Consider the following 72,089-nt stretch of genomic DNA (forward strand, 5'->3'; position numbering starts at 1 on the left):
AATTAGATGTAGGATGTACAGATGAATTATTAAAGAAACATAGATTATTTGTTTAGGTTCTCAGCTGGTTGGAAGTCGCAGATCGGATGCTTGGATAGAACTCTAATGGGAGGATATACAGGGACCCTCAGGTGTTACCAGGATTCTCAAAAGAATGTTGATTGGTTCTGGGGCGTGATACCTGAAATTTAAAACTAAGGAACTAAATGGAAACATAGTTTACAAGCATAACATATTCTGAAACTTATGCAGTTATACCTTGTGTGGTCTTAAGTGACATCTAGATCTGTGACCATATAGATATGAACTATCGCATACATACACTTAAAACTACATGAACTTAATGAAACGTGTTTTTCACAACGAGAACTTTTGTAAGTGAAAATACTCCATTTTCTTACCTATGGACTGTCATTGGAATTCCAAATCATACACAAGTTAGGATTCTCGGGAAAAAGAGAATAATTAGAAGTCTTCAGCAACTAGAAGAGAACCACCTGAAGAAGAGTTTTAAGACTTATGCTGGCACAGAACGGAGAAGACTACTGGGACTGACTTCTTTCTTGAATGAAATCAAACTGGACAGTTCAGTTTGAAAATAAGAAAATAAGAAAATGTTTCATTTGAAAATAAGAAAATGTACTGAGAATAATTGAACTTGAATGAGATCAAACTGGACAGTTCAACTTGTGACTTCATTTGAAAATAAGAAAATGTACTGAGAATAATTGGAATGTGGTGAAAAAGACTAAGACTAGGAAATCATGTATATATGTTAATATAATTGTTACAATTGTTTTGCTAGAACATGCTCCTAGCCTTGGAGTGGTTGGTCCTGGTGACTCGGGACCAAAATTACATATCTCCTAAGAACCAGAAGTGTTGTTGACCCAGGCCCGGTGCTAGGGATGGGCACCAGGCAGCAGCTGCCCATACGTTGGCTGCACTCTGGTGGCATAATAGCCTGACAAACAAAACAACACACATTAATATTGCGCACATACACTGACACTTTTCAGGCTCATTATGCAGAATTTCTGCACCATAACAGAGTACAAAGGTGGAGATAGGCTAACGCCTAGGAGCCACCCCGATATAAGAACTCACACACAAACACACACACACAGTACCTTGATTACCATTATATAGAATGGATATATATATATATATATATATATTTATGTGTGTGTGTGATAATGTCTATAAAACTGTATATAATCTTGTATATAAATTATTTATATCGTGGGAATGTACATAAAATTGTGTGTGTAAATAAATGGAAAATGGAAATGGAATGGATACCGGAAGGAAAAGGCCAAAGTTTGAGTCCTATCGATGACTCAAGGAATTTTTATCGGCTTTTTCACAACGTAAATCAGCTAGGCTGTGTCAGAGGTTGTTTGCTTTTTTTTTTTTTTTTTTTTTGGCATCCACAAGCATAGACACTATAACAGATATCGATTCTTCGTAGCCTTAGTTTCTTTGGCCCTTAAGCCACAACTAATATAATTTGCCATTCTATAGCATTCTAAGGATTTTGTTAGTATCATTGTGTATGGCTTCAGAATTCAGGGTAACTGCTAATTCAGAGGATTAGAGAGTCATTGGAATGAGGCAGGTCAGCGACACGGGCCAAAATAATATTCACATCCTCCCTGTGAGTAGTTGTCGCCTAATGCACAGAAATAAAAATTTAAATAAGTGTTAAAAACCACCCTCAGTTATACACCACAAGAAAAAAAAGGAGTAAAGGATGCGTCAGTATTGTAAAAAGACAGAAGGTACACAAGGTTTTAATTTTTATACATAGTAATTCCAGGAGTAGTGTAAATAAATTAAACAAATTTGAACTTTTGATTAGATCAGCTGATATAATAGGACAAACAGGCACGTAGTGCCATTATAGGATTAAAATTTTCATTACTATGAGCACGGAGTGTTCAGCAGGATCAGTGAGGACGGATAGAAAAGGGAAATCATTCTTCTTATTGCTGATTCTGACCTGTCTGACTCGGGGCACAGTCTGATCGTTCTCTGAAAGCGATAAAATTGTGTCCAGATTCAGACCAAGTTCAAATGGATGTGTGTGGTGCAAGTTAACTTTGGTAAAGTAGTAGAAGGGTATATTACAGGCTAAACTATTCTGAGGAGAGTAACAAAAATCTATACAGGCAACTGAATGGGCAGCCATACATGATTGCCACGTTATGGGCGACTTTAACTTGCTTCTTATCGAACGGAATTTATAGGATGGAAATACAGTATAGGAAAATAGATTTTTGAGCTATCTGGATGATTGTTATTTATTTGAATGTGTCAGAGGAAGTAAAATGGGTTCTAATATCCTTGACTTGGTTCCCACCAAGGATCCAAAGCACATCCAAAACTTGCACTTCAGGAACCAATTTCTTGGAATCTATTAACTGGAGAGATTACTATACACTGTGGGAAATAGTCTAGGAATTTATCTTGAAGTAACAACAAATGTATTTGCTCCAGAGGAGAAGTTCAAAAAAAGAAAGATGCTGAAGTGGCAATAAGCGAGATTAAGAGTTTAATTGAATAAAGAAAAGCAGCATCGGATACCTATACTTTTACTTCTGCAATAACTTCCAGAGTAAAGTTGCCATTTGGTTTCACTGAATATAACTTATGTGATGTCTAAGGCAGTGTAGACATATAGAATACATACAATGGTTACTTCTTTAAAGAGTTCCAATTTCAATACACTGTGACTCTCCTCGCCAGTGGTTCTTTTATTTAAGGATTCTTAATGTCTGATGTTTGAGAGTCTTCTAGATGAACAGAAAACCCACTACACTATTATTATGGGAGACTTCAATGCTAAGGTTGGAAAAAGGCAAAACAGCGCAGAAGGGGAACTATAGGAAATTTTGGAATTGGTGAAAAAAATGAAAGAGGTGAAAGACTTGTGGAATTTGCAGAATCTCAAGGACTGTCAGTAATGAACACTTTTTTCAAGAAAAGGGTGAACAGAAAGTGGACATGGAAGAGTCCAAATGGATTAACTACTAATGAAATCGACTTCATCCTCACTAACAGAAGATATATTGTGAATGATGTTACCGTCCTGAATAAGGTAAATGTTGGAAGTGATCACAGAATGGTAAGATGTACACTTGATATAGATGTAGGAAAGGAAAGGAAAAAACTGACTCGAGTAAATAATACAAAGGTTTTTGAGATAACAGAAGAGGAGAAAAAGCAGTATGTACTGGAACTTAAGAACAAGTTTGAGCTTCTGCAGACTGCTGATGACCAAGATATCGACGAGGAATATTACAACTTTTTGAAAGTGATAAAGCCCAAGAAACTTATAGGGAAAAAGAAATCCAAAGAAGAAAAAATCAGTCAAAAAACACTTGTCATGATGAACCGAAGACGACAAATGAAAAGCAAGAAAAACACTGACAGCGAGAAAATTGATTATACTGAGTTATGCAAAGCCATTAGAAAGAGACTCAGAGAGGACATAAGAAGATTTAACACAAGAAAAGTAGAACAAGCATTAAGGGAAAACAAAGGATTTAAATCAGCAGCCATGAGCAGTAATACAGAAAGACAAATGATACTGAAACTGAAGAATAGCAATGGTCTACTTATAAACAGCAGAGAAGGCATAATTCAAATAGCAGAAGACTACTATAGAGAATTATACAAGGAGCAGGGGAATAATGCCAGCAGTGGGAAGATGGATTGCAAAGTAGCAACACATACGACATACCCAATATTCTTCCTGATGAGGTAGAACATGCATTGAAGAAAATGAAGAATCAGAAAGCCCCGGGGGAAGATGAAGTTACTGTAGAGTTGTTAAAATTGGGAGGAAGAGACATAACACAAAAACTGGCAAGGCTCTTCACAAATTGCATTACAAAACGTGTGACACCTAAGCAGTGGAATAATGCAATCATAGTTTTGCTGCATAAGAAAGGAGATAAATCAGAAATTGGAAATTATAGACCAATTAGCTTGTTATCCCACATCTACAAGTTGTTCACAAGGGTCATTACTAACAGATTAGAAAGAATACTTGATGAGAATCAACCGAAAGAGCAAGCTGGCTTTAGGACAGGATTCTCAACTATGGATCACCTTCACGTAATATCACAGCTAATGGAGAAAGCAAACGAATATAAAACACCATTATGCCTGGCATTTGTGGATAATGAAAAGGCATTTGACTCCATACAGCATAAGGCAATGTTTCGGGCACTGGAAAGACAATGCATTGATACCCCATATATTATGATTTTGAAGGAAATATATGAGAGTGCTACCTCCTTTATTAGAGTATACAAAGACAGTAGGAAATTTAAAATTGAGAAAGGAGTTCGACAAGGAGACACAATATCTCCGAAGCTGTTTACTGCTGCCCTTGAGGAAGCTTTCAGAAGATTAGACTGGTCGCAGAAAGGAGTCAATGTGAACGGAGAGTACCTAAACCATTTACGATTTGCAGATGACATTGTGGTCATAAGCCACGATCCCAAAGAATTAGAGGAAAATCTTAATCAGTTATGCACAGCTAGTAAGGATTTTGGACTAAATATGAATATGGCTAAAACAAAAGTAATGATGAACAAGTATGCCACAGAAAGGGAAATAATGATTGAAGGAGCAGTAATTGAAAAGGTGGAGTCATATACTTATCTGCGACAAGTTATTATCTGTAATAATGATAAATGGCTGGAAGTCAAGAGAAGAATAAATTTTGGATGGATAGCATTCAGGAAATATAGTCACATACTTAAGAGCAATATCCAGTTTGTCTGAAACGTAAAATAATGAACCAATGTATACTCCCCACCATGACTTATGGAAGTGAAACTTGGGCACTCACCAAAAGAATGGAAGAGAAGCTGAGAACTACACAGCGAAGAATGGAATGAATCATATTGGGAATCAGACTGTTAGATAAGAAGAGAAACACATGGATTAGGCAACAAACTCAAGTAAAGGACATTCTTATCAAAACTAAAGAACTAAAATGGTCTTGGGCAGGACACATAGCTCGAAGACATGATGACAGATGGACTAAGAAAATAACAGAATGGTATCCAAGAGGAGCTAGAAGAAAACCTGGAAGACAAAGGCGGAGATGGATAGATGAAATTCATGAGTTTGTGGGTAGTAAATGGATGGCCAGTGCTCAAAACAGAAGGAACTGGAAAGTTGCTGGAGAGGCCTTCATCCTGCAGTGGATTGAAAATGGCTGATGATGATGATGAATGTCTGATGTATCCTTAATGATTACCAGGTCGAGGATATTTCTTTCCCTTGTGGCATTTCTAACGCACTTTCGCCAGGAATTCTATTTCTGTTTTAGCTTCCCGTTCATTAATGCCGATACATATTTCCATTATTAGAAGGCTCTTTTTCCTCTGAGGTGTCGTACAAGAACTCTGAAAATACATGAAAGTGCTACTTTAAGCCGTATCATTAGATAAATGCAGATATGCCTTATCCTTAGCATCAGTAACTCCTGAAGGGCAACTCAATCATACCGACAAAGACGCTTACGCCATCTTTAATCAAATGAACACCATCTTTACAAATTACGGTAGTTTTCGTGTGTCTACGAGCGTATAGGCCATGCTGATAAAGTCTTCAGTCCCTCAAATCTTTAGTTAATTCACAAAGCTTTCAACATACAGTCTCTCCTATCGTGCCCGGACAGAACTGTAGTCATATACACCTGATGACCAAATATGCAGCATTTTTTCAGCTAGAAATTATATTTATTCAATAAAATTATCTGTTCATGCGCAACTAATGTCATTAGTTCCACATGAATAATAATTCTCTCTTTTATTATTCCAGGTATTACACACTTGTTATAATCAGAAAGTTGCCACACTAAGTAGAAAAGATCAGAGTTTAAATCCCATTAATGAGACGATCTATGGTTTTTTTTGTTTTGTTTTTTTTTTTTTTTTTCAAATGTAACTCAGTTAGTCGATCTCAGACGAGGATCGCACAGTTTTTCTCCCAGAAACTCGGCTTTTTTATCAGCAAACAGCAGCAAACTGACCGAAGAATACGTGAAATTTTAAGGCTATCAGAGCTCGTGGCCTTATTTGCCTTAACGTTTAACACACACCTTACGCCCTTAAAACACTGGCATCCTATTGGTAATATCAAAACTTCAGCTCCTCGCATATATACCTTAGTTCTAGGCCACTTATTCTTATTCAAAAAAAATTATCTTTCTCTGGAAGAATATTTCAATGGTCTTTTAAACCAGAATGTTCGGTTCAAAAGACGGTTCACTGAATCGCTTCTTCAGTGATTCAGCTAGCAATACGGCAATTAGTTGTGATACAAAGGAATAGCTTCATCAAGAAATATTTGAATTCGGTAAATCGCATTTATGAAGTACGCATCTGTATGTATACTTAATTGTTTAGGGACTTTGTGTATGTTAAACGCGAAAGCAACTAAGGTTATGAGAAATCAATGTATCCTGCCTGTAACTGGATTGCTTTTCTCCAGGAACCATACAACCTTCGCTTGAGACCGATTAACTCAGCAAGGTGTGAAAAAAACCCCATGAACATTCCTTGCATCATTGAAAGGATTCGAACTCGGACATCTTCCACTCAGTATGAGAGAACGGCGATTATAACCAGTGCTCTTTCATCGAGGAGTTAAAAGGATTGATTAAACTAAATGCTCTTGTCACTTACACACACACACACACACACACACACACACACACACACACACACACACACACACACACACACACACATACACACACACACGTGGGAATCACAGTTAGTAAAATCGCCGTCTTTAAGACCTGAGTTCGAGTCTTGTCGATAACGTGAGGAATTTTAATAGGCCATTTTCACAACGTGACTGAGTTAGTCGGTCTCAAGCAAGAGTTGCATGATTTTTTCTCTTGGACACTCAGGTTTTTCGTCTAGCAAACAGAAAATCGGCCACAGAACGTACTCATTTTACAGACAATATGGTCTTAGTCGCTTTTAAGTGCATTTTAATCTATCACGGAACAAATTAAATTTCTGAAGATGACTATTAACATTTTGCTAGTTACGGATCGTTAGGCCAAAAGGAAGACGATGAGGGGACTATGACTCTCAAGAAGCAAAATAAATCTCCGCTGAGGAAGGGGGATGGCTACTGAAATGCCAAAACCAGAGCCAAATTGAAATTTTGTTATAATTGTACGGAATTTAAAACATTTGGCGTGATTAAGATTTGATGTGTCTTAAGGGTAAAAGCAACTAAGGCTATGAGGCGGCAGTATGTTTACCGAGAGAGAGAGAGAGAGAGAGAGAGAGAGATAAAAATACTGCAAAAAAAAACACCAAAAAATTACTCATATCACTCACAGTAGGCCTATTTTCTGCGGTGTAGAAGAGCGGTGGCTATAACCAGTGTGCTGTCTGCCAAGATGCGTGAATCAATAAAGTTACTAATTTGATTATCCTGTTAGAACAATAACGTACGCATTTTTGACTGTCCAGTCAGGAAAAAAAAGTTGTATAATAATTGTTTGCTGTTTTTGGTCAAGGATGTTATTTCAATAATTGTCTTTAGTCGAGGATTTTATTTCCATTATCGCATTCGAAATCCTACCTTTGGTAGGATTCCAAAATCCATCTAGATAGAGCCCTCCTAAATTACCCTAAATGATGCGGTATCTCTCTCTCTCTCTCTCTCTCTCTCTCTCTCTCTCTCTCTCTCTCTCTCTGTGTCACTCATCATTTTAGTAATGACGTCTACAATTTAGCAAGGTCATAGTTTTGTCTTCTATGAGGAAGTTTTTATCAGCGAGACTCTCAGGTGTTTGCTGATTGGCTCTGTTAGAAAAAAAATTGTAAGGACTAAACGTGAGAAACAGGATGAAAGTGAAAACACCTCGTTAGAAAGTGAAACCTGAATCGCTTGCGTGCGTGATCGTGGTAGTAATGCTACTAGTTAGCTCGTACTTAGGTTCTTGTTCAATTTAATCAATCACAGAAACACTGAAACCGTTGATTAATTACAGGTAAGAAGTTCAGAGTAAAATTTAATATAAACTAAAATAAAATGTGTTAGTTTCTTTTTTAAAATATTATTTTTACCTGATATACTTGTATTAATCGCTTCATTTTCTGCAGTACGGAATATCGAGACTCCCCGAATTCAGTACTGTCTTTGAAAACCATGAGGAGATTATAGCTATCGAATAATTATCTATTGTAACCTTTACCAAGTTAGAAGATTTGTTCAACATAGTCATACAAACTATCGATTGAGTTTAATTTAATCGTGTCAAAGTAGGATAAAGATTACAGTGGAAATAGTTATAGTGAATTTACAGTTACAATTAAGTGTTGGATGTGGGATGGTGAGTAGTTGGAAATGCAACCAGTTGTTACGAACAGCTCATATGGGATTTTCCTACTTCTAGAAAAGTGTAAATACAGGGAAACTGGGACCTTTCGCTCATCCTGTATAAAATGCAATGTGAAAATAAAATTAACAACAATATATTGTTGTTAGTTTTTCAAAATTTCAGGGCTAATATTTATTAATGGACAATCTGTTCTGCTTGTTCTATTTAGACTACCACAGATGGATCACGGAGTGGCTGAAATTTTGTTGCTGCTGTTTGGTTTGCCTTTATACATCGATGCTCAAATCACAAGCAAGGGTGAATGCGCCGTTTTTGATTCCAAACTGAAATTTTCATTTTCTCAGGTAAACAAATATAAGTACAAATCAGTAAAAACTTTCAGAATTTAAAAATTAAATAAGCTTAGTATTACTTCCATTTTTGACAATAAAGCCTTTTTTAAATATAACCATTTCACAGTATATTCTAACAATAAAATCTAAGAATGCACTCTGTAATAAAAGAGTTAAGGTAACTTGTAGACATGTATAGTATCTTATGTAGGGCACCACTTGAACATCAGTTTAACTCCCCTTGGTACACTGTGATGGATACAGAATTCTGTAAAGAAATGTGTGTAATGTTATGGTTGTACAGTGTGTGTGTGTGTGTCAATTGTCAATCATTTGCTAAATGTAAAAAAGGGGGGCTTCTACCTAAAATGGAAGAGAGCATGACATACATAAACATATAATATTCACGACGAAAGGCAACAATTATTGTTGCTACCTGATGCTATTCTGTAGTGCGGTGCTTCACATGGGTTTCTCTTGTCCTTACTTTTATTTTCTTTTAATTCTCTGCAATTACTGAAAGAAAAAACAAAAAAAAACGTCTTGAATGAATGTAAATTGCCTCTGGGCCATATGAAATTCGGCGACGAGGTCTCCTCAATTCTGCTGCTCAGGTGTGTTAAATGCCAGTATGTTGTATGTTGTATGTGGTATCATGTACATTTGCTTCTGGATGTCCTGACATTCTGAGAAATGTTTTGTATTTCAAAACAAAAAATGAACAATTTTGATACCAGTGAAGGCTGCTCTCGATCAGTAAAGGATCTAGTTTATTATAAATAAATTTTCTGTTTACACTCTAAAAAGAGCACATAAGATCAGAGACATTTACAATTATAGGAATAAATTATAGCTATGATTATTTTAAAATAAATAAATTACTATTAGTAATAGTAGTAGTAGTAGTAGTAGTAGTAATGGCAAATGATGCAAGAAAGCAAGCTTATACAGCATCAGCCAAAAAAAAAAAAAAAAAAAGAAGAAAAAAAAAAAGTTCACCTATCCGTACCCTCCGAGAATTTATCTAGTTGAATTTATCCAACCCATCCATTTCTACAACACCGGATGGAAGTCTGTTCCAACAATCAACCACCCGCTGGCTGAATGCAAACTTCCGCACATATATCCAGCAACCATCCTTCCTCAACTTAAATTTATGCCCCTCATGTGCGTGGTCTCAGCAAGAGGAAGAATGCCATTTACATTCAACTTATTCAATCCGTTCAAGGCCTTAAACACCTCAATCAGATCACCTCTCAGATTCGTAGTCTCCAGACGCTGCAATTTGCAGAACTGAAGCCTTTCTAGGTAAGAGCATCCTTTTGTTCCTTTCACCAATCTGGTCACCCTTCTCTGCACCCAATATTTATAGATATTAGACCTAATATTAGATATAACAAATAAGAAATCAAATTTATTTAAAAATGTTAGACAAAAGATTGTTTCACAATGTATTTGAAGTATTTCCTTCAGAATTCAGAATATAGTAATTCTGTTTACTTTTCTGTTTTATTTTAAAGTTTTTAATGGTAATAATCCTTTTGCAAATTACTGGCCGGCCGTGGCAGTATGATTAGTTTAAAAATTGCAAAATTCTGTTCGACTTCCATACATGCGCAGTCCGTTAACTTATAATAATTAATATCGTTTGGCGCTGTAAATTATAATTATCGTACTGTAGTCAGTATTTGTTCGTAATGGTCATGGAGTATTAACAGAAAATTTTATTTTATTTAAAATTTTGCAGAAATATTGATAGAATGACTCGGAATATCAAAAAAAATTAGTAAAAAGAAAAATTTTAATTTAAAATAAACTCACTTTTATTTTTACTACGCGCATTGAATTACTAGCTACATACAGCAGATACGCACGCCATGGTAAGCAAACGCCCAAGATGTCCGTGGGATCCAAGACCTTGACTTGCAGCTGGGACATAAGTAGCAAGGACACATTTATAATTCATAAATGAGTAGGATGACCATCTGTCCTTGAAAGTTACCATGAAGAAACTAAGGCTACGAATATGTAATGTATCATGAAGATTAATCAAACTTTCTAGAGTTAATGAGGTTAACGAGAAGTTTAAAACACGACGCTCACCGCAGTTAAAATATAAAATTATAGTGTGTGTGTAAAAACCGGTATTGTGATTTTCATTTTTAGGGTTACTTCACTTTTATTTTCATTTCCTTTTCAGGAAAAGCGGAGGGAGGCTATAATAAGCGCTAAGGTAGTTAAGGTCATGAGGCGTCAATATATCGTGTTCATAAACTGCGTATATTCTAAAGTCGATTTGTCTGCTTTTATAACTGAAGGCCGAGCTTCCAGAAGTATAATAAATAATAATGATGATAATAATAATAAACAAGTTACTTTCACTAGAGAAGATGGGTATTTCATGGATTCCAATCCATGCCTTTTCCACGCACAGTATGGAAAACCAGCGGCATAACCACTGTGCAAACCGCAAGGACCCAAAATAAGCAAACTGACCACAGTATACACTCAACTACAGACATAATTAGCTGAGGCTTCATTACCTTAGCTGCCGTGGCTCTTATTCAGTGGCGCATTTTTTTTTTTTTTAATTTGCAGACCCTAAACAAAATATCTGTATACGGTCCGCTACAGAAAAAGAGCCAAGGGACAAATTTCAAATAATGATGCTGGAAACACTAATTTGATGCTATTTTTTGTTTAATAAATGCTATAACGGCTGCATACGTATTGAAATCTAAGGTTTTACACGTTAGATATTACACGTTAGTTATTAAAAGTTTATGTAATTAATACGAAGCAGGTCCCACTAAATGATGGCCCTAGACAATTGTCTAACTCAATTAGGCATAAGTTTTTCCTTAAGTTCATTTTAAACAATCCTTTGAAGCCGCTCTCCAGGAAAAACACCATCTTCTAAAGAATTCTCAAGAACATTCTTTGCTTATTTATTATATCTTTTTTTCAGGAAATATCACAGACACAGTAATGGCTGATTTGTAAGGCATTAAAATAGTCACTTTTGGATGCACTGTCCATGTTCGGCACGCTGGAGGCGGTGATGTTATCGTTTGGGGGGGTTGTTTTGTGGCATGCCTTGGGTCCTCTAATTACCTTTAATCAAAAGCTCGATGGAAACACCTACCTTTCTATCGCTGCCGACCAAGAATACCCCTTCGTGGTGACACTATGAACAAGACAACGCGATATGCCAAAACGCCCGGTAGGTTGCTAGTTTGTGTCAAGAACATGACAATGAATTCTCCGTTCTCCCATGGCCGCCCAGTTTCGACCGATTTCAACCCACTTGGGCATGTGTAGGACCTATTGGGAAAGGGCATTCGATGCTACGACCATCCACCTGACGTGCGGCCATTGCTAGACATGTTGTTCAACTCATGAGTAGCACTTCCAAAGGACGTCTTGTCATACCTTGTGCAGACAATGCCAAGGGTGTACGGCTGTATTACGAGCAAAAGATGGCCCACGCGGTATTAAGTAGGTGTTCCTAATGCAAAGCCAACTCAGTGTATATTATAAGAGTGCTTCATTATGATAAGAAAGTCTTTCAATTCAGTCTCAATAGTTTATCGCAGGAATTTTCCGAAGAGTCAATTCATTTCTATACATAACTCTCTGTGCAGAGCTTGTAGTGTCTCAGATACTGTGAGTGGAGATTTGGCGTATTAATAATTTGGCTTCCCAGTTATCAAGCCCAAGTTTAGTGGGGTGGGGGGGACTCCTGTTGTGGTCTGCACCGATAGCCCAACTTTTTTCAAATCAATCGGCATTCTACAGAATGAATAGGTAAAGTGTTTAATAATATGAACATCCACTTTTCGTAGTTTTTCTGGTCATTCTATAGAATTCCTAAATTATAAACGTGTCAGAAAATTAATCACTTTTTATGTTGTGGACAGGTTTTTATTTAAATCTTCACGATAAAAATAATTTGTGTTCTGCTTTTCTAAATTAATATTTTAAAATATTAACCATTTTATATATTTTAAAGATATTAATTGTTATTAATTTGATTTTACTAAAATATTTTATTGTTAAAAATTTATAATTGGAAATAAATATTTGTAATGTGTTATTATATTTTTTTGTGATTTGATCTGATACTATACAATACAATAATAAAGTGTATTGTATTGTATTTTATTATCAAGTTTTATTTCCGAAGAAATACTTCTTTACATTTCCATACATACAACAACCATTTATTAATTTTCTTTTCACTGTACTTGTGGATTAGACTAGTTAAACATTAGACGGGAATTACCCTGACTGCTACACCAATATAATAGAGAACAAGTAGTAGGTACTGTAGTTATCTTTTTCCTGTAAGATTCTTCATTTTATTTGCTATAATTTTATTACTTCATAAAGTTTATGGGAAGTGTATAGCTTTTAAAGCAATAAGAAAATTTTTCTTGTAACTTTACTACATGTAATTCGTGAATCAGAATATGAATTTTTTTTATTATTATTATTATTTTTTTTTTCCTTCCTGTGTTGGGTACGATCGTGATTTTTTCCCAAGGTTAATGATGCCAATGCAGTCTTGTCCGGTTACTAGCAGCTGTTATTTCTTTTTTTTTATTTTTTTCCTTTTCTTCTTCTCTAACGAGGCAATTAGGAATTTCTGTTATCTAAATTGGCGAATGGATCCGGTAGTCTTTATTTCATAACCAACTACTGCAAATATAGAAAATTTTACACAATAAAGATTTTTTAAAAGAATCAAACAGCAAATCTTATTCTTCGAGAATTCATTATTAGCATGAGCGAATATATTTTAAGGAAAAAACCCCTCAAACAGCGTATCGTAGGAGTGTCCGGTCCATGGGCTGCGTGTGGCCTATTTCTTCTATTGTGCGGCCCGCAGCCAGCCATGTAGTAGCTGGGCGCGGGCCTCTTAAGTGTATTCCTACCTCCTACCTCTCGAGCTTAAAACTTGCGTATCACAAAATTTGTATAATTTCACATTACTTTTGAAGATATCCAGTTTTGGCAATATTCGATTTTTCTGCATTAATATTAGTATTAGTCAGAACAAACGATGTAAGGAAGTGGATTTTTCTGCATCAGCCAATAATAATAATAAAATAAATTAATGATAAAACAACATAGAATATTCATACTATATTCCCATTTCCACCAGGTAAACATCTAATCCTGCTCTGAATTTAGCAAGACTCACTGCCTCTACCACATTGGGAGGCAGCTTATACTGGTGTTCGACAATCCCCTGCTCATTAGTGAACTTCATGATATCCAGTTTTTTTTTTTTTTTTTTTTTTGTTATTCCATGAGATTTTATATATTTGTCCTCTACTTCTCGTCTCGCCTACGAGAGAAAACAGATTTTTCTCATTCATTTCACTTCAGTGCCTTACTTACCCCATTCACCGCCTTATTCATATCAATCAGATTTCTCCTCAGATGGCTAGATGTCAAACTTTGCAGATTGTCGTTGTTCTTATAATAGGGTTTTTGGAGCATCAGCGACTAAGACCATACTGTTCTGGCGCCTCCGTAGCCAGGTGGGAAGGAGCAGCAGTGCGTAGCACACGCTTCTTGATTAGACCGGGGTGTTCGAGCCCGTCACCACCAAATACGGAGGATGCGGAAAGGTCAGGGAATGACCACCGCATATCCCGGAGCAATATGGCCTTAGTTGCTAATGTTCCTAAAAACCAGATAACATAACAGCTCCGTATGTACTATCTGTAAATTGCGTGTGTGTTCTGTGGTCGATTTTCAGTTCGCTGGACGAAAGACCCTGGACCAGTGTGTGGAGTACGGCGATCTACCAACTGTCCTACGAATGAGAGCAAACTGCGCAGACCACAGTTTTTAAGTCGTTCTTCATGTGTGCACTGATTGGTTCTTATCACTAATCTGGTTGCCATTTTTTAACCCTCTCGAGAAGTTGTCTTTTGTAGATTCTAATTAAATTTTAACCTGATTCGGGCCGTACTCGGGAATGTTGTGGGCCTCATGTGGCCCACAACACTCGCTATAATACACAACCTCCTTAGTTTAAAAAATTAGAAGGAAATTGAATATTTGGCAATCAAAAATACTGTAGCAGATATGCTTCCCATCTAATTGGAAATAAATATAACGAACGCCTTTAAGTATTTCAACTTTGCAGAAAATGAAATTTCCAGTATTTAACTCTGCCAAGTACACAGGCCTCAAGTTTTTATGTATAAGATTATTATTATTATCATTATTATTATTATTATTATTATTATTGTTGTTGTTGTTGCTCTAATATTATTTCTCCCTGATTGGGGGATTCCACTCCGTGACGGGTACTGTTACCAAGTACACAGGGTGGTTGTTATGTCTGGTGTTGCTGTTGGCCGAGGAACTCTGACTATCCCACAGGTGTTTAGGATTGCGACTTTCTGGAGTTCCTTGTAGGTGTTCTCTAGGAGACCTATTGCTGCTAGGCTGCTATGTAGGGTCTTTGGCACCATACCGGTGGTTGATGAGCGGGATGGTCGTTACTTCTTGCATATGTCACATCTCCTTGACCTCATGTCTCAGGTTCGTGTACTTCCTGATTTTTTTTTTTCCTCATGGGTTTTCTGGAAATTGCTAGTGTTCGGCATCGCCATGTCAATCAGGTAGGTAGCCTTTTCCATCTTGTCCACAAGGGTTATGTCCGGTCTGTTGTGCGGGATGGTCTTATCCGTTATTATGGCGCGGTCCCAGTACAGCTTGTGGGTTGGGGTCTCTAGTACTGCCTGGGGTTCGTACTTGTAGTATGGTACACTTTCTTTGGTCAACTGGTATTTCCTCGATAGCTTCTGATGTATTATCCTGGCTACCTGGTCGTGTCTATGAGTGTACTCAGTCTGGGTGATCACCTTGCACCCTGCGGTGATGTGTTGGATCGTTTCTGAGGCCAGGTGGCATCGTTGACATGTGTCATCTGACATTCAGGGCTCCTTTGCGATATATTTTCTATAGTTTCTGGTGTTGATTACCTGGTCTTGGATGGCCAGCATGAATCCTTTAGTCTCGGGGAAGAGTGTACCGCTTGTGACCCATGCATTGGAAGCAATTATTATTATTATTATTTAGTTTTTAGAATTGAAATAAGTAGAGGTGGCTAGCAAAATTTTTAAATTATGGTTAAGAATATGAATTTTTCTTCAAAGGGAATGTGGGAATAGGCTTTTATATAAATTTTGTTTTGTAAAGAAGTGGTATGTAATCGAAGTTGGTTAAAGAAACTTTTTTTTTTTTTTTTTTTACAATTTACGCAGTAGCTGGTGGAAAACATTGATTATTATGTAAATACAACCCAGATAGAATCTTAGGCCTCATAATCTGTTACTGTTTCTTAGGATCTCTGTTCAAGAAAATATTTTAAGTGTTTTTTTTTTGTTTGTTTGCTTCAATAATAAAAAGAAGCATATGTACTTTATGAGCACCCTGAGTGCAACTCAATTGGCTAGCCATGCCTCTTGTTCTTATACTTGACAAGGAATTCTTTTTTTTTTTTTTTAAGTTACGAATCTCGTTTCAAATTAAAGTTGATAGTCAACGGTCAAGAGGTAAACTATCTTTTTTGTTAACCTTCATTATTGAAGTAAAAATGAACTTGTAATATTATAAGGAAAATATCTATATATCTTAAAACCTAACGAATCAGGTCAGCTGTAAACATATGCCCAAATATCAGGGTGTCCTCGTGAGGAGGGAGGCAATGAAAGAACTCTCGACGGAAAATTATAACTTAATCGAAAATTACAAAATTACCTAGCAAACCCCCAGAGAGCATACTAGTGTGCTGTCTGGGGGTTTTCTAGGGTTTTACAATGAAGCAAAAATTCTGCTACATAACAAGAGTATAGTGCACATTGTGTGAAAAGAATTATGTGGAGTGAATATTGGATATATTTTATTTAAACTAGGCACACGTGATTCCGCATTTGTTTTGCAATTTTAAATGTTTACTGAGTCTTAAATATAGAACTTCTTTTTTTTTTCCAATAAACAGTCTGTTGACAAAGCTGGAAGAGACCAGGGAGTCAAGCTCCAGGAAGTCAAGTATAAATTTCATAAAATATTGAAAAGTATATCATTTGCATAAACATTTTTATTTTATTATTATCATCTGCATAAAGATAAGCTTTTACATAGAGGTAGCTCTTCCTTTTATATGGTTTCCTACGTTTCATTACTTCAGGTCTAAGTTTAATATCCATAAAATGTGTCAGCTTCCAACAGTTCGTCATTGTACTGTAAGATTAAAGTAATGATTACACTGCTTTAACGAGAGAGAGAGAGAGAGAGAGAGAGAGAGACCTTGCTCTTTTGATAGAAGTATAAATTAGGATTTATCGATGAAAATTTAATAAGATAAGTAGATTATTTCATGGGTCATCAAATAATTTTCAATTACTTCGTTGAGAATAAGGCTATTAATCAGTAATAGTTGAGTCACCTTTGGTAATGGGTCATCATATGGTCTTGATCTTAAATGTAATTAAAGAAATTTAATTACATTTAGATGTAATTAAATGTATATTATAATTAAATGTGTGTCAGTCGTTGTAATATATAAAAAATAATCTTGATATTAGGTCAATGCGTTAAAAAGAAATATTCCTGTTTCTCTTAAATCTCCTATACAAAAATTCCATCGAGTCCTGAAAATTTCTTATTTTTAAAATGTTCGCTTATGTTTATAATATCATGAGGTGGAGGGTCTTTAAAGTAACGCACAAGTTTGATACAAAATCAGTATTTTTTTAAAGAATTTAGATCAATTGGGAAAAAGTTTTGCTCAATGTATCAGCGATACTTGAAGCAAATCTAGCTGCAATTGTAATTAAGGGATCTCTCCAGTAGAAATCTGGTTAGTTGTCTTAAGAGTTCTCTTAGTTCACTTATTTACAAAATTAAAAATATTTATTATAAACAGTCTGCCATTTCTCTTTCTGAGAAGTCTGTTTGTTATTTAAAAAAATCTCAGTAGTGCATTTTTTGTTTTGTGATTGTTACTGTGCCTGGCCATAGAAGTTTTTATATTTCCTGAATAGTTTATCTATCTCTGAACCATTAAAGACTTAATTTCAGCAGTCATCCATAGCTTACCTTTCCTCTTTTTTTGTTTTAAAAGTATTCACAGAATTATCATTAGCATTTTTAAACTTGTATCTTGACTTAGCAATGATTTGGAGGTTTGCTAACGTAGTATTCATATCAAGTATGCTAATGTAGCTTGAGCACTCAAGACGAGAAATTCTGGTATTAAGAATGGTTAGTACTAAAGAACCTATTCTTTTTCCGGTTGTAAATAACTGTTTGAACAGGTTTGTTAGTATAATTTAAGAGATGTCACTGTAAGATTGGCGATTGTCAGAGTACTCTTAGGATGTAGGAACTGACTTATAAAAATTTAAAGTTGGTGGTTACGCGATCTAGGAAAAAGTTGCATCCTTATCAGCCATTTTCTATTGTCCGGTTATTTTAAGTAACATGATCAAAACTAGCACAATTTATTTCCAATAATCATCATATTATTATGATAATAATTATGAAATACTATGTTTATTTCCAATAATAAGAATAATATTACATGACATGACCAGATCGCTAGGATAATACATCAGAAGTTAGCGCAAAAATACCAATTAAACAAAGAAAGTGTACCATATTATAAATACGACCCACCGGCCGTACTAGAGACTCTTACTCACAAGCTATAGTGGGACTGCACCATAATAACTGACAAGATTCCCCACAACAACAGACATAATTCTTATTGACAAGAAGAAAATGGCTACCAAACCTGATTGACATAGTGGTGCCCAACACTAGCAACTTCCAGAAAACCTTCCAGAGGGAAAGATCAGGAAGTACACAGACCTAAGCCAGGAAGTCAAAGAAATGTAGCATGTGAAATAAGTAATGACCATCCCAATCACTGTCAACCGCTGGCGTGATGCCAAAGAGCCTCCATAAGAACCTAGTAGCAGTAGATCTCCCAGAGAAACTTACAAGGAGCTCCAGAAAGCCACTGTCCTGAACTCCTGTAGGATAAAGAGTTCCTCGACCAAAAATGGTGACCGAACGTAGCAAACATCCCACGCACAAAGTACCAGTAACCGTTGCAGAATGGAGAAAAACCCTTTAGGAGAAGAAAGAGATAATAATAATAATATACATTAGATTAGATTAAATTTCAGTAATCAAATTTTAATGAAGCAACGAAAAGTCACAAATTATAATTGACAACATGTTCCGTGTCATAGGTCTTAATTTTCTTATTTCTATTTCCGAACAGTTCTACACAGGAGTTTGGTATGTCATCGAAGGTTATCCCAACCGTTATTACGCTGATCATTCATGCCAGGAATTCTCAATGACAAACAACGACAAGTATGTCTTCATTAATGAAACAACATTCAACGAAAGGTAAAATTAACAATTTTTTTTATATTAAAGATAAAGTAATTTAAAAAATAATGATAAACTATCTGCTCTTAAGGGTCATGTGAGAATATTAAGAGGATAATAAATTTTGACTAATTGCCTAATGGCTAAAGGCAAGAATAAACGTAATTGCGTTTATTCTTACCTTTGATAAAGCTGATGTAAGGATTTTATTTTACTTTATCAAAAGCTGCTGGAAACACAAAAGTTGGAGTGCATATAATCCGCTCTGACGTTGAAGCCTTTTTTTTTTTTTTTTTCTTTTTAAGAATACACAAGTTCCAATAAGATACCAGTTTAATAGAACGAACGACGTTTGAAAAGTTTTTAGATTGGCCACACTGCAGAAATGAAAGCGGCTGGAGTGGAGCGGCGACATATCATGTGGCTGTGGTAGGGATCATAAGCTACACTGCTCGACAAAATTAATAGAACACGCAGAAAACGTGGTGTAATTCGTGCAGCTTGTAATGAAGCGGTACAAAATTTTGTATGGTGGCGTACCATAGAATAACGGTGAAATTAGGACACAGCGAGAAACTTCGGACATTACAGAAATCGATACAAGATGCTCGAAAATACGGTCACATGATATCAGTACGGCGTATGATTCCCTCCAACGGCTAAACAGGCCTAACAGTGGTAAATCATGCTACATATAAGGGTGTCTATAAGATTCTGTGGCAACAAATCCCATTCTTCCACCAGCGCAGACCTTAGCTCACCAAGCGACCGAGGAGTCTGCACGGGTAGCACAGTGGTATCAGCACCGTCCTCCCCACACCGGGTAGAAAAGACCCGGGTTCGAATCCCGTCGATGACGCGAGGAACTTTAATAGCCTTTTTTCGCTTCTTGCTGAGTTAGTCGGTCTCAGGCATAGACAGCAAAGTTTTCCTCTAAGGAAAACTGGGGGTTTTCGTCCAGCAACGCAGGCAACTCGGCCAGAGAACACACACAATTTACAGACAATAAACATGGGTAGTTGAAAGTTACTTTTCAGATGACCCTAATATAATAGTTTTTTTTTTCGAAGTGACCGAAGAGTTGGCTGTCGGGAGCAATACGACGTCCAAGGGCGCGCCACACATGCTCAATCTGATTTAAGCCTGGTGATCGTGATGGCCACGGCAGTCGTTGGATATCCTCAGTTTGAAGATATTCCTCTACCACTCGACAACGCCACTATATGCAGTAGCGTTGTCCAGCATGAACAGAAAATCTCGGCCAACCGCACCCCTAAAATGTCGCAGATAGGGTTCGAGGATCTGTTCTCGGTACCTCTGCGCAGTTACTGTACCCCTATTAAAAACATGAAGAGGCGTGTGGCCGTTGATCATTATTCCGTCCCACACGATAACACCGTCTCCACCCTAAGCGTCCCTTTCTCTAATGTTGTAGGGATGGTACCGCATTCTTCGTTGTCTCCAGATGAAATGACTTCTACAACCTGTTTATAGGATAAAACAGGACTCATCAGATAACAGAACGGTACTCCATTTGTCAGGGATCCAAATTGCATGTTCATGGCTCCAGTTTCGACGAGCTCTGCAGTGGTTTGGGGTAAATGGGATAAACTACTATATTAGGGTCACCTAGAAAATCACTTCAGCTACCCATGAGTATTGTGTCTGTAAGTTGTGTGTGTTCTCTGGTCGATTTGCTTATTTTACTGGACGAAAGCGCCCAGTTTCGGGAAAAAAACCTTGCTATTTACTCCTGAGACTGACTAACTCAACCACAGACTGAAAAAAACCTATAAGTTCCTGACGTCATCGACAGGATTCGAACCCAATACCACTTTATGATACCACTGTGCTATCCGCGCTACCCATTTACCCCGTCTGTGCTACCCATTTACCCCACAGACGGGATAATGGGATACAAACCACTGTCTTCCATACAATCCACTTGAATTGAACTTTTTTCTTACCACAGTCCGGTTGGAAATTTTTCACCTGTGGCCGCAGAAACCTCAAGAGAGGTCGATGAGAGGGCATCGTAGGGTTCCGTTTGCTGTTACAGCCAGATAGCGGTCTGTTATAGTTGATGTAGCCCTCGTGCGACAAAACGTTTGTATGCTCTGCATTGATAGTTATTATTTTATTTATTTATTTTTTTTATTAAATCTGTTTATTGCTCTGCTCAGGAGTACCTCCTGGACAGCAGTAAGCTAGGGGAGCGATATTTACATTCAGAGGTTAAGGCAGGGACAAGTGTCCGGCGGTTACATGAAGTACATGTATACTTAACCTGAAAGGTACAGAACTTACAGTGTTTATTATTTTACTTTACATACTTGAAAGTTATGGAATACCGAAGTGTCCCAAATCATTTTATCAAAAAGTGCTGTAAATTACAAAAACATGAAAAATATGTACAAAAAAATATTTAGGATTGGGGCAGTCCATCACCAGTTGTTGCCCGTAGTATCACATCAATCTTGACTGTCTTAATGCTCACAGCTAGTCTTCTTTGGAGTAATAGCTGCTAAGAGAGGGGACCAATGACGGCTTCACTTTATTTTATTTTACATTCATCGGTCATGGAAAGCATTGTCGTGGCAATTTTCCTTCTGTCATAACGGTAGATTTGTATATATGTCCGTTAGCTTCTGGCGTCTGTATATAAGCTGCTGGCAGAATTTATCCAGGTCGATAGCTAAACTGTTGAGCAACTCTACCGTGTTTCCTGGGAACATGCGTCTCCAACCTTTTCATGTTGTAGAAACACGGGCTTCTGGCAATGTGGGAAGTTTTTTTCAGATCAGTGATGTCAGGGGCTTCGAGTCGTCCTGCGATTAGTCTGGCCAGTGTAAGAAGGTTAGCTGCCACAATCTGTTGTTCAATGGCGTGACTTCAAGATTTATTTAGAGATGGGCCCTAGAAATGGTGTATTGGTTGCCAGTCCGCCAGTTGAACCATTTGAGGAGCCAGTATTCCAGGCTGAGGAACTTGTTGAAGTGTGTTGTGGGAGCAGATGACTAAATAGTTGCTGTATAAATAAGTATAGGGTACAGAAATCGAAAAACATATTTCTTTACCAGTTCAGCGTCATGAATTCCCGTTATTTCTTGGCGGATCGCCCACATAGCGGAGTACATTTTGGTTTTTGTGTTCAGGAGGTGAGCCTGGAATGTCATCCCCCTCATCCCATAATATTCCGAGATCCTTGTGTGCTTTTACTTTTTGAATAGATGATCCATTGATGGTAAGATTGATATCATTGCGTGACTTGTTCCAGGTGAAAGACATTCCAGCTGTCTTTGCTTGATTAATCTATAATCCCATTGAGGACAGATATTGTTCAAGGTTAGGGATATTTTTACTTGCCTGCAAGTTAGTGCTAAGAACCTGATTTTGGTCAGAAGATGTAATGTAAAGTTTCAGGTCATCAGCGTTGGAGGGTTGATGGGAGGACTCCCCCCTTGTGGGACACCCCTATTAGTAATGCATGTTGTCCGAAAGTGTGATGTGAGATGATGAGGTATCTATGCTTCAGGATTGATTTAATGATGCTGAGAGTTCTTCCTGTGATGTTGAAGTAGTGCTGGAGAATAGCGATTAGAGCTGTTATGTCTATTTTGTCATAGGCCCCTTATGTCAAAGAAGATAACATCAAGCTGTGTCCTGTTGTTGAGAGTTTCTGGATTCTGATAAGGGTGTCCAGGAGGTTGCTAATAGTAGATCTTCCCTTAATCACGGTATGGAGGTACAGCGGCCTGTGATTGAAACAGTGGTCTGCAATGGTGTTGCAATGTTGATATTGATGGGTCAACTGTTGATGATCCTGCTCAGGTAGCTAACAAACTAAATGAATATTTTGCATCGACATTCACACATGAGGAGTTATTCAGCGAGGGGAATGCCAGAGGTGTATTCAACTCTAGCAGTAAGCTACAGAATCTTGAAATAACTGGGAGTAAAGTGGAGGAGAAACTGTTGAAGATAAACACAAGAAAGGCACCCGGGGTGGATGGGATCTATCCAGTTATATTAAAGGAGGCAGCAAAGGAAGTAAGCAAACCCTTAGCCATAATTATGAGAGCTTCCTTGGACTCGGGGGAGGTACCCATAGACTGGAAATGTGCAAATGTGACCCCAATTCACAAAGGAGGATCAAAGGCTGACACAAGTAATTATAGACCTGTGAGCTTAACTTCTGTTCCAGGAAAATTAATGGAGGCACTAGTTAAAGAAGCACTGCAGGATCATTTAGACAAGACTTCAGTTATAGCTCGGACACAGCATGGTTTTGTTAAGGGGAAGCCTTGCCTGACCAATTTGATTGGATACTATGATGCAGTCACAAAAGAACTGGATGCAGGGAATAGCTTTGATATTATATACTTGGATCTTAGAAAGGCTTTTGATACTGTTGCACATGGAAGACTGCTACACAAATTGGAGCAGTGTGACATTGGAGGCAAATTGCTGCTATGGATAAAGGGGTGGTTGAGGGGGAGAAGACAGAGAGTGGTAATCAATGGACACTGCTCATCGTGGACTAATGTTATTAGTGGAGTCCCTCAGGGCTCAGTGTTGGGTCCATTATTGTTTTCTGTATTTATAAATGATATTGATGATGGTATATCAAGCTTAATGTCCAAGTTTGCAGACGATACAAAGGTTGGCAGGGTTGTCAAGGACACTACTGACACTATGCTGCTGCAACAGGATCTGGAAAGGTTGAGCAGATGGGCTGAGAGGTGGCAAATGAGGTTTAACATTGACAAATGTAAAGTACTACACATGGGAAACAGCAACCCCAGATCAACGTATCAACTCTGTGGTACTACACTGACAGTGGTAGAGAATGAAAGGGACTTGGGGGTGGTTGTGCAGGCAGATATGAAGTTCTCTGAGCAGTGCAGACGGGCTGCAAGAGTAGCTCATGGAGTATTGTCAATGATATACAGGAATTTTTCCAGCAGGGATAAGGAGGTGATTATTCCCTTGTATAAGGCAATGGTCAGGCCACACCTAGAGTACTGTATACAGGTCTGGAGGCCTCATTTCAAGAAGGATGTAGAGCTGCTGGAACGAGTACAGAGAAGGGCAACAAGATTAGTGAATGGAACAAAGGGGTGCTCTTACGAAGAAAGGCTTAAGTTTTGCAAATTACAGTGTCTGGAGACTAGGCACCAGCGAGGTGATCTGATAGAGGTGTATAAAGCCTTGAATGGTTTGAGCATGCTCAATGTTAATGGGATTCTTCCTCTAGCTCAGAAAAATCACCTGAGAGGGCATAAATTCAAATTGAGGAAAGACAGATGTAGGATAGACGTGCGGAAATTTGCCTTTAGCCAGCGGGTGGTTGGTTGGTGGAACAGACTTCCATCCCTTGTAGTGGAGGTTGATAGCCTAAATAAGTTTAAGGCTCAGCTGGACAGGTATTTTGAACGAACAGAGGGGTGAAGTGGAAGTGGGTTTTTTTTTTTTTTTTTGGCTGATGCTGCATAAGCTTGCTTTCTTGCATCAAATGCCTCTACTAATGCTAATGCTAATGGTGGGCTGAATGCTTTTTAAAATATCTTGAGGAATCCACAGCTAATGACAATAGGCCTGAAATCTTGAGCTCGCTTAGAGTTTCTGCATTTAGGGACCGGCCGAACAAAGTATGTGTTCCAGATCTTTGGAATCTCTGCACTTTCTAGGATTTTATTGAAAATAAGGACTAGGAGGTCTATAATATATGAACTACAGATTTTGATTAGAAACAGAGGAAACCGGTCGGGACCGGTTTCTTCTGTTTCTAATCAACGTTTTTCTAATCAAAGTTTTTTGACGATCTCTATCAGATTGGCTTCGGGTTATGGTTAGGAGCGATATTGGAGGTTTGCGGAGAGGGCCTAAAAGTGCAACAGGGCGTTGTACATGTGACGTGACTGGTCATTCTGTTGAAAAGTGAGTCAGTCCATTCCTTAAATATTTCTTCCTTCATAGTGATTTGCTTGTGACTCTGTTTTTGGAGTCTTTTAGATCTTTTCAGCTTATCCATAGAAAGTTGGTTGCAGACAAGTCTTTTTTGTCTTAAGAAAAGAGCCCTTGCATTTTTATAGGCGCTGAAGTGTTCGGCGTCAAATGATTTTCTCTATCATCGGTAGGCCTTCTGCTTGTGGAGGAAAGTTTGTTCGATTAAACCATACAGAAGTTCTGGAGATAATGCGTATTTCTTTTTCAGCTCCCTCTTTGGCTATTCCATAAAGCTCTTTGGCTAGATGGCGTAGGGCTACGTCAGGAGGAACAGTAAACAGGTGTGTCCAGTTGAATTCTTCGAATCGTCTGAGGATGATTCCTGTTTCAGGAATTTAGTGGAAAAGATTAGTTCTCTCTCAGGTTGTTTTTCTTTTCTGGGCAAATGAAGATTGTGATTTTTTTGTAGGGTGATTTCACATGTGATATGATTGTGGTCAGGGTATAATTTAAAAGAACAGGTGATCACAGAGATGCTGTCAAGATTATGGAATACGAGATCGAGTGCGCTATTACCTCTGGTTGGGCTAGTAATAATTTTCACAAGGCCCAGGGAAGCAAATATGGCATCAAGTTCTTTCTTAGCTTCATCATGGTGTTGTGTAGGTATGTTGAAGTCAACTGTCACTATGGTGAGGCTTGTTTCCAAGTTTGTGGCTATCCAGTTGTGTAGCTCCGCTCTTGAATCTTCAGGGGAAAATATATTACACAGACTTGAAGCTGAGTATAATTGAACGATAACAACGTGGAAAGAGCTTCAAAGTTGTGCGTTTGGCTGGTTTTAGTGAGTTGAAAACGTTCTCTGAAGACCAGTGCGACTCCACCTCCTCTTCTGACAAGTTTAACCGTCTGACAAGAGAGGAAGGAGGTTTAACTACCGACCCTGAAGTTAACCTGTCCTGCTTTTCCTGGTGCATCTGTACCACCTTAGCATATGTCTCTTTGATGGGAGGGTCTGTCTGTCACAGCATTACTAATAAGTAACAACGTAATTGTTTCAGCATTTTGCGTTTAGCACAGTGGTTGCTATCATTCGCCTTTCAAATTGTGTGGAAGACATAGATTCGAATCCTTTCAAGATAGGAATAATTTTTATCAGCATCTTTCACACTGGCCAATGAATCGGTGTCGGGAAGGGTTGTATGTAGTGTACATATTTATAAATTATTGATTATATATCAATAATTTATAAATAATTTACGTGTAAACTTATGTTCCCCATATGTTACGTTTGATTTATATTTAATATATATAATTTAATATAATTTAATTTAATATATAACCCATAAAAAACTTATGTAACCCATACGTTACGTTTAATTTATGGGTAAACTATGGTGTATCTACACCGATATTATATAGTTATTTAAACCCTGTGCATTTCGTCTTTAAAATAAATTATTTATATAAAAATTAAATGACAGTATACAAACATAAACGATCATAAATATGATTGGACTTTTATAGGTCAGGTGATTTCGAAACGATAGAAGGAAAAGCAAGATTCAAGCGCAGAAAGAACCTCAACAGAGTGCTTTTAATGCCTGGAATTAAAAGCTGTGAGTGCTCAATTTTTTTTTTATTTTTATACTTGCATAGATGAACACCTTACCGAAACGCTTCAACCAAACGCAGCTCAAACCAGCCTTACTTCAGTGCTGCATTATTCAAAATTTTATTTTTTTTTAAATACAGTTTTAACGCGTTAATTTGAAGCCCAATAAAAGATTTGATTGCATATCCAATTTGTATTAAACTTTATGGTTTGTGTAAGAAAGACGGACAGACGTCCACAATACCTTAAAATTATGGTTTTAAGATGATATTGTGATGGTATCCGAAACGATAAGATTTGGTTGTTTTTTTTTAATTTTTCGCTTCGAAATTAATAAGTGAATATATCATGTCTGTAAACTGTATGCCTTTCGTTGTCCAGTTGTCTATTTTTAGGGACGGAAAAACAACAGTTTCTGGAAGGTGGAACTTTACAGGCCTCTTCCTCGCCGTACCACAACGAATATAATCACTATCCTCGCCCGTGCAAAAAGCCTGAGTTTTAATCTCGTCAACGACGAGAGGAATTTTTATGGGCTTTTTTCAAAAGGCTGAGATTAATCAGAGAATACATTTAGAGACATATTACAATGACGTTGTTGTTCTTTGGGGTTTTAGGGCGTCAACGACTAAGGCCATATTGTTCCGTGTATATTGTCTGGGGCACCTCCGTAGCCAGGTGAGAAGGAGCAGCAGTGCGTAGCACACGCTTTTTGATTAGACCGGGATTCGAGCCCGTCACCACCAAATACGGAGGATGCGGAAAGGTCAGGGAATGACCACCGCATATCCCGGAGCAATATGGTCTTAGTTGCTAATGCTCCTAAAAAAAAAAACCAAATAACAAAATAATATATTGTCTGTAAATTGCGTGTGTTCTGAGGTCGATTTTCTGTTTGCTAGACCAAAACCCGAGATTTCGAGAAAAAAACCATGCTACCCTCGCCTGAGACGACTAACTCAGGTACATTGTGAAACACAATTTTTATTATTATTATTGTTGTTGCTCTTATATTATTTCTCCCTGATTGGGTGATTCCACTCCGTGACGGGTACTGCTATCAAGTATACAGGGTGGTTTTAATGTCTGGTGTTACTGTTGGTTGAGGAAATCTCTGACTATCCTACAGGTGTTCAGGATTGCAACTTTCTGGAGTTCCTTGCAGGTGTTCTCTGGGAGACCTATTGCTGCTAGGCTGCTATGTAGAGTCTTTGGCACCATACCGGTGGTTGACAAAATGATTGGGATGGTCGACACTTCTTGCATATGCCACATCTCCTTCACTTCATGTCTCAGGTTCGTGTACTTCCTAATTTTTTCCTCATGGGTTTTCTGGACATTGCTAGTGTTGGGCACCGCTATGTCAATCAGGTAGGTAGCCTTTTCCATCTTATCCGTTATTATGGCGCGGTCCGAGTACAGCTTGTGGGTTCGGGTCTCTAGTACTGCCTGGGGTTCGTACTTGTAGTATGGTACACTTTCTTTGGTCAACTAGTATTTCCTCGCTAGCTTCTGGTGTATTATCCTGGCTACCCGGTTGTGTCTATGAGTGTACTCAGTCTGGGCGATCACCTTGCAACCCGCGGTGATGTGTTGAATCGTTTCTGAGGCCAGGTGGCATCGTTGACATGTGTCATCTGACATTCCGGGCTCCTTTGCGATGTATTTTCTATAGTTTCTGGTATTGATTACCTGGTCTTGGATGGCCAGCATGAATCCTTCAGTCTCAGGGAAGAGCGTCCCGCTTGTGAGCCATGCATTGTAACCAATGTTATCGATATGTTTTTGATGGAGGTCATTGTAGTGTCTGCCATGGACTGTCTTCTTTGCACATCTTTCTAACTTCGTTTCTTGTGCCGTCTGGGTGGGCGGGGGTTACTCTCTTAGGTTGAGTGGATTATACCACTTATCTATCTTCCTATGGCCTGGTGGAGTGATGCTGTGTTGTTCTCGGAGTAATCCTTCAGGTTAACTATCGCTGTTTTCTGTTGCTCTATCAGGCCCCTTCCTCCCTCTTTCCGAGGTATTGTTAGTCTCTCCACTGCTGACTTCGGGTGGCGTTGGCGGCTCTTGGTCATCATTGTCCTTGTCTTTTGCATGATATCTTCTAGCTCGGTGTTAGTTCAATCTATAACCCCAAAGGTGTATGTTAGTACTGTGGCTGCATAGGTGTTTATCGCTTTAACTGTGTTCCCTGCGTTCAATTTTGATTTCATCAGGCTTCTGAGTCTCTGATGATATTTTTCGGTCAGACACTTCTTGATTTCCTGCTGAGCCCGCATCATCCCTAGGTATTTGTCGGTCTCTCCTTCTGTCATAGCTTCGATCTCTTTAACAGTCAGCGCCTGGTAGTTTCGGCCAACTAATTTTCCCTGGTCCAGTATGTGGGTCTTGCATTTGTCTAGACCAAATTCCATCCTGATGTCCTTGCTGAATTCTTCGGTGATCCGGAGAAGTTGCTGGAGTTGCTTCTCGGTTGCCGCGTAGAGCTTGATGCCATCCATGTACATCAGATGAGTGAGGGTGTACAGGTTCTTTCTTCCTTCTTTGAGATTATATCCGTACTTGCTGCCGTTAAGCATGGTGGATAGCGGGTTGAGTGCTAGACAGAAGTGCAGTGGGCTCAGAGCATCTCCCTGAAAGATTCCTCTTCTAATGGGGATTGGCCTGGTTGTGATGTTCTCGACCTTAATGGTGGTACTCCATTTCGCCGTTGTTGCTCCTAGGAAGTTTGTCACTATCGGATTGACCTTGTAGATCTTCAGGATCTCTATTAGCCAGCTATGAGGTATGGAGTCGAAGGCTTTGCGGTAATCGATGTAGGCCGTGTATAGGTTGCGGTGCTTCTTGTAGGCTTGCTTCATAACTGCAGCATCTACGGTTAATTGCTCCTTGCATCCTTTGCTCCTCCGCTTGCATCCTTTCTGCTGTTCAGCCATTATGTTCTTTGTCTTTAATCTTCAGATATGTGACTCCTTCAGTGAGAAACTTCGGGACTGTCTCCGGGTGTCTTATCATTCGAGTGAACTGCTCTGCTAGGTGCTTGTGTATGCAGGTGAGCTTCTTGTACCAGTAGCTGTGGATGTTATCAATTCCTGGGGTTCACCAGTTGTGGGTGTTCCTGATCGACTGTTTTACTTTTCTTCTCGAATCTCCCACTCTCTCATCTCTTATATGTCCTTGGTTTTCTTCCGTTCTACTTCTATCCAGGGTGCTTTGCTGTTGTGTCTTATTTCACTGCGCCAGATATTTCCCCAGAACTCCTCGATCGTCTTTTTCTCGGGTGGTCCGTTTCCTGCTTTCTCATCTTCACCCAGTTTCCTGCAGAAGGCTCTTTGGTCCTCATCGAAGATTCGGTTGTTTATTTTCCTCTGGGAGCTCTCTTTGTATCTGCGTAGTCTCTTGCTGAGTGCGAGGAGGTTCTGCTTCAGTGTGTCCTAGTATTCTCCTGTTCTCTGATTTCTGGTCTCATATTTGCTGTGGACGCTATCTCTCTTGAGGATGCTCTTCACCTTTCCAATCAATTTCTTACTTCTATTACCCTGTTGGTACTGGGTCAACTGACCTATCTTGACTTAATTCTTCTATCTTCTGCTGAAGTCTTCTTTCCCAGGCTGGCAGTTCCTTCTGTTTTCGGTTCTTCTGCTGCTGGTCTCTCGTTTCTTTTCCATTAATTCTAGTAGCTACTATGGCAGCACAGTATACGGCTGTGTGGATAGCCTATTATTATTATTATTATTATTATTAGCCATATGGTGCAAGGAAGTTCGAGGCTTATGCTGCACCAGCCAAAAAAAAAAAATTCCTGAGTTACCCTGAGAGAGAGAGAGAGAGTCAGAAGTAGAAAGGAATCACAAAGAAAGAGAAGAATGATGATATCCAGCTCAGGACCCTGGGTGTGCCAAGCCCATACCCACCAGATGTGAGCCCCTGGGGTATCTTCGACGGGACTCGAACTCGGGTCTTTTCCACCCGGTGCGGAGGATTAGAATTCGAACCTAGACATTTTTCCGTACGATGTATAAAGACACAATTGTAACAACTGCATTATACACGAAGAATTGAACGAGACCGATAGTGGTCGATTAAATGCAATTTGAACCATTTTCGAATCTAGGTGTAACAAAAAAAAAAAAAAAATTAAAATTATTATATCACGGCCACCCGTAATTTCTTACATATACCCCTGTATGTATGTATTATTTCTGTAAATTGCGTGTGTTCTCTGGTCGATTTTCTTGTTTTGCTGGACGAAAAAACTCGAGTTTCTGGGGGGGAAACCTTGCTATCTACACCTGAGACCAACTCATCCATGGAGTGAAAAAAAAACAAAGTTCCTCGCGTCGTCGACGGGATTCGAACCCGAACCTTTGCCACCTGGTGTGGGGTGGACGATGAGGATACCACTGTGCTACCGCGCAGATCTAAGTGTGACAAAGATACGTGACCACGATGTTGTAAATGGGGCTGGGACAATCCTTATAGGTGTGAATATAGTTGTGAATAATGTTTATAGTTGTCTAATAGGCAAAGGACGCTGCTGGAAAGTATGTAACAAAAGAAGTTAATTTTTTGCTCAGCAGATGACTTTTGAGACTATTTTTCGGAATTAAATTTTATTTTAAACATGGAGGGTTATACGAAGAGGGCTGTGCTCGTTCCAATGGGTGTTTCAACGGAGGTTACTTTTCCTGATGTCAAAGTCATTATCGGAGACGAGTCAAAGATTTTCTGAGGTTTCACTTTGCATTCTAGGTGGAGAGAAGTGTCCTCTGTGCTGCGCGTTACGTTTTGTGCGCTTGCCCCACTCATTGTATTCTGGGTGCCCGTTAAAGGAAGGAATCTGAAAGTGAGCCAGCTCTTTAACGCGATCGAAGATCTTTAACCCTATAGAATTACGTGACGAGCTTCTTTAGAATACTGCAAATTGTATACTGCAGGATGATGATGGACTAGGAAAATTCGTTTTTTTTTTCGTCCCTTGTAAACAAAAAAAGTTTACTGAATGTCCACAAAACTACATTCTTCCTCCTGGGGGCTTCCAAAATGACCGTAAAGATTCCTAAAATATACGGAAAATAGAGACGAAGGGTGTGGAAAACTCGGAAAATCAATTTTCCACCAGTGTTTTTTCCCTCTAAAACCAAAGTTGATATGGCATCTTCTTGATTCGTACCAACAACATTTCAAACTTTTTAAAGCAAAGGTGTGGATTTTTGATAGGAATTTTGTGCGAAGTTAGGAGGCCACTGTAGCTGAGTGGTAAAACACGTGGGTACAGTGCTCCTCACATTTGGTTTAACTATGGTTCGAGCTCATGGGACTGCTAAATACGGTGCTGCTGTTGCTGTACCCTATGTGTCACAGTAGTTTACAAGATAGAGGGAATACAAGAACTTTCCAGAGCATAAACAGAAAATGTTTTTATTAATTTAAAATGTGACCAAGTGACGTTGGAGTTTCTTCAGCAAGTCCAACTGGATGTATTAAGTAGAGTGTCATTATTCAAATGTTTTAGACATTCTGACAGAGATACGGAAGAGATGAAAGCTACAGCCACTACACTGAATAAATTGAAAAAAAAAAAAAAAGTGAACTGCAGCCATTATCAATCCACTGCAGGATGGAAGTCTCTTAAACGATTCATGTTGAGGAAAATGGACCATAATCTGCCACACTGGTCCAGTGCGGTTGGCAGATCGGCCGTATTTAGCGGTAAGGGACTTGAACCCCGGTCTTCTCAAAGAGCGTATGCTACTGTACTCCCGCTCCTGCCCGCTCGGCTACGGAGGCCGGTATACATCGAATATCACGTTGAAAAACAAGCTGTTGCAATCCGCCTGATGCTTGATAAGGAATAGACCTTCAAGAATTACATTTAGGCACATCAGCGACTAAGACCATATTGCACCATATATGTTATGTCTGTAAATTTCGTGTGTTCTGCGGTTGATTTTCCTGTTTGCTGGACGAAAAACCCGGGAGAAAAAAAAACATTCAACCTGAGACTGACTCTCAGCCACATTGTGAAGAAAAAAAAATAAAAAAATTCCTCCATTGACGGGATTAGAACCCTGGACTTTTCCACACAGTGTGGAGAGGACTGTGCTACCTGGGAGAGAAAACAGTTTTGATTCTAAATAACAGGTAGTCTCAAAAATTTTCGAACCTCTCGTATATATTTCCGAAATAGGGAAAATACATATAGCAAGGGTGGCTAATGTCTCTGATTAGCCTGCTGAATCAGAGACAACCGTACCTAAGATCAAGGTGTGGGCGCGTGGATGTGGTATCCGTATTGTGTTTACGTGAAAGCAAATACCTCAGTTGTTCTGCTAATTCACGCTAATAATGAGATATGTCTAATAGGGTTATTGCTTACAGAAAAAAAAGCTCCTTTTAATTTGAATGTTCACTTAAACAAACAGAATATGAGCTACAGAAAACCCACACGAAATGATGGCATCTCAATTGTACAGTTAGAAATGCATAGTATCACAGTGGCATAGCTGGGGAGGGAGGGTATTATTCCGTCGCTTTTTTAGCTGACGCTGGTATTTATTTGTTCAAAAGAGCTAAAAAAATGTGAGACAAATTTTATCACAAATAAAATCAAATCCTTTTTAAATGTTGTATGTGTTGATACATTTTTACATAATTAATATTCGTTGCAAAAAGTACCGATATTTGAGAGGTCAAAATTTATTTTGAGTGAGTGGAAAAAATTTCTAGTCCAGAAATAAATTTTTCTTACAAAAAAAATTCAAAGACTGCTCGGAGTCATCATGGAACAAGTAAATATATGGGCTGTATTAGTTAACTAAGAGTAAGAACAGGTGCATGTATACTTGCATTTGCACCAGTGCTAAGAGCACAGTAAATAAATTTGATGATTTTGAAGTGCTGGTCAAGACATTAAATGCAGACATTGTTGGGATATCAGAGACATGTGTCACTCACATATGAGGCATGCAGAGTTTGAAGATGGGGAGTACAATGTGTACAGAAAGGAGAGACGGATGGGGTTATGCTCTTTGTTAAGAAACACAAAATATAAGGCAGTGCATCCAGTTGACATTGGTGGCCAGTGAAATTTTCAGTTTGGTGTGTGTGACATAAGCACTGAGAAAGCAAAAATGAAAATAGGAGTGTTTATAATTCAAATGAGCACAACGAACAACTGTACAGAAAATAAAGTGGGCCAGTAAATCAGAATGTCTTATAATAGGGAATTTTAAATTTCCGGATATTGACTGCAATTTGTGAATTAGTTACTCGCCCACTAGAAGACTTTTGTGAATTTATTGGATGGTTGTTTTTCTACAGCAGCATATTAGAGAGGCAACAAGAGGGAGTAATCTTCTTGATCTCATTATCAGTAGTGATTATTCATGTATTAAGAATCTGCAGATAAAAGAACCACTAGGTGGCAGTGATCACAGCGTATTAATACGGGAGTTACTTAAAGATGTAACTACCATCGAGGGTAAAAGGAAGGGTTTTCCTTTCGTAAAGGAAACTACAATGCCCTCAGACAGTTTTTAAATTCTATACAGGGGAACAAACTGGTGCTGTTACCATCAGCCAATACTAAAATGGTAGGCATTCGAGGAATTCTAAACCATAAAAGCTGCTAGGCTTTTCGTACCAACACAGAAACACTCTTCGAGGTATAAGCCTAAATGGATGTCAAATGAAGTAATGTGGCTCGTGGCAGAGAAGAAAAATGCATGGGATGCGTACGAATAATCAGGCGACATAGCAGCCTATGACAGATATAAACTTGTCTGTAATCCAGTCACAAAGGAGGTTAGGCAAGCGAAAGCAGATAAAAATCTTTGGCGAAGGATGCAAAGAAAAACATCAGAGACCTCTTTATTTATGTAAACTCTAGAAGGAAGGGAATGAAACAAACTGGGTCCGCTTGTTATCGATAGTTCAACTGTTGATGATCCTGCTCACAATGCTGATAAACTGAATGAGTATTTTGCATCTATAGTCACACATGAGGAATTATTTAGGAAAGTGGATGTCAATGTTTATCAAATTCTTCCAGGGAGATAAATGATTTTGTAATAAGTGAGAGGAAAATGGAAGAGAAATTTTTGAAGTTAAACATAAGAGAGGCACCTGGGGTTGATGGGATCTATCCAATTATATCAAGAGGCAGCGAAGGAAGTAAGCAAACCCTTAAAATAAGTATGAGAGCGAGCATCCTTAGATTCAGAGGCGGCCCCCGCGGACTGGAAAAGTTCGAATGTTTCCCCATTACACAAAGGGAGAACAAAGGGTGACAAGAGTAAATTACAGACCTGTTAGTTTAACTTCTGTACCAGGGAAAACAATGTAGTCACTGATTAAAGAAGTAATGCAGGATCATCTAGACAAGAATGCAGTTATAGTTGAGACACAGTATGGGTTTGTTAAAGGGGAACATTGTCTGACCAATTTAATTGGATACTAAGATGTTGTCACAGAGGAACTGGATGCAAAAAATAGTTTGGATGCCGTATAGTTGGCTTTCAGGAAAGTTTTTGATTATGATGCACATGGAAGACTGTTGTACTAATTGAACCGGTGTGGCATTAAGGGCAAGTTGCTGCTATGGATAAAGGGATGGTTGAATAGGAGAAGACAGAGTGGTACTCAATGGACGCTGCTCTTTGTGGACTAATGTTATTAGTGGAGTCCCCCCCCCTGGGTTCGGCGTTGGACATACTGTTGTTTTATATATTTATCATTGATATTGATGAAGGCATATCAGGCTTAATATCCAAGTCTGCAGGTGATACAAAGGTTGGCAGAGTGGTTAAAGACAGAACTGACAGTATGCTACTACAACAGAATCTAGAAAAGTTAAACAGATTGGCTCAGAAATGGCAATTGAAGGTTAACATTGACAAATGCAAAGTACTGAATACGAGTAGCGGTAGCCCCAGAGAAATGTACCAACTGTGTGACAGTGTGGTACTACACTGTCTTTTTCATTCTCTAGGTTGGTAGAGAATGAAAAAGACCTGGGAGCAATTGTGCAGTCAGATATGTTTTCTGAGCGGAGCAGGTCATGGGGTCTTGTCAATGATATACAGGAATTTTGCTAGTAGGAAAAAGGAGGTGAATACCCCTTTGTATAAGGCAATGGTCAAGCCACGCCTTGAATACTGCGTACAAGTCTGGAGGCCTCATTTTAGGAAGAATGTAGAGTTACTAGAACGGTACAGAGAAGGGCAACAAGATTGGTGAGCAAAATGAAGGGGTCCTCTTATCAAGAAAGGCTTTAGTGCTGCAAATGTCAGCGTCTAGAGACTAGATACTAGTTGCCTGAGTTGTTTAGGGGTTTGAATGGATTTAGCAAGTTCAATGCCGATGGGATTCTTCCTCTTGTGAAGACTTCGCACATGAGTGGGTTGTCTGAGCAAGAGGAAGAATCCCAATGGACTACCCACTCATGTGCGTAAGAGGAAGACCTCATCAGACCCTACGCACATGAGTGGGTACAAATTCAGTTAAGGAAGGACGGTTTCAGAATAAATGTATGGCAGTTTGCCTTTAGCCACCGGATTGCTGGAATAAAAACTTCCACCTGTTGTCATAGAAGTTGATAGTTTAAATAAATTCAAGGAAGAACTAAAGAAACTATTGGAGGAAACGGATAGATGAAATTGGAATAGTTCTTTTTTTTTTTTTTGTCTGATGCTGTTTAAGATTGCTTTCTTGCATCATTTGCCACTATTAATATTAATACAAGTAGTCAGTTTTTAGTTTAAGCCTAAGCAGTATGACGTTCTGTTTCAGCTCGCGATATCGTTATTCAATTTTTCCCGATAATAAGGCAACTGCAAATTAAAGTTCAATACAAAATGGCCGATGTTAGATTGAAACGCAAATGCATTCCATTTGTTTATTTACCCAATTATATTACGTGGTGTTCAGTGTTCTTTCAAGCACTGATGTGTATTTAGGGCTCGATTCCGTCGAGATATGCAGAATTTTTATGAGACTTTTTCACTTTTTCAGTATAGTGGAGGACCGAGTTAGTCTCTCTAGGGAAAATCTTTTGCGATTGGCTAGTAACAGTTGCAATAATGGTTAACTTTTTTGAAAAAGTTAACCATTATTGCAATTGTTACTAGCAAAAAATCATTTTTGATCATTTTTAATCATTTTAATTTTTAATCATTTTACATTTTAATCACTTTGGTTAATAATTTTACACATTTTAAATTTTAGTCATTTTTATATTTTAATAATTTTCTTCCCATAAACTCAGAGGAGGGAAACTGTAAAACCTTTTCTCCTCACTATTCAAATCTTTTTATTTATTCTTCAAAATATGTAAAAACGATATATATATAACTCATGAACTCGTTACCTATCTGCTAATTCTGAACAGACTAATCTTTTATTATTTGAGTATTTATTCTTGCTTATATTATTTATTTTAATTCTACAGATTTAATTTTAAGTATTATTTATTTATATGTGTGTGTATGTGTGATTTACAGTACCCTATGGAGCTGAGCTGTGGGTTATATCCAGTGATTACAGTAACTATGGAGTTCTCTACATCTGTGGTACGAATGCCAACTCTACAAAGCAAGAATATATCTATATACTTTCAAGAATTCCAGCATTATCCTCAGAACTCAGAACTAGAATAATAGTGAACAACATTGTGCAAAGTGGATTTCAGGTCGGAAAACTGCTTCCTGTCAATCATTCCCATTGCATACAACAGGAGTAGGGGCAAAAAAAAAAAAAAAAAAAAGAACATGGCAATTTTTTTAGAAGTGGATTTTATAACAATAGTTATAAAACCTTAAACTACAATAAACAGTAGATAACACAAATGTCAGAGTTTTTTGTTGTTTTTTTTTTTAAGTATGAATTTCTTCTATTTGGAATGATGAAACAAGCGAGCCATTTTGATAAAAACAATATAATTTTAATTACTAATTACAGACTGGACTTAGAGCCGTAAGATACCAGAGTGCGTTGAACGTTAGTGCCAAATCTACAAATCTGAAGGGTTTTGCTGATGTTCAAAATCCGTCTATTTTATTATTAGTGCATTCACTAATGTATTTTTAGATTTTTTTTTTTTTTTTTTTTTATATCAAAGACTTTATACCATAATTTATTTAGAGATAGCGAGAATATTTTCAAATAAACCAAGAAAATCACTTTTATATATTCTTCAGTGCGATCACTTCTCTTTGTTAAAGCAATTTCCAAATTAATGCTAAATTCAAAAATCATAGCTTATACGAATGGAGTTGATAGGCTTAAATTATTCCGTGGTTTATATCTAAAGACCAATAATATCTCATTTATAAAATAATATGACAACTTAACTGATTAAAAAAAAAATGAAGAATTTTAAACATTTTTTTATTTTAATGTAAAATTTCAATTAATTTTTAGATATCATTAATAACTATATAAATTGCTTAATGAATAATAATAAAAAAAATTAACACTTTCTACAAAAATAAATGCCATATTGCCTGCTGAGAGCACATCATGATGGCAGCATCAAGACGTACCATAAATTTTTGGAAGGAGTTTCTTTTATCAGCACATAACCTACCAAATAATAAATCTAATAGATGCATTCAAACACAAACTATGCTTTTCCCAGTTCTATGTTTCCCTGTCAGTAGCACAATACTTATAAGCACCGTTCTCGCGATACCGGGTGGAAAAGGTCCGGATTCGAATCTCGTCAATGATACGCGAAGAATTTTAATGATTTTTTTTTTTTTTTTTTCATGTGGTTCAGTTAGTAGTTCTCAGATGAGAATAGCGTGGTTTTTCTCTCCTAGAAACTCAGGTTTTCGTCCAGTAATCAGGCAAATCGAGTGCAGAAAACACTAAATTTACATACATATTATATACGTGGCAATATGGTCTAAGTCGCTGATGCGCTTAAAACCCAACAACAACAAAAGTTTTATATTATTTTCAAATTTTTATGCAACTGTAAATTTAACCGTGATACAATAAAATAATGAGTTTAATTTTCACGAAATCAATCTGTCAAAAATACTGTGTTACAGTGTAAACTCGGTTACCCGAAATAATCGGGACGGAGGATCTTTCGGATAATTGATTTGGGGGGGGTAATCGATTTTAAATGCGATCTAGCAAGGCAATTCCCTGTATGCAACTAATCGGTTCATACCGGTTCTGTATACAACACAATTTAGTGTATGAGATAATTTGGGGTACCACACGTGTAGCTACGATATTTTGTTGAATAAGACGATATTTGGTGAATACTAGTGAGAATTCGATGTATCACAAAGTCAAACCTAAAATGCAAACTTTTAACATGCTTAAATGGTCGTGACGTCAACCTTAGGAAATACTTACGTTTGCAGGATCGAGAAGAATTAAGTTTTTAGAAAACTAATTGTCTGTCAATAGCATTTCTGTTCCCAGAGTTTTTGATGCTAAAGAACTGGGTCACATTTACGTCAGGATACGCTTTTAATAAACATATCTGGAATATGTTGTCCCAAGGGGGAGAAAATGGCTTCACCAAACCTCAGACATAGAGTTTCAAAGATCCTCGGTACTCTGCGTCTTCTATTTAAAGCAACTATCCTATATTGGAGTTTGCTGTCCCGATATGGAACCGTCATTATACAACTTTAAATCAAATTACAATACGCTAAATCGAACTACTTAATATTATCAGTTTATCAAAGGACTATGGGATTATGCAATCAACTAAAACTGGATTTATCTGACAACTTTATTAATTTTAATATGTCTTTATTAAAAGTTTTTAAATATTGATTTCTGCTTTATTTTAAAAATATAATATGCTAGGATTATTATTATTATTATTTTTTAATATATTAATTCTTCCTCAATTTGGATTTATTCTGTATGGTTAAAAAAAACTTGTTGCAAATTACGGTTGCCGCTTATATTGAAACCAAATAAATGATCACTATCTGTACCGTGCGTCACCTCTCAAAATTAAACGCCCATGTGCCTCGCACACGCTGCACTCTCCTTAGCGCAGCCCTGTTTATAGTAAATAGTTCAACAGTTCCTAAACTATTTTAATATGCAATTTAACTCAACGGCTTAACAATAATAACAATTTCATGAAATGCATAAATTTATAACAAAGATAGGCCTTAGACAGAGACTAATAGGACCTTTACAAATGACAATTTAAAATATTAACATCAATAATATTATATTAAAATGTATAAAATTATACGATAAATGTTAAATAATTTATATAATTTATTAAAGTAAGAAATTTATTAAAGTTTTTCTTAAGTATTTTGAAATAAAATTGGCTCACTTTGCACTTTGCTCACATCTGGTGAGTATGGGCTTGGCACACCCGGGGTTCTGAGCTGGATATCATCATTCTTCTCTTTCTTGGTGATTCCTTTCTCTCTCTCTTTCTCTCTCTCTCTTAGGGTAACTCTGGATTTTTTTTTTTTTTTTTTTGGCTGGTGCAGCATAAACCTCAGGCTTCCTTGCACCATATGGCTAATAATAATAATCATAATAATAATAATATATTTATAATTGCCTTTACATGTAAATAAATTTAATGATGAAGTCAATTAATCCGTCAGAGACTGAATAAACGAGGTGAATTACCATGGTGCTTAGTGTTCGCTTGCTTATAACCAAACACTGAATCTTTGGCGAATTTCTGGGGGATTTTTTGGAGTGGGGATTCCCCCCCCCCCAATCTAAAGAGGAGTCTCCTTAAAACAAAGAAAACGTTAGGTTTTGTCTGTTTGCAAATTGCCTTTATTACTTCTGCATACTGGTCCCCCTATGCAGATTACCTTGATGGCCGATAACTTGTGAATGAAGCCCAACGCCCTATGCAGATCAACTTGATGGCTGAAAACGTGCGAATTAAGCCCAATATTTCCTACATTTTCTAGAAAGCGAGCGCCATCGATCAAATTATTTCATTCCATCATCTGGCACATAACAGACTGCGATATTTTGTTTTTAGTTTTCGATTTTGGGCAATATTCCTACATATATTACTGCTGCACAAGTGCGGACCTATCTGCATGTTGTGCTGGCTGGAAAACTCGGAATGATTTGAAATCAGCTAAATACAGCTCTAATCGAACTAGCTTCTAAGAATTCCTTCGTTTCCAACAGGATTCCAGCCGAGATCTCTCCAAACGAGTTAACACTGGCAGAACCACTATATTGACTTGCTGTCTTGATACATAAACCCGACGAGTACAATAGGGAAACATCTATACATATATATATATATATAAAAAAAGGCTTAGATATGCTGCCCAAATTTTCCAACTGCCAATAGTTGCCTGCACCCGTTCACGGGATTCACCTTGCATGACCACCATACCGAGCATTCTTTATTAATTTTTGTACTAACGTTTTTCGACTGAAGAAAGGCAATCTATGCCTGAAAGCTATCGATGTATGTTTATTTTATGTCTTCAATTTTAATAAACCGTTCTAAGTTTTAAGAAGTTTAAAAATGGCTGAACAGAGTGTAAGAACTTGAAGAAAATGTAGAAGAAATGCTAAAAAAACAGAGTAGAGATCTAATAGACTAAGAGACCGAAACGAGACTCTACGACTACGAAGAGGAACAGAAAACACAAAGAAAGAGAAGCAAGATTGGAAATAAGAAGACGCCGTAGGACTAATCAAATAGAAGTACTGGATGCGAACAATTAACAAGCTGTAATTAATGTGGAAGAGCATTACATAGGAAATATGTGTTACAACTGTGAATATTGCAATGCAAGATATCGGGGAGATGAGTTAAACACATCAAATAAATACACTAAATGCTGTCATGATGGAAAGGTTTCACTCGATATAATGCACCTACATCCAAACGGAGGTTCTGCAATAGTTGTTGGAGAAGACCGGGAACTATCTGCAAATAGAGACATCCCACAGGTGACTGCTATAGAATTATATCGCCTCTAAACAAGAATAGTGAAGACTAAAAGATCTAGATTAAACTATTTACGCCATTAATCAGAAAAATTAATGGCACCGGGTACATCTAGTTGTTGATATAATTAACAATGTGTCACACACCATCTCTTGATTTCTCTTTCTTAACAATGATATCAGTTTTCAGCATGATGGATTAACTTTCATATTAGGGCTATACAAGAACCATCTCATCTGCCTATGTAGGAAATATTGGAAAATCGTGTAGGAAAATCGACCAGAGAACACACAATGTCCATACATTGCGTGTGTTCTCTAGTCGGTTTTGCTGGACAGAAAACCCGAGTTTCCGACGGATAAAATTTTGCTGTTCACACCTGAGACCAATTAACTCAGCCCAGGGAATAAAAAAAGTCCATAAACGTTCCTCGCATTACTAACGGGATTCGAACCCGGGCTTCTCCACCTGGTGTAGGGAGGATGGTGATGTAACCACTGTGCTACATCGCAGATGACGTGAGGAAAAAAAACCCAAATTAGGGTCCTCCGTAAATGATTACATTTACCCACATATTAATTTTGTCTGTATATTGCGTGTGTTCTCTGTTCGACTTGCCTGTTTTGCAGGACGAAAAAAACCCAGTTGCTCGTGAAAAAAAACCTTGCTATCTACGCCTGAGACCGACTAAATCAGCCATGGAGTGAAAAAAGCCATTAAAGTTCCTGGCGTCATCGACGGGATTCGAACCCGAGCTTTTTCCAACCGGTGTGGGGAGGACGATGACGATACCACTGTGCTACCGCGCAGAGCATGATGGATAATTTATAATATGATGTGCTCGTGAATTTAAATTGGTTGTGACAATGACAGCCATATGAATCTATTTATGCCCTACACCATGTTCACTGTTCAACTCGCAGTGTTCATTGCCTATAAGTGTAGAGAAATTGTTTAGGAAGTTGAAAGTCATTCGTTAGCTGCCCTCTTCTTTCTCATCCCGTATACCTTTCACCCGCATAATTCGTAGTACATACCAACTGCAAGCAGTCTGCAGTTGGTACGTACTACGTTTCATAGGTAAACAGTGCGTGTCTTTACCGAGGTTTGCTGATGAGGAATGGAACTGTAGAATGAATGCGTCGGAAATACCTTGACCACCTATAGAAATTTGCTCAACTATTACTGCGCGCGGCCCTCGTAAATAGCATAATTGGTAGACTCGTCGTCCTCCGCACACCAGGTGGAAAAGACCTGAGTTCGTGTCTCGTCGATGACGTGAGGAAATTTTATCGGTCTTCTTCACAAAGTAGCTGAGTTAGTCGGTCTCAGGCGAGGGTAGCATGGTTTTTTCTCCCGGAAACTCGGGTTTTTCTTCTAGCAAACAGAAACTCGATCTGAGAACACACGCAATTTACAAACAACATACACGGAGCAATATGGTCTTAGTTGCTGATGCTCCTAAAAGCCTACGACAACATTACTGCACGCTTTCACTGGACATATAAATCCTAACCTTGTCACTTCCTAGGTTTTTCGTTTTCGCATATTAAGCGTGTGATAGCTATCATCACAGCATTTACGACAAAGCGGTAACATAGTGTACGCGTCTAGTATTAGCATTAAAAATCTCTTTATTAGAGTCACCCCAAAAAGTTACTTCATCTACCCATGTGTATTGTGTCTGTAAATTGCGTTTGTTCTCTGGTTGATTTGCCTGCTTTTCTGGATGAAAACCCCTGTTTCCGGGGGCAAAACCTTGTATCTACGACTGAGACCGACAAACTCAGCCACGGAGTAAAATGATAATAGCATTATTATTATTATTATGGCTAAATGATGCATGGAAGCGAATTTATGCATCTGCTAAAAATAAAAAAATAATGTATCGTCAAAAAGTGGTTAATCATTTCCGCTTTGAAATTTATAAAAATTCCCAAAATTCTGTATTCTGCTCTTTGGTTTTACTTTCTTCTGCCTGTGAAAATATACTTATCTCGTTTCATAGGTAAGTCAGTCAGATCTGAAATAAAATTTCAGGTCTGACTCATCATGATTTAGGTGTTACAATTCAGTCAGATTTAGGAGTTACAATTCAGTAACTCCTAATCTTTTTCGCATTCAACATTTTTAATTCCATTCCCCTGAACTTGTAACTCCTGGATTTAGGTACGACAGGTACAAAACTGTACATTTAGAAGAATTAAAGTTCAGTTGCCATTTAAAAAAAAAAACAATTTCCCCTCCACTCCCTTATCAATACCATTAAGATAAGAAACAGAAATGGCCCAGTACTGTACCCCCGACAGGCTTCACTTGTTACACTGTTCCATCCGGGTATTCAACCCTGAGGATATCCATTTATGACTACTCTCTGTGTTCTATCTTTTAGCCAGCCCTTACTATTAATTTAAATTTGCTCCAGCTTACATATTGGCCTTTCATGGGAAACCATATAAGCATTACTGATTTCAAGGTTAATAATGTCAAATTGTTCCTTGTATCCAGCTTACAGCTGGATACAAGGAACAATGTTTTATAACTTCGCCATAATAATTACCTAATCTTCACAAACCAATGCTGTGATCCGTTAAGGATACCATTTCTATCGAGATTGTCCTGTATGATGGTATCCTTAATCAGAGGCCCCATGATCTTATCAGCAATGAAACCAAACTCACTAGTCTATAGTTGCCAATCACATCTTTTGCATCTGGTTTGTGGATAAGGGAGGCGATAACGCTTCTGCAGTCCGAGGGATCGTCTCGGACTTTAACGATGATCTCATTAACATGCCCAGTGGTACGATGCACTTCCATGCAGCCATTACACGGTAAGTACCTTCAGTTCCTGGAATCTTACTTTCGCTCAGTTTCATTAGTCTTTTCCCATACGCTCTTCGCCGAGCTTGATATATCGCTTAATTTACAGCAGTCTGACACCCTGTCACTGATCCTTTCAACTGTAAAGATCATTGAAGAAAGTGCCTATTCACTTTTTCTGATATTTCTTCTGGGTTTTCTATGACTTTTACACTTCGATCAAGTAAGGAACTTATCTGATTCACTCTCTCCTTTTTTATATTTATGTACGAAAAGAACTCCGGTGACCAATTTAATCTGTTTGCTAGTGATTTATCGTGCTCTTGTTCTCCTGTATTGCAACAACAGTGGTTTCTTAACGCTTATGATACTGATAAAAATGAACATCTCGCGATAGTTGTTGAATTAAAGCCTTAACATCTCTAGTCATCCATTTGGACATCTTTCTTTTGTGAAATTTCCTGCCTAGTAATTTTGAAAACAGTCTTTAAGAATCTGAACAAACCTTTACGGCCGAGCTCAGAGTGATTTTACGTAGCTCTCATCTACTCAACGTTGTGTCTAATTCAGAGATAGTAGTTTATTGTTAAGCCTGATCGACTATACATTAGTTCTACGACTCCTTAAATTTGGTTTAAAACGACAGAAAAGCACCAATTAATATGGATAATAATAACGCACCTGGGGTTGATGGGATCTATCCAGTTATATTAAAGGAGGCAGCAAAGGGAAGTAAGCAAACCCTTAGCCATAATTATGAGAGCTTCCTTGGACTCAGGGGAGGTACCCATGGACTGGAGTTGTGCAAATGTGACCCCAATTCACAAAGGAGGATCAAAGGCTGACAGAAGCAATTATAGACCTGTGAGTTTAACTTTTGATCCAGGAAAATTAATGGAGGCACTAGTTAAAGAGGCACTGCAGGATCATTTAGACAAGACTTCAGTTATAGCTCGGACACAGCATGGTTTTGTTAAGGGGAAGTCTTGCCTGACCAATTTGATTGGATACTATGATGCAGTCACAAAGAACTGGATGTAGGGAATAGCTTTGATATTATATACTTGGATCTTAGAAAGGTTTTTGATACTGTTGCACATGGAAGACTGCTGCACAAATTGGAGCAGTGTGGCATTGGAGGAAAATGGCTGCTATGGATAAAGGGGTGGTTAAGGGGGAGAAGACAGAGAGTGGTATCAATGGACGCTGCTCATCGTGGACTAATGTTATTAGTGGAGTCCCTCAGGGTTCAGTATTGGGTCCATTATTGTTTTCTGTATTTATAAATGATATTGATGATGGTATATCAAGCTTAATGTCCAAGTTTGCAGACGATACAAAGGTTGGCAGGGTTGTTAAGAACGCTACTGACGCTATGCTGCTGCAACAGGATCTGGAAAGGTTGAGCAGATGGGCTGAGAGGTGGTAAATGAAGTTTAACATTGACAAATGTAAAGTACTACATATGGGAAACAGCAACCCCAGAGCAACGTATCAACTCTGTGCTACTACACTGACAGTGGTAGAGAATGAAAGAGACCTGGGGATGGTTGTGCAGGCAGATATGAAGTTCTCTGAGCAGTGCAGACGGGCTGCAAGAGTAGCTCATGGTGTATTGTCAATGATATATAGAAATTTTTCCAGCAGGGATAAGGAGGTGATTATTCCATTGTATAAGGCAATGGTCAGACCACACCTAGAGTACTGTATACAGGCCTGGAGGCCTCATTTCAAGAAGGATGTAGAGCTGCTGGAACGAGTACAGAGAAGGGCAACAAGATTAGTGAATGGAACAAAGGGGTACTCTTACGAAGAAAGGCTTAAGTTTTGCAAATTACAGTGTCTGCAGACTAGGCACCAGCGAGGTGATCTGATAGAGGTGTATAAAGCCTTGAATGGTTTGAGCATGATCAATGCTGATGGGATTCTTCCTTTTGCTCAGAATAATCACCTGAGAGGGCATAAATTCAAATTGAGGAAAGACAGATGTAGGATAGACGTGTGGAAATTTGCCTTTAGCCAGTGGGTGGTTTTTTGGTGGAACAGACGTCCATCCTTTGTCGTGGAAGTTGATAGCCTAAATAAGTTTAAGGTTCAGCTGGACAGGTATTTCGAACGAACAGAGGGGTGAAGTGGAAGTGGTTATTTTTTATATATTTATTCTTTTTTTTTTTTTTTTGGCTGATGCTGCATAAGCTTGCTTTCTTGCATCAAATGCCCCTGCTAATGCTAATGGTAAATTAATTACTTTTCAAGGAATTTGGAGTATTTGAGATAATTTTTCATAATACGAGGGGTAATCATTAAATTCACGGACTGGTGCAAAAACAAAACAAATTATGATATTTGGGTTCCCTGTAATGATTACATCTACCCATTTTTATTTTGTCTGTAAATTGCGTGTGTTTTCTGGTCAATTTTCCTGTTTTGCTGGACGAAAAAAACTCCGGTTTATGGGGTGAAAAAACCTTTCTATCTACGCCTGAGACCGACTAACTCAGCCACGGAGTGAAAAAAGCCCACTAAAGTTCCTCGCGTCATTGACAGGATTTGAACCGGGCCTTTTCCATCCAGTGTGGGGAGGACTGTGGCGATACCACTGTTCTACCCGCGCAGACAGTCGCTGACTGGTGAAAGCTCTTATCTTAATTGTCATCATCTGAATCTTCTCTGGATTTCTTCTTCTCGAAATACTCTCCCTTGAACTTTACACACTTTCGTCACTGTTGTATCCACTCATTAAATGCTTATTGCAAGCCATTTTTCGAAAGACTGCGAAGTGCTCCCGTTGTGGTTCTACGAACATCGTTGTGTCGGACGCGAAACGCTTGCTTTCACAGCTCTCTTCAGACGTGAAAACAGTAGTAGTAATAGTTTTTAGGAGTATCAGTGACTAAGGCCATGTTGCTCAATGTATACTGTCTGTAAATTGATTTTCAGACAGTATACATTGTCAGTGGTTGATTTTCTGTTTTCTGGACTAAAAACCAAAACCCTAGTTTCCGGGAGAAAAAACCACGATACTTTCGCCTGAGACCGACTAACTCATCCATATTGTGAAAAAGGCCTATAAAAATTCCTCACGTCATCGACGGGACTCAGACTCAAGCGTTTTCCACCCAGTGTCGGTAGGACGGCGATTCTACCAATTGTGCAACCCATGAGGACAGAAAGATGGACGAACGTAGTAGTAGTAGTAGTAGTAGTAATAGCAAATGATGCAAGGAAGCCCGCTTATATAGCATTCAGCCAAAAAAAAAAAAAAAAATTCCGCAAATCTATCCTGCAACCATCCTTCTTCAATTCGAATTTATGATCCCTCACTATGTGTAGTCTCAGCAAGTGGAAGAATACAATTAACATTTAGCTTACTCAATCCATTTAAGGCTTCTAACTCATCAATCAAATCTTCCCACAGTACCTGAACATTGCCTTATACAAAGGAATTATGACCACTTTATCCTTGCTAGCAATGTTTCTATATATCATCGACAAAACACCATGAGCTGTCCTGGCAGCATGTCTGCACTGACAGAGAATCTCTTGTCTAACTGCACAATTACTCTCTCTAGTATTTTTTCATTCTCCACTACCCTGAGTGTAATACCACATAGTTGATAAGTTACTCTGGGGTTACTGCTACCCGTGTGCAGTACCTTGGATTTGTCAATGTTAAACTTCAAATGCCATTTCTCAGCCCATCGACCAAGTTTTCTAGATCTTGTTGCAGTAAACACCCTGCCAACCTTTGTATCATTTGCAAACTTAGATTTTAAGGCTGATATACCTTCATCAATAGGATCGATAAATATTGAAAATAACAATGGACCCAGCAATGAACCCTCGGGAATTCCCCTAATAACATTAGTCTACGAAGAGCAGTGCCCATTAATGACCACTCCCTGTCTTCTTCCACTTAACCATCCCTTTATCCATAACAGTAACTTGCTCTTAATGCCACATTGCTCTAGTTTGTACAGCAGACTTTTATGTGCAACAGTATCAAAAGCGTTCCTGAAATCCAAGTATGTGATGTCAAAATTATTTTTTTGCATCCAGTTCTTTGGTCACTGCATCATAATCAGATTAGTTAGAGAAGACCGCCCTTTGACAAATCCAAGCTGTGATTGCAGTAAAATTGCATGCCTGTCCAAATGGTCCTGCATTAAAGTACTTGAAATTTAGAGTACTCGTGGAGGTAAACGGTTAGCGTCACTGCTGAGCTGCAAGGGATTCGTCGAACCAGCTGATTTAATTTTGGATTTAGACTTCTTTGTTCGGGTGGGGATTAAAATACAAATAAATTGAGGTTTTTTTTTTTTTTTTTCATAATCAGAGAATCCGTAAATCAAAGCATCGCACCTCACCAACACTAGCTTGTATGGATTTTTCCACCAATTACATCTCGCTTACTTGTAGATGTACCTCTAACTTTAATCGCATAGGGTCCTGAGCTGGATATCATCAATCTTCTCTTTTTTGGCGATTCCCTTCTACTTTTAACTCTCTCTCTCAGGGTAACTCGGGAATTTTTTTTTTGGCTGGTGCAGCATAAGCCTCAGGCTTCCTTGCACCATATTATTATTATTATAGCTAATAATAATAATATCGCTGCAAATATCCATATGGATTACGTTTTTTTTTTTTTTTTACAAATATTCTGATCTATTAGAATATACAGAAAGAGTACTACATGTTTAAATAAAAGGGGTGCCTCCGTAGCCAGGTGGAAAGGAGCAGCAGTGCATAGCACACGCTTCTTGATTAGACCGGGGTTCGAGCCCGTCACTACCAAATACGGAGGATGCGGAAAGGTCAGGGAATGACCACCGCATATCTCGGAGCAATATGGCCATAGTTGTTAATACTCATAAAAACCAAAAATAAATAAATAATAATAATAACATGTTTAAATGGGTACTAAAACAATGGATGAACCTAAGTTAAATCTGTGCAAAATTAAGTTTACCTCGATCCAAGTTAATTAATGATATCAGTTCACGATATATCTTATAAAGCTGCATGTAGATATATTTCGTTTATTATGAACCGGTCTGGGGCATTGCTTTTTAAATCAGTGGTTGTTGTTTGTTTTTTTTTTGTTTTTCTATGCTGTTGTTGTTTTACAGGAACCACACCCACAATCTCTGGGAACGAGAGCAAAACCTGACATTTATATTTAGGTAGTTAGGCAAGCAAGAGATGGGAGATTGTTATGTTTTATTTGTGTTTGTTATGTATTTATTTATGAAACAGATGTGCCATGAACCCTGATGGAACACTTAGCGAATATGGACGAGGTTTGTTGCACCTTTTTCTATCGAGAGTGGTAACGTAGTAAATTACTAATATTGATCTGGAGCATCGGGAAGCGGAAGCCGGGGAAACCGGCAAACGGCTTTGTCAAAACAGTGGCCAAAATTCACACCGAAGACGGCTGCAATTAAAGAGTAACTCAGGGTAGGTCTAATATAGAGCATAAAGCATTAATGCTCTCCAATCTGTGCACATGCATATAGTGGAATCATAGAAAGAGAGAGGGTGAAGAGTTTTCGTAGTCTCAGTGATATTCTTAAAACACTTCGTGTGAAATTAGCAATGGATTATTTTATTTCACAAAATGGTTTTTAAATGTCGAAGATTGTATTATAAAATTAATATCTGTAAGTAGCAGGTGCAATATTACTTTCTGTATTCTTTTGGGGGTTTTTTGCTATGTCCAGTTCCTTTTATCGGCCCATCATAGTAATATTAATTGAATTGTTTTAATTAATTATTAATGATATCTGTGTTTTGGATTGTCTTCTCAGCTTTCATAATGTGTATTTAATTTATTTTGATGATAACTGTTACTACTTGCCTGCCGAAAGAGACAGGAACAGATAATTGTGACTGAAGTTCAAGGTGGGGGAGGTGCCAGTGGGTTTCTGAGAAAATGTTTTACTCCGTTGGAGTTTACCATTTCATTGTAACTGCGTATGGTAGCCGATATAATTGTCCAGCTAACTATAGACTGTCCATTTTTCGTAGATGTGTTTCGAAAGCACCACGCGATTAACAGCAATCGCTTACGCTACTCCATAACCATACTAAGATGCCATCGGCACGGCGGATACGAGAGGACTCCGGAGCATACATACATGCCATAAGTAGCAGGGGAATTGACTAAAGGAATCTTTTATCACTGCGGGAAACTCCTGTAGCGCCAGTATGATTGGTCGATAGCTTGACAATCACTGTATGATGTTGTCTCCTTGGTTACTACTAATCATGACAGAGCCGACATCAGACTTTGTTGAACATAAATTTCATTTTTCCCCCCATTAATAGAGTATGGTCAGGTTTTTTTTTTTTTTTTTTGTTATTTAATTTAATAGTTCTTTCCAGAAACTTTTTATTTTAAATTAGTAAGGTAACTTTTTCTTAAAACAGAGGTGATGCTATTTACTTGAAACAAGCTTTAAAATCTTTAATTTTTGTTTTGGAATGTGAGGTTTGTCAATTCATTCCACTGTTTAAAATATGATGCATCAGAAATGAAGTGCTGGCAATCAAGAAATGCTTGCAGAAGAATTAGTGAGCACAGATTTATTCACCTTAGCTTGCAGTGGTGTGTGTGTCATATGATTTGATTGATATGAGCATTGTTCAATAGCACAGCGAGAAATTTTGCTTGTGGGGAGGGAGGGAGCTCCCATGTTTTGCATCATTGGTTTTCCAAGTATGACAATGTGATGGTACAGTTATATGATATAAAACAAAGTGAACTTGGGTTATCCCTCTCAGCACACCTCACCCCCCACACAGTGGTGCACTTGAACTGTAATTTATATGATTATTAGAACTAATGAGAGACAAACATCATATTGAACAATTGTGAAGTTTTCACAAAATATGAACTTTGGGTCCTTGATGTGGTTGTTTTTTAAATGTGTGCATCATATGTAATAATAGATCTAATATATTGTAAAGATGAATGCTATTATATCAGTACAGCAATTAAGGTAATATTTAAGGTAACTTTGGTACCCAGGCAGCAAAATTCATGCTTTGCCAAGTGTGACCTTAATTACTGTATTAGCATGGGCTATAACTATAATCATCTCTACAATATCTTAAACATAACCACATTTTCTGTCATTGCAATTAGTTTAAATCTAATGTACTTGAACTGTTTTAGTCTATCAACCTTGGGATATGGTCTGTGCCAGATAATGGAATTCCCTGAACCTCTGGAGGAACCTTGGACCACAAGAGGTAAACTAGCCTCTACCATAACTAAATAAGGTTCTTTAGTTACATGTTTTCTATAATTTATTTTTGTTTTACATTTAAGAAATTAAACACTTTAAATCATAATAAATTAAATGCAGTGTAAACGATGAATGAAGTTTAAACTTAAACATTTTTTACTACATATGGAATATGCAGCTAAAAGTCATATTTGAGATATTAGTATTGGTAAATGTAGAAAGCAAATACAGCATCAGCCAAAAAAAAAAAAAAAAAAAACTACCCACCTCATCAGTAAAAATTCTTGGAGAGGATATACCTATCCTCTCCAAGAATTTTTCTAGTTCTTCCTTGAATGTATTAAAATCATCCACTTCCACAACAACAGATGGAAGTTTGTTCCAATGATCACCCACCCTCTGGCAGAAGGCAAACTTCCACACATCTATCCTGCCGACCGGGCTAGCTGAGTGGGTAAAGTACCTGCCCGGCAACCCCAAGGTCGCGGGTTCGATTCTTGCCTCGGGCTTGGATCAAAGTACTGCAAAAACCTTGGGAGGTGCAATATGGCCACAGAAGCCGATGCGCCAACAACTACCAAATCAAAAAAAAAAAAAAAAACATCTATCCTGCAACTATCCTTCCTGAATTTGAATCCATGTCCCTTCATGTGTGTATTCTTTGCAAGATGAAGAATGCTATCAACGTTGAGTTTACTCGGTCCATTCAAGGCCTTAAACACCACAATCAGATCTCCTTGCAGATGCCTAATCTCCAGATGCTATAATTTTCAGAACTGAAGCCTTTCTTGGTAAGAGCACTCTTCTTTACTGTACTTTATTTACCTCTTTATTTACTGTACTCCTAGCATTGGTGTACATGCAAGTATACATGCACCTGTTCTTACTCTTAGTTACCCTAACACAGCCCATGTATTTACTTGTTCCGTGATTACGCCCAGCAGACCTTGAAATCCTGAGCACCTTGCTTTCCAGGCTGCTGCCATTGTTTGGAACTTATCAGAACTTATTCCATTGTTTGATAACCCATTCCCATAGATCAATTTTATGAAATTTAACCTTCTGTTATTACCTGGGATTTTATTTGTATTCCTTGGTTTTTGTCATAAGGGAAAACAAACCTTCCTCATTTTACTCAAACCCTTCAGTGCTTTATACACCTCACATCAGACCTTCCCTTAGATGTCTGGTTGTTAAACTTTGCATTCCACACCTTTTAAGCACATTCTTCATATGTGCATCGATTTGTGCTCATTATTAATCTGGCTGCCCTTATTTCAATCCTCTCCAGAAGTTTTTTTTTTTTTTTTATTATTATTATTATTAGGTGCAGTCTCCAGACCTGAATATCATATATTCCAGATGTATTCTTTGGAATTGTCACCTTGTAATTGGAGAGGGATAATGATGATGTCCTTCCTATTAGAAAAGGTCCCATAAATCATAGACAGGATGCCATGCAGAATGAGACAACTGTGCGCAGCCATCTGGGCACTACCATCTTGACACACTGAACTCTGCACCAGCCATCTCTGCATCACCCAACTCGGCACTAAGTACAATATTTGTTTATTAATATATTAAAATTTTAGTCAAGACATATAAAGATGTAGGTTTAAATAAACTCTGTGGCAAGTACTCTGAAACTTGTAGATGAAGGTTAAAATAATATCAAATTAAGTACTTTTAAATGGTAGTAAAATATTTATTTAATTAAACTTTTACATTCTAAATTAGTCTGTATAAAATTATATTTTCTAATTTATATTCTAAATTAGTTTGACAATTCAAAGTTATGGGCAGTGCTTCTCAAAATTTACCCATCTCTCTCTCTCTCTCTCTCTCTCTCTCTCTCTCTCTCTCTTTTCAATTTCAAGGGAGGATTCTGTACTGTGATTAATTTTTCATAGTAAAAGTCTCGTCTCCTTTGAACTTTATGCAGCCCATCGATCAACTTCCAGATATTAAGATGTTCTACTTCTAGCTCACACTGCAGTCTTCTATGTGTCACTTCAGCATGATTATTTATAATTCTATATAAATTCAACATTCCATGTGGAAATAGCAGATGATGTCTACCATTACCTAGTCTCTTGTCTTCTGCCGACGTAGTTTTCCCCAAACCAGTCAAGGAGTGGTTGCAGTTCATTGGAGAGAAATATCAGCAAGGTATTCAATTGCTTCATTGATACAAATAGAAGTGCACTAATCATTTTAGCTCACATCTGGTGAGTATGGGCTTGGCACGCCCAGGGTCCTGAGCTGGATATCATCATTCTTCTTTTCTTGGTAATTCCCTTATAACTCTCTCTCTCTTAATTTTTTTTTTTTTTTAGCTGGTGCAACATAAGCCTCAGGCTTCCTTGCACTATATGGCTAGTAATAATAAATTGTGCATGATTGTTGTGTTGATGTGATGAAAGCCTCCATAGAAGCAAGATGTTTTTTCATGTTGTGTGCAAGATGAAAAAAAAAAAAACAACCCTGAATTTTAGTAAGTGAAAAATGTTCCTTTATATTCTTGAATGTAGCTACCTCAAAGCCACAATTAATTATTTCTGGGTTTCACTCAGGTTTAATGTGAGGAATCATATCAAATAATTTGTTATACGTAGATTGCAGCTTCTTTTGGAGAAGAGCATACTTCATTGGATATACACCTCCATGCATTTTTGCCATAATATCATAGACTTAATATAGTTAGGGAATACATTTAAGGTGACATTTTATGCATCTTACCGATATACATCATCAGACCATGATGTTAGGGGTAGAAAAACAGAAAGAGTTGCAAATTTGAATTATATTACAATAATTATTAATTGTGAATTTTAAACTATTTAAGCTTAACATTTCCATTTTGGTTACAATAGAAAACAGATATTAAAAATCAGTAAATACATTTGGATAAAAATACATAAAGATTAAATTCTTGCCTGCTGACAGACTCCTGCTTGCCAATGCTACCAGAACCTGATGTGCATACTGACAAGACGTGCTGCCAACAAGTTAATTTATAGGTGAGCGATTAAGTCTGTTAACTAATAGAATGATGCCAAGTTTTTCTATCCTGTATCCAGCAGTTCTTGTTGGAGTGGAAGCCTGGTGCAAACTTTTCTCTCATACTCTCATCTGTGGTTGTTGTGCAGGCTGGTTCTGGTGGTCTGGAGGGGGTTGTGTGTGGGCTGCTCTTCTGGATATCTGTACTATTTTCTTTTCCTGTTTTTCCATTTCTTTTTCTATTTTCTTGTTGAAAAGGTGTAAATATTGTGGGTTGAATTAGACTCCTTATTTTCTTTTAATTGATGTGGCTACAAACATTTTTATGAAGAAGGCTTTTTTTTTTAATTTTCTTCTGTTGTATTGGTTGTCTGTAGAGAGGATTCCAGTGTTGTTGAATTCCCATGTGTCACCACATTGGAATGCATATAGGACTGTGTAGAATTTCAGGATTCATCTGTTGTAATCAAAACAGAAATTTAACTTTAAATACTTTAAAATTTGCAATTAATAATTATTGTAATATATAATTCAAATTTGTAACCCTTTCTCTTTTTCTACCCCTAACATTATGGTCTGATGATGGGTATCGGTAAGATGCCTGAAATCCATCACCTTAAATGTATAATGGTTTGGGCAATGAGCTTAATAAACTATATTATTAATTTCACATGGTATAAGAGTGATTATTAAATATAGTAACAGACTTGTGAAAACAAAAGTGGTGAAATTTTGAAAGTGCCATCAACATACCTTTTTTTTTTTTTTTTTTATTCTTTTTAGTAAAACTCATTTCTTTTACATCCAAACAGAAGAATTCTATATGACTCTTGGCTACTGTCACCAAACAAAGTTTTCTGTCTCAAGTTTATTACAGGAATAGGTTTGGAAACTATTAGGAATCTCTAATGGTTCTACATTTATTGGATTGATTAGCATTCTTCTACAATTTCTATAGCCCTTAGATTTTTTTTATTTTTACTATTTATTTTTTATTTATTTATATATATATAATTTTTTTTATTTATTTATTATTTTTTTTGTTTCTTTCACTTTTGATGAAGTACATATTGATGTACTTGACTATTTTACCATTTCTAATATGAAACTGTGCTCTACATATCCTTTCTCTCACATTGTCAAAAGTTGGTTATATTATCTGTGGCACCTTTATCAAATACATACAAATATCCATCACTGACTAACTTTCCCACATTGAGATAGTATTTTTGGTGCCATTTGTAGATGGGATGTGTAAATGTTACAATTTTTAAATATATATATATATATATATATATATATATATATATATCACCTTAATTTAATCTAAGCATACTGAATGAGAAAATGTGGACAACTAATTTTCTTGTTTAAACTTCATCTTTATATATCTTGACTACAATTAAGCCCCGCCTACTATGTCTCACCAACATTGAATTCCTGTGTGGTCCTATTTTTATAAATTTTTAAAAATATATTATTTTAAATTAATTTGAATGCAATTTTATGTTAAAGTTAAAACCTATATTAATAAATAAACTAGGGCAGCTAGTTTATTTATTAACTAGCTGCTCGCTTTTTTTGATAAAGTGAAATGAAATACTTACAGAAGCTTTCGACACTGTGTATGTGTCTCTTCCTCTACTATGAATACATAAATATGTTACATATGGAAATAAAGAATGGTACCTTGTGGTCATGTTAGATAAACATAGTGTTTGACCATGCTTAAACAGAAGCTTGTTTTACCACAGTAAAACAAGCTTCTGTTATGTATTTGTTATGTATTATCACGTAACCTGCATCTCTCTTCTCCCATTGGCTGAATAAATATCACTAGGAGGAAAATTATTTTAATGTATAGAAAGATATTGTACTTGGTGCCAAGTTGAGTGACTCAGAGATGGCCGACACCTAGTTTGGTCTGCATCAAGGTGGCTGTGCTGAGTTGTCCTAGATGCCATATGCCTTCCTATCCACCTGTTTACATTACCCGAAAAATTTCATGTCAGATTGAATCGTGACACCAAGGTCTTTTTAGTTGTGAACTGCTTTTAGCTCTTGTCACCTTTTTATCTTATACATGACTCTAGGATTTCTCTTTTCCCAAATGCATAACTTTACATTTAGAAGCATTGCCATTTTTCAGACCAAATATGCAACTAATCCAAATCTTTTTTTGTAACAAAATGGCTTGGCTCGGATTGTTAAACATCCTTTACACCTTCTGGTCATCAACAAACTTTGACAATTTACCTTGGATACCTTCATCAATATCATTAATGAAAATTAGAAATAGAATGTGACCCTCTGTCTTCTACCTATCTGTCTTCTATATATATATATATATATATATATATATATATATATATATATATATATATATATATATATATGTCAGAATTGTTAGCTGTGTCCAGCTGCTTAATGACTACTTTGTAATTTACAAGATTTGTCAGGCATGACCCTTAATCAACCCATGCTGGGATATATTCAAGATATTCTTGGCAAGAGAGTATTGAATGACATCCTTAACCATAGACTCCATGATCTTCCCTACCACTGAGGTCAAACTCACTGGGCTACAGTTACCTACCTCCTCTTTGTCACCACCTTTGTGGATTGGAAAAACATTAGCACTTCTCCAGTCCAAGGGAATCTTTGTGGAGTTCAGTGAACACTAATATTCCCAGTGGTTTGGTATACAGCTTTTCAATTACAGCCAAATATACGTATACTCTCACGAGTTTGTAATCACAGTGTATGATAACAGCTTTTTGTTAATATTTTAGAAATTAGCTATGATGAAGTGTGATTTTCTATATATTGAAGAATATAAAAAAAACACTGCAGTACTTTAAGATTTTTTATTAAGCATCGAAAAACTTACAGCAAAAAATATTGAAATGATTAATATTAACAACTATACTGATTTTTCATTAAAATATTCTCCACAAGATTTTATCACTGCCTTACATAGATGTGGCATTTTAGTGATTTGTTTTATAATGGTGTCTTGACTAACATTATTCCACGTGACTGCAAGGTTTCCTATAAATTTTGTGAAGATTGCTAGATTTCACAGACACGACTGTCCAGATGATCCCATAAAAGCTCTATTGGGTTTAAGCCAGGAAATTGTGTGGCCACACCATAATATGCAATACCCTCTCCTGTTGTTTAGTTGCTAGCAAGTCCCTGCACAGCTTAGAGCTGTGCTTTGGGTCATTGTCTTGTAATATAAAATTTCTTCCACAAAGTTAACGTATATAAAGAGGATATCGCATTATGTTCAAGAATGTTCTTATAGGCTTTCCATAACACATCTTTCAATCCTGATGATGTCACCTAGAAAAACAGAAGCAACTCCAGATCATGATGGAACCACCACCATGCTTGACTGTAGGCACTAAGCAATGTGCCACCTTTTTTTTTTTTTTTGCAGTTGATTATCTCACAAACTCTACTTGGATTCAAAAATTTCTAATTTGGACTCGTCTGTCTGCAATAAATTTTTCCTTGTTTGGTGTTGATGGCTCTTGGCCCAAGCGAACTGCTACTTTCAGTTTTCTGGTTTAATTAGGGTTTTTGAACTGCCACATGACTGTGAAGTCCTACTTGTTTAAGATGAAGTTTTACAGTGGATGGAGACACAGGAGTTACTCTGTTCCTATTGAATCAGCTTGGATTTCAGGTGCAAGTTATCGATTTCATTTATAAATATGTATTATGGTCTTATCTTGTGCTTCTGTTGTAACGCATGATCATCCTGATAGTTTTTTGTCCTTTAAACTGCAAGTCTCCTTGAACTGTTGAATTGGTAGTTTGTACTCCTTTTAATGAAATACCTAGTTGTTTGCCAATACTTCTCATGGAATAATTTTCTTTATATGGAGTTATAATAGTACTGTACTACTTTTTTTTTTTTTTTTTCAACACTCGGCTCCTTATTTCTTGCCATGTTTATCACAAAACACACGACTTGACCAAATGCTCTTTCTGAATGATGGGTGTTCGATCTTATAAGTTACACCTCTTATTCAGTTCATATTATTGAAAAACACTCTAGAATTTTCTACCACATTTAGGAATCTTCTACAATGTTCTGCTACATCCAGGAGTCTTCTACATCTTTCTGGAATATTCTCAAATATTTATTTAAGTTTTTTATTTTATTATTATTAATCATATGGTACAATGAAGCCTGAGGCTTATGCTGCCATAATAGAAAATATTTTAATAAAAATTGATAAACAAAAATGATCCTATTTTAATAAAAAAAAAATTTTTAAATTAAAGAATGAAACGTGATTCCAAACTTTTAGGTGGGTGGGTATACCATCTTCCCCTGTAGTCTTTGCCCTCCTTTTGATCTCAGTAACATTTTTTTATATAAAAAAAAAAAAAGCTTGTCTGAGATCAATATATCACATAATTTACAGCAGTCTGATACTTTAACATTCCCCAGTGTTTTTAAGCTTACTTTTGATTGTAAATATAGATGAAAAGTATTTGTTCAGCTGGATAGAAGGGGCTGGAGATGGTTATTACAGAAGCAAAGATAAATTTCCCACCTGCTGCCATCCAGATTAACAATAGGAAGTACTTTGTGTGTGTGTGTGTGTGTGTGTGAGAGAGAGAGAGAGAGAGAGAGAGAGAGATTCAAAAAAAGAATAAGGTAACAAGAAATTGCCTCCTCTAATATATAGCTTTTTAGTAATGAAATAATAATAAAATACAAATTAATTTCTAAGTCATTTTTGAGCCTGATTTACATCAAATAGAATATTTCTGGCTTTGGGTAGTGGAGTTACTTGAAATTGGAGGATCACTGTTGATGGGCTGAATATAACCAAATGCTTATTAGAGTTGATCATGGTTGGCTCTACTTTTCTGACTGGTTAGGTGCTAGGTACGTTGCAGGACAGTTTCTTTTGAATTGTTCATGATTAAGTTATGAAATAAACTGTTAAGTTCTGTTGGAGTCTGCTTCTTGTTTATGGGTGGACCCTGAAGTACAGAATGAAGAAAATTTCTTTGAGTTTTTCTGTTATATGGTGGATCAGTGAAGAAAACACAAACCCTTTGCAAATGGTTTGTTTTCTGCCAAATTTCACATTTTTGTGGCGAGTAGTCTCCTGCACGATTATCCAACTTATAAGGAGCTGAAACTGCTTTGGTTCTGATCATAGAACAGCAGAAAAAAAAATCATTCCATTTTCAGGTGAGTATAATAGTATTGTATATTATTATTATTATTATTATTATTTTTTTTTTTTTTTAATACAACTTACAAAACTGGTTAATATTGTATTAAGTAATGTTTTAAATTGTGGTTTTAAAGTGGAAATTAGAAAGCTTAACTTCATTTTTCCTTATAAATAATATATAATAAATTAATTTTAGTTGTGAAGTACATTTTATTTCTACCTCTGTAATACCCATTATCTGAGCCTTAGGCCCATCTTAGATATTAAGGACACATTATCAACACTTATTAACACAATTTAAAAAATATTTAATTGACCACTTAACCCCAATCATTATCTAAAAATCTTTAGACTGCATGACTTAGTTACCACCCTTGTCATCAGGGACGTCGGTCTGTACTATCTAGTACATTGATAAAACATACTATATTACAAATATACAGTTATTACTCCAGGCTTCCTTGATGCTGGGTGACAAGAGCCTGTGGCCACTCCTAGTTTGTTCCAACGACTAATCATATAATTCCTGAACTCTGTTACTGCTTTCACAAATTCAAATTCTCTATATAAAATAAAAACTCTATATAAATTATAGCATACAACAAGTATCTATATAAAATAGGTATATGTTATACATTTTATTTACAAATTCTATTTACAATATTTACAAAATATACACTGTTTATATATGCTTTGTATTCCCACTTTGTCTTCTTTCAAAGACCTTCTTTACTAACTCTTCAAAAATTATATAATTTTCAATTGTTAAAAATACATCAGTAAATTCCAATTCACTTAAATTCATATCCTCTAATATCTGCAATCTTAAATCCTTGTACAACAAACAGTGCCTTATGTGGATTGAATCCTCTACTTCTCCACAAGAATACAGTTTGTTCTTGTGGAAGAGTAGAGTTCCAGTAATTATCCATAGTAGCATAACACCCAGATCTGGCCACCTCACATACTTTTTAGGGGCAGCAACACCATGCAGAAAGCCATAAGAGTGATTCCACATCAAGTGGCCTAATTTTGAATATGGTCCTTGCTCAACCATCTTAAATTTTGTTGAAACTTGGTGTAGATGTTTAAACAGGTTTCCAAAGAAGCTGTGCAAAAATTCAGTTCAAAATATAGTATGCTTGAGGCACAAGCACCTTTTTTGTGGAGGTAACTTGTGTTATGCAGAGCAAATCACAAAAAAATATCAAAGTTTTGAGTGTTACTGTTGCACAACATTGAGAGGTATTACTCTGAAACTTGGTATACCTAGTTAACTTTTGTCAGAGAATGCAAAACTTTTGATGTCCCGGCTCAAAAACCTACACATTTTTTACAATGCTGTCTAAAACTGGCACCAAAAATTTGTCACAACAAATTTAATCAAGACTTTTGAAAGTCATAACTTTGAAATAAAACCCTTTGGTAACTTCTTCTTTGGGCATTCCATTTAATGTCTGCATGAATTCAGCCTAACTAAATATGAGCTCTTATACTTGTTTGCTGGCCGACCGGGCTAGCCGAGTGGGTAAAGTACCTGCCCGGTAACCCAAAGGTCGCGGGTTCGATTCCCGCCTCGGGCTTGGATCAAAGTACTGCAAAAACCTTGGGAGGTGCAATATGGCCACAGAAGCCGATGCACCAACAACTACCAAATCAAAAAAAAAAAAAAAAAAAAACTTGTTTGCTGGCTGAGATATTTTCCTTCAAAGATTGACTCAAAATTTGCCTGTCTTTAGGGGCAAATATTTTAATGTGGGACACTTTCAATTCTCTCATTTTTGCCACCATTGGAAATAGCAGGTTTTAAGCAACAAAAATCATGGTTTTTCAGTTTTGTCTTGCTACTTAAGACCTAAAAAATGGCCTTAAACATTTTATATTTTCTACATAATATTTGCATACTTATTTGAATATGGTCTCTGCTCGAAGTTCCACATCTCAATAAGGACAGAACTATTGCATTTAAAAGAGTGAAATTTTCTGCAATTACTCTGCCCTTTGAAATGGATATATTAGGGCAATATATCCATTCTGACCTAAGGAGAATGGATATATTGCCAATGCACAAAAAGATCTGTATTTTTTACAATGGGGGTGCAAATGGCAAGAAAAGAAATTGCATGGGCTTCTTTAGTGCAAGTTCCCAAGCCTGAAAAGTGGTCTTTCTTCAGGATTGCAAGCATAAAGATGATGTTCTATTGGTTTCTAAGCTTGAAAGAAGTTATAACTGCAACAAAATTTATTTAAAACACAATACAATTTGAAATAAGCAAGTGAGTGTGAAGATATTGAATCACTGCTTCTTAATGGACTGGAATTTTTCATTGATGGTTCATATTACTATTTCAGGCAAGCTATATTGTTGTCCCATTGTTTTTGGAGCTGTAAGATTGGCAATAATTTGTTGTTCAGGAATCCAGCAGACATCTTATCTAGCAGGCCAGTGAAATGAGCAAGCTGCTCCATGAGGATGCATGAATTTTACCAATACATCATGTTCTTTAAATTAAATTTCACAAATATTTCCATTCCACCAATTATTGTCATAAATACAGGCAATGTATTGGCCAGGTTGTAAATTAACAATTGGTGCATATTGAATATTGGTTTCTCTAGTCTGATCTAAGGCACATGATGCAAGAAAGCAAGCTTATATAGCATTAGCCAAAAAAAACACCCCCCCCCTTATTTCACTCATCCACTCGCTTCAAATGTCTGCCAAGTTCTGCCTTGAATCTGTTTCAGCTATCAGCTTCTCCAACGACAGATGGAAGTTTGTTCCAGCAATCAACCACCCACTGACTAAAGGCAAACTTCCGCACATCTATCCTACAACAGTCTTTCCTTAATTTCAATTTATGACCTCTCAGGCGATTATTCTGAGCAAGAGGAAAAATTCCATCTGCATTGAGCATGCTCAAACCATTCAATTTTTTATGCACCTCAATCAGATCACCTCACAGGTGCCTGGTCTCCAGACACTGTAATTTGCAAAACTTAAGCCTTTTTCGTAAGAGCAACCCTTTGTTCCATTCACTGATCTTGTTGCCCTTCTCAGTACTCGTTCCAACATCTCTACATCCTTCTTAAAATAAGGCCTCCAGACCTGTATACAGTACTCAAAGTATGGCCATTGCCTTATACAAGGGGATAATCACCTCCTTATCCCTGCTAGAAAAATTCCTATATATCATTGACAATATACCATGAGCTACTCTTGCAGCCCGTCTGCACTGCTCAGAGAACTTCATATCTGCCTGCACAACCACCCCCCAGGTCCCTTTCATTCTCTACCACTGTCAGTGTAGTATCACAGAGTTGATACGTTGCTCTGGGGTTGCTGTTTCCCATATGTAGTACTTAACATTTGTCAATGTTAAACTTCATTTGCCACCTCTCAGCCCATCTGCTCAACCTTTCCAGATCCTGTTGCAGCAGCATAACGTCAGTAGTGTCCTTAACAACCCTGCCAATCTTTGTATCGTCTTCAAACTTGGACATTAAGCCTGATGTACCATCATCAATATCATTTATAAATACAGAAAACAACAATGGACACAACACTGAACCCTGAGGGACTCCACTAATAACATTAGTCCACGATGAGCAGTGTCCATTGATTACCACTCTCTGTCTTCTCCCCCTCAACCACCCCTTTATCCATAGCAGCAATTTGCCACCAATGCCACACTGCTCCAATTTGTGCAGCAGTCTTCCATGTGCAACAGTATCAAAAGCGTTTCTAAGATCCAAGTATATAATATCAAAGTTATTCCCTGCATACAGTTCTTTTATGACTGCATCATAGTATCCAATCAAATTAGTCAGACAAGACTTCCCCTTAACAAACCCATGCTGTGTCTGAGCTATAACTGAAGTCTTGTCTAGATGATCCTGCAATGCTTCTCCTCCACTTTACTCTCAGTTATTACAAGTTGTTATTGTTATTTGGTTTTTAGGAGCATTAGCAACTAAGGCCATATTGCTCTAGGGATATGCGGTGTTCATTCCCTGACCTTACCGCATCCTCCATATTTGGCGGTCACGGGCTCGAACCCCGGTCTAATCAAGAAGCGTGTGCTGCTCCTGCCCACCTGGCTACGGAGGCGCCAGTTATTACAAGATTATCTAGCTTACTGCCAGAGTTGAATACTGGGTTTTTTTTTTTTTTTTTTTTTATTTCCCCCGGAGCATTAGCAACTAAGGCCATATTGCTCTGGGCACATGCGGTAGTCATTCTCTGACCTTCTGCATCCTCCGTATTTGGTGGTCATGGGCTCAAACCCCAGTTTAATCAAGAAGCGTGTGCTACGCACTGCTGCTCCTGCCCACCTGGCTATGGAGGCGTCCCAGAGTTGAATACACCTCTGGCATTCCCCTCCCTGAATAACTCCTCGTGTGAAAGTCGATGCAAAATAATCATTTAGTTTGTTAGCTACCCGAGCAGGATCATCAACAGTTGAACCATCGTCTTGCATCAATAGGAATGAAGTGATGATTTTCTCTTGTTCCAGCAATAGTATGACCATCTATGAATCTTTTCTCTTAAAATGGCCTTACTTGCTCAATTTCCTGTTTAGAAAAAGAACAGAATTTTATTCCAGTCACATGCTTGTCACAAAATTCAAACGTGTTTCTCGGTGTCAGGATTTGGTTTTCAATTAGGCATTGGAGACTTGCACGTGCTGCCAATCATCATTTTATTGTTCCACCAATTCCATCACATGGTGACTTACCATGGCTAGTGCCAAAGAAATTCCATTCAGCACTGATAACAGAATCCTTTTGACGATGACACAAGTTAACAAAATTCTTGTATTGAGCTGCAGAACCATCACTGAAGTAGTAAATGTTCCTGATTTCTGACCTGAAACTCTTCAAATATTCAATTAAGTTGGTTAGAAAAGCATGCACTGCAATTGTCATGTCGAAGGCAGTCGCTGATTATGCAGAAACTTATATTCTGAAGTTCAACATCCGTGTAATAAATGACAAAAGGATGCAATGTAGCCTGGCTAGTCTCCCAGTGGAACCCCCTGAACAGTATTTTGCATAACAAATGAATAATTTTCTGCAAAATCCATCAAGATGACCAATTCTCCTGTCATTAGGCTTTCCTTTGACTTCAAATGGTAGCTTTGATGTTCATCAATGTAGTGATGACAGGAAAGGTTAAATACCTTTTACTCAACTCTTCAATAAAATCTGTTGTTAATTGCTTTATGTCCAGCATATCTCTGTCAGTATGTATCCATTGCTTGAATTCAGTAATATTGTCATTGTTTTCAAAAATATTCTGTAGAAATTTTTTTTAATTAATCTTTTCCTGGACATTTTTCACACCAATGAAGCATACAATCTTTTGACTCCAAATCACAGACTGTTTTACCAATGAGAATCTTGTAATCACATTCAACAGGACTTACTGCTAGCATTAACTTGACATTTTGATGGATTGTGTATACACATACAGAATGTGTTCTTTGTGCACCAACTGTGACACACTACTTTGGTCTAAGTTCACAAAATTTAGAAAATCCAATGTCAGATCCATTTCTATTTCGATAAGTTATAAACATTTCCTTAAAGTTGCTGAGTAGCAGTTGCATTTGCATTTTTATTCCATCTGTATTTCTAATGGAAATATAATCTTTCTTTCGAGGGCATATCCGACTAAATTCATAATCTTCAAAAAATGCTATTACCTTTTCTTTACTTGCTCAGAAAGTTTTTTTCCAGGTATGGCCATGATTCCTTCTGCTTTAAGTTTTCTAGCTTTCTTGACCATTCTTTCTACGACACTAAACTCTTCCATTGTTTTCTTTATGGACCAACTAACTGGAGCTAGTATTAATATTTGAAGTATTTCTGAATGATTTGATACCAACTTTTCTTTCAATTCTTTCAGCAGCTCATTGTAATCTAAGCAGTTTCCACACTGATTATTTGCACTTGGCTCCTTGATGTCGTTTGGATCCAAGCCACCAATAGATGCAATTTTACTGGCAATTACATCTTGTACTTTACTTGTCTTCCTTTTGGCATAGCCTTATGAGTCTCTCTTAGCCATTTGCTGAAATTTCAGAGGAGAAATACCAATAGCCATCAAACTTGTGTTCAAGCTTTCAGTCACATGCATTTTGTCATCATGGTCTGATCCAGATGAAGTTGATTTTCCTGCTGCTACTTTTCGGCTGTTAGACTCTTTTTGGCATTATGGGCACAGCTTCTAGCCTGGTTTTGTCTACCTTTTGTTAGGTCTTTCAGGTAGTCTGCCATTGACAAATCAATTGGTTGTAAACTTTTTTTCACCATATGATTTTGCTTCTGGAAAGGATTGCAACATGAATGCTGCAGAAATTCAAATTTTGTCAAAAGCAAAGCTTCATGATATAGACAAATTGCCTTCTTTGCACAATTTGTTTTAATCCACAACATCGACCTATCAGCTGTTGTTCTTTAAATAAATTTAACCCAGTTTTGCATGTATAGGATAGCACATGACATTTAGAATTATCCATATGACTGATGGTGCACGAGTCCAGCTTATCTCCAGCAAAATCTTCTGATTCCATGGCTTTCATGCTGACTAATAAGTGGACATTTTTGCAAGCAGTGAAAACTTAATTAACTTTATTACAGTCAAACAATAAATAGAGGAACAAAATAAACAAACTGTTCATTATGAAGATAAAACACATTAATAACAGCAATGTTCAAATATCAGCTATTTATACTTTTTTTGTATGATTCTAGAATATTCCAGAGTTCTAGAATGTTCATCGGTTTTTTTTTTTTTTTTTTTTTTTTTGGAATTCAAGAATATTCTAGAATGTTCTGTAATTCTAGAATATTCCGGAATTGTAGAATATTCTAGAATTCTTCTAAAACTTTATTTCTAGATTATTCTAAGCATTAGGCAGGATTAAGGAAGTGTTCTGCAACAAAAACGATCTTGCAGAATAACAATATGACACACAAAACTACTTGATGTTTAGGCTTAATTTTAAGGCCTTAAGTGCAAAGACATAAAACAGATAAACCATGATCTTTGTAGTTGAAACTCTGCTTTTTCCAGTGGTGACAAAAATGAGAGAATTGAAGGTGTCCCACATTAAGATATTTGCCCCTTAAGATAGGTCAAATTTGACTTTCAAATTTTGAATCAATCTTTGAAGGAAAATATCTCAGCCAGAAAACAAGTATAAGAGCTGATATTTAGTTAGGCTGAATTCATGCAGTTGGTAAGTTGAATGTCCAAAGAAGGTACCAAAGGTTTTTATTTGAAAGTTATGACTTTCAAAAGTCTTGCTTAAATTTGTTGCAACAAATTTTTGGTGCCAGTTTTAGACTGCATTGTTAAAAAATGTGAAGGTTTTTGAGCCTGGACACCAAAAGTTAACTAGGTATACCAAGTTTCAGAGCACTACCTCTCACTGTTATGCAACAGTAACATTTTAAAACTTTTTTTTGTGATTTATTCTGCATAACACAAGTGACCTCCACAAAAACAGTGGAGGTCACTTGTGTCAACTGGTGCCTAAAGCATACTATATTTTGAACTGAAATTTTGCACAGCTTCATTTGAAACCTGTTTAAACATCCACACCATTTCAACAAAATTGGAAGATGGTAGAGCAGGGACCCCTAGGCCACTTAACATGGAATTACCCATAAGTAACCCTACCCTTGTTGGACTTGTTCCACCTGCATTGTCATATCCTTTCAATTTGTCTGTATATCCTCCTCTCAACTTTCACTTCCCACTTCATATATACCTTATTTTCTTCAAGACATACTTCAGTACCCATAATTTCGACTGGAATATTTTTAAGAGTAGAATACTCCGAAGGCACCTCCGTAGCCAGGTGGGAAGGAGCAGCAGTGCGTAGCACACGCTTCTTGATTAGACCAGGGTTCAAGCCCGTCACCACCAAATACAGAGGATGCGGAAAGGTCAGGGAATGACCACCGCATATCCCGGAGCAGTATGGCCTTAGTTGCCAATGCTCCTAAAAACCAAATAACAAACAAACAAACAGAATACTCCAAATATATCTTTATTACTATTAAGTCTGCAAGCTCCCTGCTAATATCTGCAGTGGATCCTTAGACACGATCTGTCAAGCTCAGACTCTGAGCAGCAATTAATTGCTTCTTAATAAGACTTTTCTGCCTCTATAACCTCGTGTGCCAATACTTACCTGCTTAGGTAAGTATTGGCACAAAGATGCACTTATATTAATAGATATATTGACTTCCCTTTCCCCAACTCCATTCTAACAATCCTCCTTATTTTAATAGTAATAGTATTTGCCATATAGTGCAAGGAAGCCACAGGCTTTTGCTTTAGAGTATAAAATCCTTATTTTTTTTTTTTTCTCTGATCTACTTTACATGGGGTAGAAAGGTCATTCGCTTATCCAATATGATTCCTAAATATTTATCACTGGAGGCATATTTCAAGTGCACACTCCTGTCAGAACCAGAGATATTGTAATGCTCAACTTTTCTTTAAGTATTAATATTTTAGACTTGGCAATAGATATCTTTATTTATTCTCATTTGTCCATAGACAAATTATTTTCATTATCTGTTGCTTTTCCTCTGTCTCCTGGAATTTCCTTTTACTAAAAACTCCAAGTCGTTTGCATATACGTTCAATTCAGAGTCCCCCCCCCCCCAGTCTCTATTTAATAGCTCATCCATCACAAAATTCTATAGGTGTGGACTTAAATAAAAATCAAATCCTGGGGAGAACCTCTAGTTGCCAGCATCTTAAGCTCCTCATAACGTTCTCACTATTATCTGCCACTCACTAAGATAGCGTTCTTAAAATCTTGGATAATCTTCCAGGCAACTGAGCCACTCTAAGCCTCCTGAGAACACTCTCCCACCAGATCCTCTCAAAAGCTTCTTTAAAATCCAGAAAAATACCCATAACATATTTTTCCTTTGTGCCATCTAGCAGAACCCTAATAGCACCCTCCACTGACGTGCCCTTCTGGAAGGCATACTGCTTGGTAGAGTGTAGCCTTTTATCTATATAATAATCCAATACTCTTTATTTTTTTTTATAATCATTCTCTCTAGTACTTGTGGTTGCTGTAGCAGAGTGGTCAGACATGAGGGTGCATAAGTACACATGCATTGAGTGACTGGAGTTAAGCTCGTGACTACTAAATGCAGTGCTGTTTCTTGTATTCTTTGTATCTTGTGAACTCCTGACTGTGTGGTTGTCATGGAGTATAAACAGAAAATTTATTTATTTATTACTTTTCCAAACACCAGTAGCTAGATAGGCTGATGTGATCCAGGGTCTACCACATCCCTATCTGGACCTCTAAGATTTTAACAACTTGAAAATATACTCGCCTCCCAACTTGTATAGGTCCAGAAGAATACTTGGCCATTTATTTGTAAAAAAATTAAGACCTTAGGCTCAATCATGTCTTTCCTTGGGATTCCCATTCTTTATCTTAGCCAGAGGCAAATTTACTATGAAGCCAATGAAGCTTAAGTTTTAGGGCTGCTCACTTGCACAGGTCCTTTCAAAGCCCTGGGAGAGGCCCTGTTTTTTTAAAATTTGCAAAATTAAATATTTTAACCAGTAGCGTAGGAACGCCTTGGCATTGGGGCAGGTGCCAAGGGTGACGGTATCAGAAGGGCATCACTGACAGCTCACATCACTTCCGTGTCAAGCTATTTCGACACACCTCGGGTGTAGAAATAGCTGACGAAATGGCGTTCCTAAATGATGTCCCATCAGCATGAGAGCAGGAGTGTGAAAATTAATTTTTGCCATATGGCATGTTTTCAGAGGGCAATTCAAGCTTGTATGCAACCTTAAATCTGTGTACACACTGCCTAGCAGCATAGATCTATTTGCCGCCCAGAATGTAACTTTGAAGGGCCCAACAGGTGACCACTTCATCAGCGCATGCTCGAATGCATCTTCTTCTTCAGGTTCCGTATTCAATTTGAATGTTGTAGATCAACATTTTCCAGCCAATTCTGTATTTTGCTTTGTGAAATAGTTCTTGTAAGACTCCTCCCCTCTCCATTCTTTGATGCTATCAAGCCACTTTTCTTTGTCTTTTTTTTGCCTTTAATCTTCCATTGCAGGATTAGTCTCTGCAGGTCATATTGTGGGCCTCTTATAATATGCCCAGGGTAGGCAGTCTTTCTCTTTGCAATTGTAGTTAGTAGTGTCCTTGTGGTTCTTGCCCTCTTAAGGATCTGCTTATTGGTGACTTGATCTGTCCACGGCATTTTGAGCATTTTTCTGAGCGTCCACTTCTTGAAGGCGTCCAGTTTCCTGATTTCCGCATGATCCAGGCCTCACACCTATATAGGAGAGTGCTCCATGTATAGCATTTGGCCATTCAATAACTTTTCTGGAAATCCACTTTCGTGTCAGAGGAAGTTCTTAAGATTCTTAAATACCTTTTTGGCCATACCAACTCTGCTTCTAATTTCTGTGCCTTGCCCATTATTATTTGTAAAGATCTTCCCTAGATATTTAAAGCTACTCACTTGTTCGATGGGGGAGTTACCATAATGTATTTTGATTCCAGGCAAGGTGTTTGCTTATGACCATAGTTTTGATCTTTGGCATTAATTGTTAAGCCTATCTGCTCACTGGCTTTTATCACTTTGTTGAGGAATGTTTGTAGCTTTTCTTCTGAGGTTGAATGAAGACAATATCGTCTGCATATTGCAGGTTACTGATAACTGAACCATTAACAGTAATTTCTTCTTTAGAAACTTCTATTAAATATACACCTGTGCTGCCACTTTATTAGGTACATTCCTGCTGTGCACACAAATGGTTTGTTCCACAACGTTGTATGACCACAGTTGTGGATATAAATGCAGCAGAACAACCTTTCTAGTATCAGTTAAGCGTACAAACCATAGCAAGAATGGGGAAAAGGAGTAATCTAACGGATTTCGAATGTGGCATGGTAGTAGGTGCAAGATGTGCTGGACAAAGCATCTCTGAAACAGTAGCTATCGTGAACTTTTCACGCACCACAGTTTCAAGGGTGTATCGAGAATGGTGCAACGAACAGAAAACATCCTCTCAATGGCACTCCTGTGGAAGAAAATCGCTTGTTGATGAGAGAGGTCAGAGGAGGATAGCTAGAATCGTGCAAGCAAACAGATGGGCCACAGTGTCACACGTCACATCAGAATACAACCTTGGTGTGCAGGACAAAATATCGCAACGCTAGTCGCACTTTCTCGTGAATGGGCTACAACAGCCAATGGCTACATCGCATACCTTTTGTTATCAATAAAGAACAAGAGAGCACGCTTCCTGCAGGCACAGCAACACCAGCACTGGACTATCAAGGATTGGAAAACAGTTGCTTGATCTGATGAGTCGAAGTTCCTGGTGCATCATGTTGATGGAAGGCTCAGAATTTGGTAAAAACAACATGAATCCATGGACCAGTCATGTCTGACGACTACTGTGCAAGGTGGTGGGGTCAGAATTATGATGTGGGGAATGTTTTCTTGGCACGTGTTGGGTCCATTGATACCTATAGATTCACGTCTCAAAGCCACACCGTTGCTGACAGAGTGCATCCGTTCATGTTGACAGTTTATCCTTAGTCAGATGCTGATTTCCAGCAGGATAATGAGCCAGTGCACAAAGCCAGAATCACTATGGAATGGTTCCAGGAACATGACAATGACTTTTCTTTGCTGCAGTGGCCTGCTCAGTCCCCTGGATCTCAATCCTATTGAACATGGTGCCTCCGTAGCCAGGTGGGAAGGATCAGCAGTGCGTAGCACACGCTTCTTGATTAGACCGGGGTTCGAGCCCGTGACTACCAAATATGGAGGATGCGGGAGGTTAAGAAATGACCAGTGCATATCCCCGGAGCAATATGGCCTTAGTTGCTAATGCTCCTAAAAACCAAATAACAAACAAACAAACCTATTGGACATCTTTGGGATGAGCTGGAAAGGGCTGTTTGCTGCAGGCCTACACCTCTGTCGAATCTCAAGGAACTGCGTGACACTCATGTCTGCATGGTACTCCATTCCTGCACGTTTTCAGCATCTTGTTCAATCCATGCCTAGACTAATTCAGGCTGTTTTGAAGGCTAAAGTAGGCTCAGCATGCTACTT

General features: G+C 37.5%; 2 protein-coding genes across 2 annotated transcripts in view; both read left to right on the plus strand.

The window, feature by feature from the left end:
• Positions 1 to 7,935: 7,935 nt before the first annotated feature.
• On the plus strand, positions 7,936 to 37,506 carry LOC150080430 (apolipoprotein D-like). Its single transcript, XM_090381437.1, has 5 exons — positions 7,936 to 8,041; positions 8,601 to 8,736; positions 19,043 to 19,173; positions 26,632 to 26,723; positions 37,225 to 37,506. Exons 2-5 carry the CDS (start codon positions 8,611 to 8,613, stop codon positions 37,461 to 37,463), a joined length of 588 nt encoding a protein of 195 aa, XP_090237563.1. The 5' UTR covers positions 7,936 to 8,041; positions 8,601 to 8,610; the 3' UTR covers positions 37,464 to 37,506.
• A 14,173-nt stretch (positions 37,507 to 51,679) lies between these two features.
• RhoGAP71E (Rho GTPase activating protein at 71E) overlaps positions 51,680 to 72,089 on the plus strand; it is a 358,970-nt gene continuing 338,560 nt past the window's right edge. Inside the window, exon 1 of the mRNA XM_090381175.1 lies at positions 51,680 to 51,736. The gene's annotated coding sequence lies outside the window, so the exon portion shown is untranslated. The remainder of the gene's footprint in view (positions 51,737 to 72,089) is intronic.

This window comes from Mastigoproctus giganteus, chromosome 9, assembly GCF_048544385.1.
Source record: "Mastigoproctus giganteus isolate SK-2022 chromosome 9, ASM4854438v1, whole genome shotgun sequence".
NCBI lineage: Eukaryota > Metazoa > Arthropoda > Arachnida > Uropygi > Thelyphonidae > Mastigoproctus > Mastigoproctus giganteus.

Coding starts and splice junctions, on each gene's coding strand:
- LOC150080430 (XM_090381437.1), top strand. CDS start 8,611: ATGGATCACGGAGTGGCTGAAATTTTGTTGCTGCTGTTTGGTTTGCCT. Junction 8,737..19,042: donor TGAAATTTTCATTTTCTCAG/GTAAACAAATAT, acceptor ATTTCCGAACAG/TTCTACACAGGAGTTTGGTA. Junction 19,174..26,631: donor GAAACAACATTCAACGAAAG/GTAAAATTAACA, acceptor GGACTTTTATAG/GTCAGGTGATTTCGAAACGA.